The sequence below is a fragment of the Carcharhinus amblyrhynchos genome, chromosome 3 (assembly GCF_965287045.1).
Source record: "Carcharhinus amblyrhynchos chromosome 3, sCarAmb.v2.hapA, whole genome shotgun sequence".
NCBI lineage: Eukaryota > Metazoa > Chordata > Chondrichthyes > Carcharhiniformes > Carcharhinidae > Carcharhinus > Carcharhinus amblyrhynchos.
This window is the reverse complement of record NC_137326.1, coordinates 127,433,307-127,505,050: the sequence shown is the minus strand read 5'-3', so window position 1 is coordinate 127,505,050 and position 71,744 is coordinate 127,433,307. Positions and strand designations below refer to the sequence as shown.

Here is a 71,744-nt window from a genome sequence, read left to right as displayed (position 1 = left end):
TGTCAGAGGAACCTTGGTGATCTGTTGCCATGCATTTTGTAAACACTGCACACTGTTGCTATTCACTAGAGGTCGATGGTGTTTGGAGTGAATATTTAAGGTGATGGTTGGATGAGAATCAAGTGGACTGCTTTATCCCGAATGGTGCTGAGTTTCTTGAGTGTTGTTGGAGGCCAAGTGGAGGATATTCCATTATACTCCTGACCTGTACCTTGTAGATGGTAGACATGCGGGTCAGGAGGTGAGTTACTCACTGCTGAATTTCTGGCGTTCTTTCTGGAGCACAAGTCTTCAGTACTATTGCCGGAATATTATCAGGGCCCAAAGCCTTTGCAGCATCCAGTGCCTTTAGCCATTTCCTGAAATCATGTGGAGTGAATCAAATTGGCATGAAGACTGACATTTGTAGTGCTGGGGAGCTGTGCCTTGATACATTCTGTGTGAGCAAAGATGTAGGCCAAACAAAACCACCTGTACTCCAGTTCCATTGATTTACTCAAATAAAGGCTTAGGGCCCATTTTTAGACAGGACATCTGGAAGCTCCTAGTCTACTGAGGGGAGGAAAGATTTCTCCACCAGGGAGGGAGTGAACCTTTAGAATCTACCTACCCTGGAAGGCAGTGGATGCTGAGTTGTTCAGGTCAAAGCTGAGGTAGAATGATTTTTGGACACTAAGAGAATTAAGGGATATGTGGATAGGGAAGGAAAGTGGAGTTGATGTCAATGATTGACCATGATCCTCTTGAGGGACCACATGACCGTTCCTGGTGCTATTTCGAAGGCTCTTATGTAACCTGGCTTCTGTAGCAAAACTCTTTCAGATTGAGTTTTTGTTTTCCACCATTGACTTCATTTTCCCTTAATCTTTTAACCCTAACGACTGTTTTCTGAATTACTCTGGGTCATCCACAGATGTTGTGACACTTACCTCGGTCCAGCTATATGCGTAGCCATCCACATTGATAACAGGGACAACCAGGAAATACAGTTTATCAAGGAGTGTGGTCATAGTTGAATCAGATCCATAGTTTCTTGTGGCCTGTGGAAGCAGAAGTTTATTGCATGGGCATGTTTCTCAACTGCTATCGGAAAGTGTTGTAAATAAATCCCACGAGTGTTTTGCTAACCTCTCTCACAAACCACTGGCAAAATGCTGGAGAGATCCACTCCCTGGCATGGATTCCACAGTCCAAGAGGATGGTAGGTTTCGCCGAACCCGTTCTCCTGCCAACCTGTAACAAGAGATTGGCACACGTACTATCATCCCATCAGGCTGCTTTATTGGTCCAAACACACAATCTATCATTATTTCGCAAAACACAAGTCTTTTGACATGTTTGAAGTTTCTTTATTAGTGTCACAAGTAGACTTACATTAACATTGCAATAAAGTTACGGTGAAAATCGCCTAGTCTTCACATTAGTGCCTGTTTGGGTACACTGAGGGAGAATTTAGCATGGCTAATGCACTTAACCAGCATGTCTTTTGGGCTATGAGAGGAGAGAGAGCACCTGGAGGAAACCCACACAGACATGGGAAGAATGTGCAGACTCTGCGCAGACAGTGACCCAAGCCAGGAATCAAACCCAGGTCCCTGGCACTGTGAGGCAGCAGTGCTAACCACTGTGCCGTCTTAAGAGAATGGTTTTGATCCGTCGACCTCTGGCTTATGGGCCCAGCACGTTTCCACTGCGCCACCCCTACTGCGCGTCACAGCAGGGTGAAGTGCAGACATCAGAAACCATCACAACAATAACAAATCTGGTAGAAGTCACCTTACCCGGAGGAGATAGATGTGTCGACCTTCATAGCTCCGTCCAATTTTAAAGCGGGAAATTAGTGTTGGGTTTTCAGCGGTGATCTTGACAATCCAGCGATTAATCTGCAATAGAAAAATTGTTTGTGAGCACATCTGGAACATCACAATACCTCCACGGACTGCAACGGTTCAAGAAGACAGCTTAGCATCACCTTCTCAGGGGCAATTAGCGAGGGGCAATAAATGTTGGCCTAGACAGCGATGCCCATGTCCCATGAATAAACTTAAAAAAAACCGATAGCTTTTATTACTTTTTTTAAGAATATTTTTCAAATTGAATACAATTTTCAAAATCCTATATAAATTTACAGTATGAAAATATCTATGGAGGCTGCGGTTCTTGAATCTAGAGGCCTGAGGAAAGACAAGCAGAGGGGATCAGTTGCCTGTCCCCCCTCGCCAAGTCGCTTAAGTTCCATGAGCGACATCTTCTTCAGGCTAATGGCCTCACTAACTGTGGCGTCTGGATAAGGAGAGCGAATGGGAGGGATATCCGGAATAGCCCAATCGCAGACCATCGGACTCGGGGTTTGGGAGTGGTGGTGGGGGAAGATTTTTCTGCTTTTTTTTTGCTTTCACGGAATGATCTTTGAAATGAACATTAAAACGGAACATAGCTTCAGCTGGTATTTACAAGGGGCCACTGAAAAATCTTGCAAGGGAAAGACTTGGCACCTTATCTCATTGACCCACTCAACAATTACTAAATACATACAGGATTCCTTCAATGATACTTGACCACTAATAAATGTCTGCTTTCACCAACTTTCTGGAACCCCTAAAATCCAATCCCCATGAATTCTGCAGTGGGACTAATATCTGCATAGTTTGGATACAGGCCACCTCAGTATTACATTGGTACGCATTGTGCCAATTTTACATCAGAACAATCCTAGCCTAGGAATTCTTCTGGCTGTGATGGTTTATCAACACTTGAATATATATTTGTGTTCTGTCCTGTGTTTGCCAGCAGAATTGTAAACACATTCCAAAATTTGCACCATAACCTCCGAGCAAAGAAAACCTTCAAGGTCACATTGTGACACAGCGTGCTGCCAAGAAAACATATCCGGGAAATCCAAGAAATTGGAATCAGAGAACTCTACAGCACAGAAGGAGGCCCTTCAGCCCATCAAGTCTGCACCAATCACAATCCCACCCAGGCCCTGCTCCCATATATTATCCCCACTAATCCCTCTAACCTACGCATCCCTGGACACTAAGGGGCAATTTCTTAGTGTGGCCCATCCACCTAACCGACGCATCTTTGGACTGTGGGAAGAAACTGCAGTACTTGGAGGGAACCCACGCAGACACGAGGAGAATGTGCAAATTCCACACAGACAGTGACCTGAGCCAGGAATCGAACCCAGGACCCCGGAACTGTGAAGAAGCAGTGCTAACCACTGTGCTACCGTGCCGGCCAGAAAAAACAGAATTTTTTTGTTGTCCATGTTCTGTTCATATATTTTCAACTAAGGGAAACAACGAGTATTATAATTAAGGCCAGGGATTGAGTGACCGTGTGCATCTATTGTGTTTACCTGAAATGTTAATGAGCCTAGTAACACAGCAAATAGATGTTTATCTGAAGCAACTTAGTAACAATGGGTACAGAACATGGATAGTTTTTCAAAGTTTAAGTTTATTTATTAGTATCATAAGTAGGCTTATATTAACACTGCAATGAAGTTACTGTGAAAACCCCCTAGTCGCCACAATCTGGTACACTAAGGAAGAATTTAGCACGGCCAATGCACTTAACCAGCACATCTTTCGGACTGTGGGAGGAAATCAGAGCACGTGGAGGAAACTCGCGTAGACAATAACCCGAGCCAGGAATCGAACCCAGGTCCCTGTCACTGTGAGGCAGCAGTGCTAACCACTGCGTCATTGTGCCACCCACTGTTGTCAAGGATTCAAAGGATAAGGTAAGGTGGATAAAGGGAGTCAACTTTTCTTTTAAACTCTAAAAGGTAAAATAAAGAGAAGGAAAGTAAATGTTATGAAAGTGCATTGCTAAAGAAACGAGGTAAGATAAGAGAGAAATTAAAGGGAAAACCGTATATAAGGAAGATCCTCTTGGGGACAGTGACCATTGTATGGTGGAGTTTCTGGTGCAGATGGAGGAGGAGAAAGTGGGTTCCTGGACACGCGTCCTTCGTTTGAACAGAGGGGAGTACGGTAGGATGAGAGAAGAATTGGCGAATGTGGACTGGGGGAGCGCGTTGGAAGGTAGGTCTGCTGAGGAGAAGTGGAGGATCTTTAAGGAGATCTTTCTTGGTGCTCAGCAGAAATTTATTCCGATGGTCAAAAAGGACCGTTGGAGGAGAGGTAATAAGCCGTGGATAACGAAGGAGGTGAAGGAAAGTGTTAAAGTAAAAGCGGAGGCGTTTAGAGTAGCTAAGAGTAGTGGGCAAGAAGAGGATTGGGAGAGGTTTAAATGTCAACAGAGATTGACAAAGAAGTTGATAAAGAAGGGTAGGAGAGACTATGAAGCTGGGCTAGCGCTTAATATAAAAAAGGATAGCAAGAGTTTTTATAAATATATAAAAAGGTAGAGGCTGGCTAGGGTGAACGTTGGTCCCTTAAAGGATGTGGTAGGGGATGGGGATATGGCTGAGGTCTTGAATAACTTTTTTGTTTCTGTCTTCACGGAGGAGGACGTGAATAATTTGCCGGATGTTAGAGATGGAAAGGTGGTAGGACTGGAGGGTCTCGATGGCATTACTGTTACTAGAGAGGCGTTGCTCGACAGACTGGAGGGGCTGATTGTGGACAAGTCCCCAGGACCGGATGGAATGCATCCGAGGGCCCTGAAAGAAATGGCGGAGGTGATAGTGGATGCCTTGGTGGTTATTTTCCAGATGTCGCTGGATTCCGGGGAAGTGCCGGAAGATTGGAAAATGGCTAATGTTACGCTGTTGTTTAAGAAGGGTGCCAGGCAAAAGGCGGGGAATTATAGGCCTGTAAGTTTAACGTCTGTTGTAGGTAAAATGTTAGAATCCGTCATCAAGGAGGAAATAGCGAGGCATCTTGAGGGGAACTGCTTGATAGAGCAGACGCAGCACGGTTTCGTTAAAGGGAAGTCGTGTCTGACAAATTCACTGGAGTTCTATGAGGATGTGTCTAGGGCGGTGGATAGAGGAGAACCAGTGGATGTGGTCTTTCTTGATTTTCAGAAGGCATTTGACAAGGTACTTCACAAGAGGTTATTGCAGAAGGTCAGGGAGCATGGAGTTGGTGGTAGGGTGTTAGCGTGGATAGAGGACTGGTTGTCAAATAGGAGGCAGAGAGTAGGGGTCAATGGTTGCTATTCGGATTGGCGGATGGTGACTAGTGGAGTGCCCCAGGGGTCGGTGCTGGGGCCTCAGCTATTTACCATTTATATAGATGATCTGGAGGAGGGAACCAAGTGTAGGGTGTCGAAATTTGCTGATGACACCAAAATTGGTGGAAAGGCAAATTGTGCGGAGGGTGGGGAGAGTATACAGACGATCTAGATAGGCTGGGCGAATGGGCCAGGAAATGGCAAATGGAATTTAGTGTTGGCAAGTGCGAGGTGGTCTACTTTGGTAGGAATAATGGTAGGAAGGATTATTACTTACGTGGAGAAAAACTGCAGCAGGCGACGGTGCAGAGGGACCTCGGGGTCCTTGTGCATGAGTCGCAAAAACCCAGCTTGCAGGTGCAGCAGGTGGTCAGGAAGGCGAATGGGATGCTGGCCTTCATCGCGAGGGGGATTGAATATAAAAGTAGGGAGGTCTTCCTGCGGCTGTATAGGGCATTGGTGAGGCCGCAGCTGGAGTACTGTGTGCAGTTTTGGGCGCCGTACTTACGCAAGGATATTTTGGCCTTGGAGGGAGTGCAGAGGAGGTTTACTAGGCTGATGCCGCAGTTGAGGGGGTTGAGCTGTGAGGAGAGGCTGAATAAATTAGGCTTGTACTCGTTAGAGTTTAGAAGAATGAGGAGGGATCTCATTGAGACATATAAGATGATGAATGGGATGGATAGGATAGAGGTGGAGAGACTCTTCCCGCTCAGAAAGGACAGTAGGACTAGGGGGCACAGCCTCAAGATAAAGGGGGGGTGGTTTAGAACAGAGTTGAGGAGGAACTTCTTCACTCAAAGGGTGGTGAATCTCTGGAACTCTCTGCCCGTTGATGTGGTGGAGGCTACCTCGCTAAATATTTTTAAAACGCGGGTTGATGGGTTTTTGATAAGAGAGGGGATTAAGGGTTATGGGGAGAGGGCGGGAATGTGGAACTGAGCCACGACAGATCAGCCATGATCTTATTGAATGGCGGGGCAGGCTCGAAGGGCTAGTTGGCCCACTCCTGCTCCTATTTCTTATGTTCTTATGTTCTTATGAAATACTGGAACCTATGGGGAAAGTTGCTTTACACCTCAGCCAACAGTATGAATAGCTGTATACCTCCCAACAAGCTGTGTGAAGGAAATCTGATTTGAGAAACAAACTGCTGGTTAATTTCAGAACCAAATCCAAGAGACATGAAGGCCTTGTGTGGTAACATTTACTGGATTTATATCGATCTCAAAATCTATAAGGTTTTGATTTGATTTAGTATTTTCAGATGTATTGGAACACAGTGAAAAGTATTATTTCTTGCGCGCTATACAGATGAAACACACCATTCATTGAGTACATAGGCAAAAAGGAAAGGATAAGATGTTGTCACACTAATTGGGAAAGTTAGCTCTGATGGAAGTTAAGTCAAGATTGTTTAGAACTGTTTAAAGTAGTGATGCTGTGTAAAGCCACTGTTTTATCAAAATGTAATTCTATTTTTTTTCTATTTCTCAATAAACATTTGCTTTGTTAAAATCATCAAAAGGAGTTGGGGATTTCAAGTCTCTCCTCACACTATACAAATTGCAAACACCGTTGAGGGTAGTTGTTTCCTTCTGGGATTTTGAACAACTCGGGATTTACCGTTAGCCGTGCCTTTAACCAGAGGAACTCTTAACATGCCGAGCATCAAATTATACACCTTCAGAATGATCTTACATTTCTGTTTTATTTTGTGACACAATCATGTTTTTACCTCCTCCAACCGATGATATTTTTCATAGTTGTAGCCTGTTGAACTGATTTTTTTTCGGTCAAACTGTTTCTCCACCAGGGTCTGCACGTTCTCAACTAATATGCTGTGCAAAGTAAGATTAATGTGAACATGGTCATTCTGGGTGGTTAAGACAAAGAGGGCAGATCTCTCACAATTCACCCAAAGATTACACCCAGCGCCCAGCGCCATCTATTGGGCTGTTTGGGAAAACATTGCATTGCAAGCCAGCTACGCTCACAAAATGAGTGATAGCCACGGATCAAAATGTTTCTGTTCATTGCTCCTGTTTGCAATCCTTCGAGTAAACTCTTAAAATTGAGCAATATTTTCTTTTGGTATTAAGATCCGCACGTGGAAAGCTATTTTCTCCTGAGTTTACTAAGCAGCTGACTATTGCACACCAACATAACCACTAGGTGATAGTCTATCGCTTTTCAAAGTCAATTGCAGATATTTAAAATTCACTTACTCACAGATGGATACCAGGATGCTGACTGGGTCGTGATGGTTTGAGTTATAAAGAGACGCTGGATAGACTGGAATTTTTTTTCTCGTAGGAGGCTTAGGAGTGACCTTATAGTGGTCTATAAAATAATGAGGGGCATAGATCAGCTAGATAGTCAATGTCTTTTCCCAAAGGTAGGGGAGTCTAAAACTAGAGGGCATAGGTTTAAGGTGAGGGGGGAAAGATACTAAAGGGTCCAGAGGGGCAAATTTTCCTCACAGAGGGTGGTGAGTGTCTGCAACAAGCTGCCAGAGTTAAAATTTTGTCTTTTAAAAAGCATTTAGACAGTTACATGAGTACAATGGATATAGAGGAATATGGGCCAAATTTGGGCAATTGGGAGTAGATTAATTGTTAAAAAAAGGGATGGCATGGACAAGTTGGGCTAAAGGGCCTGTTTCCATGCTGTAAACCTCTATGACTCTATGTGGATGAGACACACCTTTAAAAATGCTTATTTTTTGTGACAAACTGGTTTTCAGCTGCTTTGATGAAATGACAGTGGGTTCCCCCACCTGAATACATCAAAATATGTTTAAAGGCAAATGTAAAATAAGAAATTAGGTTCTGATACACGTAGTTCATAAGATATAGGAACAAAATTAGGCCATGCAGCCCATCGAGTCCACTCCGCCATTCGATCACGGCTGATATACTACTCAAACCCATTTTTCTCCCTTCTCCCCATAACCCTTCAACCCATTACCAATTAAAAAATCTGTCTAACTCCTCCTTAAATTTATTCATTGACCCAGCATCCATCCACTGCACTTTGGGGTAGTGAATTCCACAGATTTCATTGGGTTACAAGTAAATTTGGTAATGTGCAAATTAGTTTGAAAGGAAGGTGAGCAAAAGAATAATATTTGAGGTGACTGGGGCTGATTGGCGTCCAAATTGTGCAGAGACATCGAATACACCCAAGGCAGGAACTTCACCCTCTCACCCTTCCCCTCAGGTTTCTGATTGGTAAAAGTCAATACAAGGTCTGAAACTAACTGATATTTCAATTCAATCTTCTCCAGTCCAGCCCGTATGTACGAGGCCCAGAAAGCATCGACCCTGAAATCCACACTCCTGTTTGTGGTCACCAACTCGGCCGAATCCGGCTGCCAAAAATCAACCTGCGCACACGTCAATGAGACAATTAATGGCTTCATCAAATGCAATTAAAAGATTTTCATAGAATCTCTACAGTCTGCACCGAACACAATTCCACAACCAACCCCCCCAGGTCCTATCCCCTTAATCCCATGTACTTACCCTACTATTCCCCCTGCACTGTGAGTGCTGCTTGGCTAATTGAGAGTGCTTTTGGATTTGGGTGGAAACGGGGAGCTCAAGTGGTCATTTATAAGGAGGTAACTAGTCACTAAACTTGCTTTCAGGATTAGCTAAATTAGTTCTTTAAATGGGAAGTGAAAAGCTGCTCTTTAGTTCATGCATTCCTGAAACAGGTGTCAGCTCTCTGTGACACATCTTTGGAAAGTTTATTTATTAGTGTCACAAGTAGGTTTACGTTAACAGTAGCAATGAAGTTACCGTGAAAATCCCCTAGTCACCACACTCCAGTGCCTTTTTCAGTACACTGAAGGAGAATTTAGCATGACTAATGCACTTACCCAGCACGTCTTTCAAACTCTTGGAGGAAAGCGGAGGCCCAGAGGAAACCCACGCAGACATGGGGAGAACGTGCAAACTCTACACAGACAGTGAGCCAAGCAGGAATCAAACCCAGGTTCCTGGTGCTGTAAGGCAGCAGTGCTAACCACTGTGTCACCTCAAAATTAAATAGCAGTGAGTGCGAATTAGCAACATGAGATCATACCTTCACGGAACTGGCCATGTTCCTTATAAACTGCAGGTGCTGTTCATTTTCCGGCCACAGGCGCAAAACTTTCTCGCTGTCAACAAAAACTATATATCACTTTTAGAAGGTGCACACCTCCCTCACTCCCACGGCACACTGAAAACAACAACTTGCATTTATATAGCAGATATGCTGCCTCACAGCGCCAGGGTCCCAGGTTTGATTCCGGCCTCGGTTCACTGTCATTGTGGCATTTACATGTTGTCCCCGTGACTGCATGGGTGCTCCAGTTTCCCCCTACACTCCAAGGGTGTGCCGGTTAGATGGACTGGCCATGCTAAATTGCCCCCTCGTGTCCCACGATGTAGAGGTTAAGGGGGATAAGTGGGATAAATGCATGGGGTTAGAAGGTTAGGGAGGAGGGTGGTAGGCCTGGGTTTGATACTTCATTGCATAGTCAATGCAGACTTGATGGGCTGAATGGCCTCCCCCTGCACTGTCGGGATTCTAGGATTCTGTAATATGACTGAGTAAGCTCTCCAGGTGCTTCACAGGAGCAAGCGGAGAAAAATTTACACATCGTAAGGATGCATTAAAACTGGTGATCAAAAATTTGATTAAAGAAATATTTTTTAATGCTATCTTTAGGAGAGGAGGGAGGTTGAAAGGCTCAGGGTTTAAAGTTGATTTATCAATGTCACAAGTCAGCTCACATTAACGCTACAACAAAGTTACTGTGAAAATCCCCTAGTTGTCACACTGCGCGCCTGTTGGGGTACGCTGAGTGCAAATTTAGCATGGTCAATGCACCTATCCAGCACAAGGGAAACTGAAGCACCCAGAGGAAACCCACACAGACACGGGGAGATTGTGCAGCCTCCACACGGACAGTGACCCAAGGCTGGGAATCGAATCCAGGTCTCTGGCACTGTGAGGCAGCAGTGTTAATCACTGTGCCACCGCGCTGCCTTAGGGCTGAAACAGCAGAAGGCATGGCCATGAATTATAGGACAAGGGAAATGTGGAATGCCGATAAGTCAAGAATTGAAAGAGATATCACTGGGTTGTAAGCTGAAGGAGGTTGCAGAGATAGGAATGGCTAGGGCTATGGGCAATAATTTAATGAATTCAGGGACATTCCTTACCCAGCATACTTATAACCAGGCGCTCCAAATGAAACCACGGCGACAAAACCTAGAAACAAAAGTGCCTTCATTGTTCTCCTATAGTGGATGAGACACTCGAGCAGGTCAGCCCTGTTTCTATCCTTCGTGGTATCTGCAGCAAATACACAAGTACAGAGTGACATGCCTAGAATTTGTCTCCTCATATCTTTGGCAACTTGCTTTCCGAAATGGGTGTTTCTGAAATGGAACTTCCCTGCAGTTGATCATCTGAACTCTGACATTCTTGTCAATCCACACAGTGAACATCCTGTACCTCAACAGCCTATTATCATATTTCTCAGGAAAAATACTTTTCACATGCATCACCAGCCTGGAGCTTCTTGCTCTAAGGGATCATGCACGACTACAGAAAGTTTTGCAAAAGAATGTTAATTTGCTGCCGATTAGTGACAAACAAGCCTTGTGCTTTGGACGTGCATCCAGGACTCACTTCACTTTTGTAGCAATTGTTTAACTCTTCAGTCTGATGTCCAACCAAACCTCAGGGAAAGGGGAATGTTCCGTCTTACCACCTTTGTACTTCCCCTTCATCTAACCCCCCCCCATCTCCGGTATCAACCTGGTGAACCTTCTCCGTACTCCCTCCAAGGCCAATGCATCCTTACACAAATAAGGGGACCAAAATTGCACACAGTACTCTAGTTGTGGTCTCACCAGTGCCCTGTACAGTTACAGCAAGACCTCCCTGCTTTTATATTCTATCCCCCTAGCGATAAAGGCCAACGTTCCATTTGCACTGTTTCCTCCGTGCGCACCAGTTTCTTTCCACAGTCCAAAGATGTGTGGGTTGGGTTGATTGGGCATGCTAAAAAATTGCCCTTAGCATCCTGAAATGCGTAGCTTAGAGGGATTAGTGGGTAAATATGTCGGGATATGGGGGTAGGATCTGAATGGGATTGAGGTAGGTGCAGACTCGATGGACTGAATGGCCTCTTTCTGTACTGTAGGGTTTCTATGATTTAAGCAAAAATAAATGAGGTGAGAGCGATTGGCCTTGAAATTGAGACAGTTTTTGACTGAGGATGGTGTCAAGGGAGCCCCAATAAAATTGAAGTCATTGGGAATCAGGGAAATAAACATTATACTAATTGGCGTCATACCTAGCACAAACAAAGATGGCTGTGGTTGTTAGATGCCAACCCCATTGCGGCAGGAGTAGCTCAGGGGTAGTGTCCAAGGTCCAGCCAACTTCAGCTTCTTCATTCAGGTCTTTCCATTGACCAGAAGGTTCATAATTAAAAAGCTGAACTGTGACAGGAACGCACAATGGGTGGAATTTTCCCCATCGTGCCTTCCACAGGAATCATGGTGGGTAGGACAAAAAAATGCAACTGTCCAGGCAATGGTCCGTTGACCACGGATGGGGATTTCCAGCCTTGGTACGAACGTGGCTGAGAATTCCTGCCCTACGCCCATTACCTGTGCAATAACATCTCCTCATGAGCTGGACTCTACATGAGTTTTTGAGACTGGAAAGGATGTTCGAATAGCACACAGTGAAGACTGGCGTAGATCCAAGATACTAAGTTGGATGAATCAGCAGCAAGAGACTATTTATGGCAGGGGAGTTCATTATCCAGCGATGAAGCGGAGAGCCTTTGGCAAACTAAAACAATATGCTAATAAATGATAACTCTTATGCTGTTGGTATGTATCCCATCAAGAATGCTAAGATTGTTTCTTTCATTCATTCATTCACAGGTATTGTGCCTCGGTCCGCCTTGTTGTCCAACAAGGGGCATACACGCGGTGGGTCGTGCGAGGGCTGCTCTTGGATGTTTCGGGAGTAGCTTAGTGCTTCACGTCGTTAGTGTACGCTTAAACTGGACCAGCTGATGGGCACCTCGACAGCTCAGTGACTATCACTGTTTGCTGTGCAGATACATGGATTTGGGCCAGTGTCCGTGGGAGTTTGCGCATTCTCCCCGTGCTTGTGTGGGTTTTCTCTGGGTGCTCCGGTTTCCTCCCACACCCCAAAGATGTGCTCTTAGGCTGATTGGTGTAACAAATTGTCCCTAAATTAATCATAAATGTTCTGTACTGTTAGTGCAGCTCTATACAGCTGTCATCCTTGTTGTTTATTTCACAATTTAACAATTTCTCCATGACAATTTCACAGCGTCAGCAGGTTTGATTCCCGGCTTGGGTCACTGTCTGTGTGGAGTTTGCACATTCTCCCTGTGTCTGCATGGGTTTCCCCTGGGTGCTCCGGTTTCCTCTCACAGTCTGAAAGACATGCTGGTTAGGTGCATTGAGGCAAACAGGCGCCAGACTGTGGGGATTAGGGGAATTTCACAGCAACTTCATTGCAGTGTTAATGTAAGCCTTATTTGTGACAAATAAATAAACTTTATTTTATATTTCATGGCCTCAGGAATTCCCACAGTGTCTTTTTAAAACTGTAGTCACTGTGGTGATTTTCTATTCGACTTCCCAGTCAAGGATTGGTGAAACAATAATTTGAGGATAAGACTATGGGTGGGATTTCTTTCCTCTCCGTGGCAGTGGGAGGCGACTTGTCCTTTGCTGGCAGCGGGATCATATGGTCTGACCGTTGTCACTGGGGTTTCCCGTTGAACGCATCCCTTGCTGGTGGGACACTCGCGATGGGGGTGTGTCATCAGCGGGACCGTAACTCTGCCAACGTGGGAGCGATTAACAGCAGTTTAGGATCTGCTCCTTGTCATGCATATGATACGTATGTATAGAATCCTACAGTGCTGAAGGAGGCCATTCAGCCCATCAAGTCTGCACCGACCACAATCCCACCTAGGCCCTATTCCCACAATCCTATGCCTTTACCCTAGCTAGTCCCTCTGACAGTGAGGGGCAATTTAGCACGGCCAATCCACCTAACCCACACATCTTCAGACTGTGAGAGGAAACCGGAGAACCTGGAAGAAACCCATGCAGACACGGGGAGAATGTGCAAACTCCACATTGACAGTCACCCAAGCTGGGAATTGAACCCGGGTCCCTGGTGCTGTGAGGCAGCAGTGGTAACCACTGTGCCACCGTGCCGCTCCACGCAGTTACTTAGCAGGGCATGAACATTGTGCGTTGTACCATCAGAATGATTATCAGTGGTAAATGGCAAAAGAAACAATGGTGACTTGAGGAGGAACTTTGTCACATAACGATTGGTTAAGATCTGGGATGTGCTGCTGGAGAGTGCGGTGGAAGTAGCTTCAATTGAGATTAGACTGTTATCTGAAAAGGAAGAATGTGTAGGGTTACAGGCAGAAGGTGGAGGTACAGCACTTGGTACTTTCCTCATTCAATAAGTGGTGCATGCGAGAGGGCTGAATGGCCTCCTTCAGTGCTGTGACTTGGAGATGGGGTCTCACAAAATTCATACGTGGCAATTTACCTTTAAAGGATAACAGCATGATATCACTAGAAGTGAAGTGTGTCATGAAATCCAGTTTTATGTTCATTTTGATTTTGGAGGGGTTTCCAGTCTCGGTAACATCCTTGTAAATCTTTTTTGCACACTTTGCAGTTTAATAACTTCCTTCCTATAGCGGGGCAACCAGGATTATACGCAGTGCTCCAAATCTGATCTTACCAACGTCTTGTGCAGTTCTAACATAACATCCCAACTCCTGTACGCAATGCTCTGACCGATGAAGGCAAGTGTGCCAAATACCTTTTTTACCACCCTATCTACCAGTGACGCCACTTTCAAGGAACGACCACCAATTTTGGGGAAAATGAATTAGGAAGTATGCAAGAGTCCACAGTGGGAGGAGCATTGGCAGGTTTGTAGGGTTGGTGGAGATTAGTGGGATCGTGGGGTGGGTTGGGAACATGAAACCTTTGAGGGAACTGAATTATGCAAATGTTAAAGTCAAGTTATTATTGGAAGCCAGCGTATGCAATGAGCACAGGACTTACCTGGTAACACGTACACAAAGAGAACTTTCAAAATTAAATGTGAAGGGCATGCCTTTTCTACATTTGTTGTGACTAGTGTTTCAGAATGTCTGAGCAGAGAAAAGCGAATGACTGATAGGGACTAAATATTTTCGGTTGGAAACAGCTGTCATTGATAACAGTGGATAAACGTGTTCATGGGGATAGTTATCTGGCCACTTGTTTAAGGAATATGAACTTGCTTCTTTGCTTTGTCAAGCACAGTCACCAAAACAAAAAATACTGTAGAGGAAATTTGGTGACCATGCTTGTAGAGGGACTAAATTGGGCTGATTTGGTGCTGGTGGATGAAGGGAATCAGAAAATCAGCCATCTTGTTTCCTCTGCATTGCAACCTCTATTTTTAGATATTTTTTTGGGACTGAACAAGAGGAACCTTGGGCGGGATTTTATGGCTTTGTCCCAAAACCGCCCGAGGCCAACAGCCCTTCCCATTGTTTGCCCCTCACTCACTCCAATTCCCATGGCGGGTGGGGTGGGTAAAATTCTGGCCATTGGCTCAATCACCTGATCAGCTATCTTTCATGAGATGGAAAGTTTGGCAAATAACAAATATCTTCCATCTAACAGCTGTTTCATTTTAAGGAACAGAATCAGTAACTAAGGAACATAAACTTAGGATAATTGGCAGCCTAACTGATGAAATTTTATTCACTTGCACTGAATTCTTATGATCTGGATAGCACTGCCTGGAAGGGTGGTGGATGCAAACTCAATTGTAACAGTCAAAAAGGGAATGAGATGGAAAAGGAAAGATTTGCGGGGATACGGGGAAAGGGTGGAGTGGGAAGCAATGGTCCAGTGGTATTATCGCTAGATTATTAATCCAGAAACTCAGCTAATATTCTGGGGACCCAGGTTCGAATGCTGCCATGGTAGATGGTGGAATTTGAATTCAATAAAAAATATCTGGAATTAAATATCTACTGAGGACCATGAAACCATTGTTGATTGTCGGAAAAACCCATCTGTTTCACCGACATCCTTTAGGGAGGGAAATCCTTACCCAGTCTGGCCTACGTGTGACTCCAGAGCCACACCAATGTGGTTGACTCTCTCCTGACGTCTGAACAAGGGAACCAAGGATGGACAATAAATGTTGGCCAGCCAGCGACACCCATGTTCCACGAATTAATTTAAAAAAAATGGATTTAAAAGAACTGGCATTGATACGATGAGCTGGATGGACTCCTTTTGTCCTGTTTGAATCTATGATTGTAGGATAACGTAGGATATCAGGTCCCCTCTCATCCTTCGTCTCTCTAAGGAGATCTTTTCTCCATAGAGAAATGAAGGATGAGGGGTGACCTGATAGAGGTGTATAAGATGATGAGAGGTATTGATCAGGAGGACTCTCAGAGGCTTTTCCCCAGGGCTGAAATGGCTGCCACAAGAGGACACAGGTTTAAGGTGCTGGGGAGTTGGTACAGAAGAGATGTCAGGGGTAAGTTTTTCACTCATAGGGTGGTGGGTGAGTGGAATCGGCTGCCATCGGTGGTGGTGGAGGCAAATTCATTAGGGTCTTTTAAGAGACTTCTGGATAAGTACATGGGACTCAATAGGATTGAGGGTTATAGGTAAGCCTAGTAGGTAGAGATAAGATCGGCGCAACGTGTGGGCCGAAGGGCCTGTTTGTGCTGTAGTTTTTCTATGATTCTATGATAGAATGCAAAAATAATGCTGAATATTCTTAAAAGCATTAACATTTAGTGCGGCTATGGTGCGAATGCCATTGTAGTCCTAAACAGGTAACTGAACAGATGAATGTTATCCCTCACTGACCTTCCCGCGTTGAGAATACTGGACTATGAACTGTCAAGTGTCTTTATTTTAACATGCTTTATACATATTTATTTCAATACAAGTTGTTGACGACATAGTCGGCCACGTATTTAATGGCCAGCATGGTTTCTTCACACGTCGGTTTAATTTGAGATTCAGGCAACAGGAAGCCGTATCTGCCAGTGTCACGCAGTTCAAAGGTGAAGGAATACTTAATTCCCAGATCGTAGGCCCAATCGTCCGAACCTCCAGCAGCTGGATCTGTGCAAAGACAGCACGCCAACATTAACACCGAGATTTCAACTGGGCAATTTTGCACCTTCCATCAAATCCTCAAAGGAACGTATGAGCGTTACCCTGGGTACCTGGATTACTGCTCCAGTGACAATATCACCAAGCCACTGCTTCCCATCACCAGGTAACAACAACTTGTTCGAATGTGGCACATTTGAAATAAATAACTGACTCCAGGCGGTGAATTTCCACATTCCGACGGAGCGGATCATGGAAAGGTCCGTTGACCTCGGGCGGGAATTTCCAGTTTCAGGGCAAACACAGTTGGAAAATCATGGTGCTTTGCAGGCACACAAGAGGGTAGCAGTGGAAGGGTGTGTTTCTGAATGGAGGGCTGTGACAAGTGGTATTCCTCAGGGATCAGTGCAGGAGCCTTTGCTGTTTGTAATATATATAAATGATTTGGAGGAAAATGTAACTTAGTAAGTTTGTAGATGACACAAAGTTTGGTGGATTTGCGGATGGCAATGAGGACCATCAGAGGACACAGCAGGATATAGATCATTTGGATACTTGGACAGAGAGATGGCAGATGGAGTTTAATCCGGACAAATGTGAGGTAATGCCTTTTGGAAGGTCTAATACAGATAGGAAGTATACAGTAAATGGTAGAACCCTTAAGAGTATTGAAGAGCAAAGGGACCTGAGTGTACAGGTACATAGGTCACTGGAAATGGCAATGCAGGTGGAGAAGGTAGTCAAGAACGCATATAGCATGCTTGCCTTCATCAGCCGGAGCACTGAGTTTAAAAATTGGCAAGTCATGTTGATGCTTTATAGAACCTTAGTTAAGCCACATTTGGAATATAGTGTTCAATTCTGGTCACCACACTACCAGAAGGATGTGGAGGCTTTGAAAAGGGTACAGAAAAGATTTCCCAGGATGTCGGCTGATATGGAGGGCATTAGCTATGAGGAGAGGTTGGAGAAACTTGGTTTGTTTTCACTGTAACGACAGAGATTGAGGAGTGGGCTGATAGAAGTTGACAAGATTTTGAGAGGCATGGACAGAGTGGATAGTCAGAAGCTTTTTTCCAGAGTGGAAGAGTCAATTACTATGGGGCACAGGTTTAAGGTGCGAGGGGCAAGGTTTGAAGGAGATGTATGAGGCAGATTTTTTACACAGAGGGCGGTGGGTTCCTGGAACTCGTTCCTGGGGGAGGTAGTGGAAGCGGACACAGTAGTGACTTTTAAGGGGCATCTTGACAAATACATAAATCGGATGGGAATAGAGGGATATGGTCCAGGGAAGTATGGGGGTTTTAGTTAAGTTGGGCAGCATGGTTGGGGCAGGCTTGGAGGACCAAAGGGTGAACAGAAGTGTGTTGATGTGGTGTAGGATTGTAAGGGAGGAGAAAGGCTTTGAGGTGGAATTTCCAGACTTTGGAATCTCAGCAGCCATTCATTTCATATTAGCGTTATTAATAAATTATTTGTTTGTTTACAATGATGACTAAATGTGGAACGAAACCAAAGACTCACAGATGGTGGTAGCTCCAGGACCATAAGTATATTGTGTTCCGTAGAGACTGGCCAGGCGGCGAATTGCTCCCTTAGCAAGGTTATTCTGCAAGAGAGAATGTGGGTTATTCATCATTTCAAAAATAATCAAATACTACACAAAGATTCCAAGTCTGTTTCATTAAGAGTTTAACAAAATACAGTTCCAAATGAATATATTAAAAAAACCATCACTGAGCCAACCAGGGTTGAGATCTTCTTACTTATAAATGTGGGACTTTGCAGCATTGTGTACTAACTTGGATGGCCAGTCCATCATGAGTGGGATTGCTTATATCTAATTGAACAGAGTAAGAAGTCCCACAACACCAGGTTAAAGTTCAACAGGTTTATTTGGAATCAGAAGCTTTCGGTGCACTGCTCCTTCATCAGGCGAGCACACCTGATGAAGGAAAAGCACTTCAAGAGCTCATGCTACCAAATAAACCTGTTGGGACTTTAACTTGGTGTTGTGAGGCTGCTTACTGTACCCACTCCAGTCCAATGCCAGCATCTCCACATCGTAACTGAACAGATAAGTAGGCCTCTACATTAATGACTGATCCAGAAGATGGCAACCTTGAGAGTGCAGCATCTCATTGAAATCTCAGTCTGGATTCCATGTTTAAATCCCGGAATATGGCACCAACTCATAACTGATTTGACTCAAAGATACGGCATTGAGCCCAGCCAACAGTCAATGAAGTAGAATACCGTCCACTTCCCTGGATGGGTGCAGCTTCAACCATACTCAAGAAGCTTGTGACGCCACTGTTTAAAAAAGGAGGTAAACAAAAGGCAGGTAACTATAGTCTGGTTAGCTTAACTTCTGCAGTTGGGAAAATGCTTGAATCTATCATCAAGCAAGAAATAGTGAGTCATCTGGATATAAACTGTCCCATTGGTAAGATGAAGCATGAAGGGCAGGTCATGTTTGACTAACTTGATGGAATTCTTTGAGAACATTATATATGCAGTGGATAATGAGGAACCTGTGGATGTGGTGTATCTGGATTTCCAGAAGGCATTTAACAAGGTGCCATACCAAAGACTGCGACATAAGATAAAGGTGCAGAGTGTTACAGGTAATGTATTAGCATGGATAGAGGATTGGTAAACCATCAGAATGCAAAGAGTCGGGGTAAATGGGTGTTTTTCTGGTTAACGACCAGTGACTAGTGGTGTGCCTCAGAGATCAGTGTTGGGACTGCAATTGTTTACGATTTACGTCGATGATTTGGAGTTGGGGACCAGGTGTTGTGTGTCAAAATTCGCAGATGACACTATGAGAGCTGGAAGAGCAAAGTGTGCAGATGACGCTGAAAGTCTGCAAAAGGATCTAGACAATCTAAATGAGTGGGCGAGGGTATGGCAGATGGAGTACAATGTCAGTAAATGTGAAGTCATTCATTTTGGTAGGAATAACAGCAAAATGGACTATTATTTAAATGGTAAAAAATTACAGCATGCTGTTATGTGGAGGGACCTGGATGTGCTTGTTTAGGAATCTCAAGGAGTTGGTTTGCTGGTGCAGCAGGTAATTAAGAAGGCAAATGGAATTTTGTCCTTCATTGCTTGAGGGATGGAGTTTAAAAACAGTGAGATTATGTTGCAGCTATATAAGGTGCTGGGGAGACCACACCTGGAGTACTGTGTACAGTTTTAGTCTTCCTACTTGAGAAAGGATATATTGGCATTGGAGGGGGGGCAGAGGAGATTCACTAGGTTGATTCTGGAGTTGAGAGGGTTGGCTTATGAGGAGAGACTGAGTAGACTGGGGCTATACTCATTGGAATTCAGAAGAATGAGAAGCATTGTGATAGAAACATGCAAGGTTATGAAGGGAATAGGTAAGATAGAACCAGGGAAGTTGTTTCCACTGGCGGGTGAAACTAGAACTAGGGGAATAGCTTCAAAATAAGGGGAAGCAGATTTAGGACTGAGCTGAGGAGGAACTTCTTCACACAAAGCGTTGTGAATCTGTGGAATTCTCTGTCCAGTGAAGCAGTTGAGGCCACCTCATTGAATGTTTTTAAGGCAAGGATAGATAAATTTTTGAACAGTAAAGGAATTAAGGGTTATGGTGAGCAGGTGGGTAAGTGGAGCTGAGTCCACAAAAAGATCAGCCATGATCTTATTGAATGGCAGAACAGGCTTGAGGGGCCAGATGGCCTACTGCTGCTCCTACTTCTTATGTTCTTAACCATCCAGGACAAAGTTGCCTGTTTGATTGCTACCCCTTCTGCAAACATTCAGTCCCTCCAAAGTGTGTCACAGTTATGTGTATCATCATCAAGATGCACTGCAGGATCTCACCAAGGTTTCTTAGAAGTTTTCAGCCGAGAACGCGAGGAACAGTTTAAAAATAAAGGGGTCTCCATTTAAGATGGCAATAAAGATGAATTTCTTCTTTAAGTGGGTCATGAGTCTTTGGAACTCTCTTCCACAGAGAGTTAAAAGATTAGGGTCTTTGAATATGTTCAAAGCTGAGCTAGATCAATTTTTCAAGATACAGTGGGTCAAGGATTATGTGGTCAGGCAAGAAAATGAAGTTAAGGTCACAAGCAGATTTGCCGTGATCTTAGTAAATGGCAGAGTGGGCTTGATGGGCTGAATGCCTACTCCTGCTCCTATTTCTTATGGATCTGACACATAAGTCAACATGCATCTGTTGCCAGATGAAGCATTTTCTTGTATACATTCATGGAACATGGGTGTCGCTGGCTGGCCAGCATTTATTGCTCATCCCTTGTTGCCCTTGGAAGTCAGTTGGAATCAAGCACATTGCTGTGGTTCTGGAGTCACACATAGGCCAGACCAGGTAAGGATGGCAGATTTCCTTCACTAAATTAGTGAACCAGATGGGTTTTCCGACAATCGAGAATGGTTTCATGGTCATCAGTAGATTCTTAATTCCAGATTTTTTATTGAATTCAAATTCCACCATCTATCCTGGTGGCATTCGAACCCAGATTCCCAGGAGTTTCTGGATTAATAGTAAAAGATTAAAGTTTAATTTGTGTCACATGTAGGCATGCATTAACACTGTAATGAAGTTACTGTGAAAATCCCCTAGTTGCCACACTCCGGCAACTGTACGGGTACACTGAGGGAGAATTGAGCATGGCCAATGCCCCTAACCAGCACGCTTTTTAGACTGTGGGAGGAAACCGGAGCACCCAGAGGAAATGCACACAGACATGGGGAGAATGTGCTGACTCCGCACAGACAGTGATCCAAGCCAGGAATTGAACCGGGGTTCCTGGCACTGTGAGGCAGCACTGTGCCACTGTACTGGCTTAGTCTAGTGATAATACTGTCAGGCCACCCGAAGGCTTCTCCTCCTTCTCTATGGGGAGGAAGCAATTTTACTCCTCCGATCATCCTGATAAACCAGAGAAACTGCATTGTGGAAGGGAGTTGGGCTCTCAAACTGAGAACCCAAACATCCCACCTCCCACTGAAGCCAAATGTCTCTCAGAGAATATAAATCAAAGTGTCAAATTCTGCTTTGCATCGCACGGGTTTGTGAACATGTAAAAGGCTGAGACACATACCAGCTCAGCGTGATTCGGCACTAAGTCATAGGTGTAGGAATAAGGGAAGAGGCACATCTGAGAGTAAGAGTGCATGGTGAGATATGCCTTGATGCTTCCTTTGTGGCGACGGATGAAGTTTGCGACAGCCTGGACTTCTTTCTCAGATTCTACCCGAGGACCACAGTATGTCTCAGAACAAGGGTTCGATGAGGCACCGATTGCTAGAGGACACAATGTGACAGTTAGCAGGACGTGTGATGGTTCTAATTTATTCCAACTCTGATATAGCCCAGAGACAAACAGGAAGCATTGGAATTTTTTTTGCACCCAAGGTCATTCGGCATCTATAGAGAGAAGAAAGATAAGCCAATATTTTAAGCAAGATTTTTCTGGAGGTCAGGTTATCGTGGAAACATGAATCTTTATTTTCACATAATCCTTGGCATTCTTGCTGACGGGAAAGATTATAGCCAGGGTGAGCAGAAATACTTTTTGTCATAGTATACAGATTAAACCTTAGGGCTGAGATTTTCGCCTTGCTGCTGGTGGGATCTTCTGGTCCTGTCGATGGCCCCCCCCGTCCCCCCCCCACCCTTCCCCCACTCAGAGATAAGGAGCAACTTCTTCAGCCAGAGAGTGGTGAATTTATGGAACTCTTTGCCGCAGGAGGCTGTGGAGGCCGGGTCAATGGAGTGTCTTTGAGACAGAGGGAGAGAAGTTCCTGATTAACAAGGGGTTCAGGGGTCACAGGGCGGAGGCAGGAAAATGGGGATGAGAATCATACTGAATGGCGGAGTAGACTCGATGGGCCGAATGGCCTAACTCTGCTCCTATATCATATGGTCTTATTTTTTGCATCAACCCGGAGAGCCCAGATCTTGCTTTTCAAGGGGAATAGCTTGTCACTGAGTCACTCTGCAGCATGTTTTTAACCACTGGCTGGAATTGCTCACGGCCCATTCTCAGCTGCCAGTGTTGCCCCGGAGACTGTTCTCTGACGCCAGCCCTTTGTTGGTGCTGGCCCCAATCCCATAACCCAACACTTCTGGAAGCTACTCTTGGCTGCTGATTCTGATTCCAAGGCCTTTGCCGTCACGTTTCACAATAGAACATAGAGCATAGAACCATATAGCACAGGAACAGGCCCTTCGGCCCACAAACATGCCGAATGTGCCACCAAATTAAACTAATCCCTTGGTCCTTATCCCTCTATTCCTTGCACATTCATGTGCTTATCTAAAAGCCCCTAAATCACCCCTATTGTTTACAAACAGTAACCTTTTTAACTAAATGTCTTGACAAATGATGCTATCGGCGTCAGAGAGAAGAATCATGGTGATGATCTTTAATAAAGAAATTCAATTATGTTTCTAACCATAACAAAACATTCGAAGGTGCTTCACAGTCGAGACATAGAGCCAGGCGGTGGGATTCTCTGGCCTCCCCGTGGCAGGAGATGGCGTAGCATTCGCTGGTGGTGGGATCCATTGGTCCCGCCACTGTCAATATATATGTGATATCGGAGCCGTAGCAATGTGGTTAACTCTCAGCAGCCCTCTGAAATAGCTAAGCGAGGCGTTTAGTTCAAGGGCAACCAGGGATGGGCAATAAATGTTGGCCAGCCAGCGACGCCCATGTCCCACAAATGAATAAAAAAAAATACTCTGCTGGGAAACACGAGCTGGGAAACGCTGACAGAGGGACTAGAAGATTCCCACCGGCGTGACGAGCTGGATTATCACGCCCATAGAGTCATATAGCACAGAAAGAGGCCCTTCGGCCCATTGTGTCTGCGCCGGCCATCAACCAGCTGCCCATTCCCAGCCCATTTCCCAGCACTCGGTCCGTAGCCTTGTACGCTCTGGTGTTTCAAGAGCTCATCTAAACATTTTAGTCAATGTTGTGAGGGTTCTCTTCCCTCCCACCCTTTCAGGCAGTGAGTCCCAGATTCCCACCGCCCTCTGGGTGAAGAAGTTTTGCCTCAAATCCCCTCTAAACCTCCTGCCCCTTACGTTAAATCTCTAGCCCCCAGTTATTGACCCCTCTTCTCAGGGGAAAAGATTTTTCCCACCTACCTAATGAGTGTCCCTCAGTTTTTTACACCTCAATCAGGTTCCCCCCCCCTCGGCCTTCTCTGCTCTGAGGAAAACACTCTGCCAGGGGGGTTAACACGGTAAATATGTGGGGCTACGGGGATTGGGCCTGAGGAAGATGCTCCATTGGAGAGTCGGTGCAGGCTCGATGGGTCGAATGCACAGTAGGGATTCTAACCTTAGAGCAGGGGACATCCCAGCGAGGTTATCAAGGCCACACGTGGTGAATCGGACATTTTGCTTTTGCATCTTTCCCTTTCTCGTCGCATTAACATCACAAAACCGACATCTCCCGCTCCCGTCCAGCTCAGCACATGGCTCTCTGGCTCCCTCTGGTGCTGATGATGTGGAGATGCTGGCGTTTGGACTGGGGTAAACACAGTAAGGAGTCTCACAACACCAGGTTCAAGTCATAAACATAAGAACATAAGAAATAGGAGCAGGAGTAGGCCATCTGGCCCTTCGAGCCTGCCCCGCCATTCAATAAGATCATGGCTGATCTGTCGTGGCTCAGTTCCACTTTCCGGCCCTCTCCCCATAACCCTTAATCCCCTCTCTTATCAAAAACCCATCAACCCGCATCTTAAAAATATTTAGCGAGGTAGCCTCCACCACTTCAACGGGCAGAGAATTCCAGAGATTCACCACCCTTTGAGTGAAGAAGTTCCTCCTCAACTCCGTTCTAAACCGCCCCCCCTTTATCTTGAGGCTGTGCCCCCTAGTCCTACTGTCTTTTTTGAGCGGGAAGAGTCTCTCCACCTCTATCCTATCCATCCCGTTCATCATCTTATACATCTCAATGAGATCTCCCCTCATTCTTCTAAACTCTAACGAGTACAAGCCTAGTTTATTCAGCCTCTCCTCATAGCTCAACCCCCTCAACTCCGGTATCAGCCTAGTAAACCTCCTCTGCACTCCCTCCAAGGCCAAAATATCTTTGCGCAGGTGCGGCGCCCAAAACTGCACACAGTACTCCAGCTGCGGCCTCACCAATGCCCTATACAGCTGCAGCAAGACCTCCCTACTTTTATATTCAATCCCCCTCGCTATGAAGGCCAGCATCCCATTCGCCTTCCTGACCACCTGCTGCACCTGCAAGCTGGGTTTTTGCGACTCATGCACAAGGACCCCAAGGTCCCTCTGCACCGTCGCCTGCTGCAGTTTTTCGCCACGTAAGGAATAGTCCTTCCTACCATTCTTCCTACCAAAGTGGACCACCTCACACTTGCCAACATTAAATTCCATTTGCCATTTCCTGGCCCATTCACCCAGCCTATCTAGATCCTTCTGCAGACTCTCCACACCCTCCGCACAATTTGCCGTTCCCCCAATCTTGGTGTCATCCGCAAATTTTGACACCCTACACTCGGTTCCCTCCTCCAGATCATCTATATAAATGGTAAAAAGCTGAGGCCCCAGCACCGACCCCTGGGGCACTCCACTAGTCACCATCCGCCAATCCGAATAGCACCCGTTGACCCCCACTCTCTGCCTCCTATTTGACAACCAATCCTCTATCCACGCTAACACCCTACCCCCAACTCCAAGTCCCCTGACCTTCTGCAATAACCTCTTATGAGGTACTTTGTCAAACGCCTTCTGAAAATCCAGAAAGACCACATCCACCGTCTCCCCTCTATCCACCGCCCTTGACACATCCTCATAGAACTCCAGTAAATTTGTCAGACACGACTTCCCTTTAATGAAACCGTGCTGTGTCTGCTCTATCAAGTCCAACAGGTTTATTTGATAGTAAACACCACTAGCTTTCGGAACACGCTGTTCCTTCGTCAGGTGAGTGGTCTCTGGTGTTAACAAACACAATTTAGTTGAAATAAATTATTGGAATGTGGGTAAATTTGTAAGCTGACTGTAACTGCAACTTAAGCTGAAATATAGCATCAGCGCCGTGTATTAGCACTCACAGGACCCAAAGAGGGGAAGCTTCCAATCAAAATAGGGGAGCCAAGAAACTGAACCAAAGTCAGGAACCTGGATCTGGTTTGATCCACGGTCGTGGCACTAAATCTTTCAACACCTTCCCCATTGCCTTAAATAACGCCATTCAGGAGTGAAATTAGGAAGTACATCCACACTCTAAGGTTTGAAACAACTGGCAGCTAATGTTAGGACAATTCCTACATCTTCAATCAGAGATGGGGAGATATTTGATAAGCAGGAGTATTAACGGGAAGTGAGGAGAATCCATTATTATTAGAAGGGTATTTGGCCTCTGACCTTCGGGTAAGCATTCTCCAAGGCGGCCTTCACGACACACGACAGCACAGAATCGCTGAGCAGAGACTGATAGCCAAGTTCCACACACATGAGGACGGTCTCAACCGGGATCTTGGGTTCATGTCACACTATCTGTAACCCTCACGACTTGCCTGGACTTGCAAAATCTCACTAACTGTCCTGCCTGGAGACAATACACATCTCTTTAACCTGTGCTTAACGCTCTCTCCACTCACATTGTCTGTACCTTTGAGACTTGATTACCTGTAAAGACTCGCATTCCAACCTTTATTTTGTAAATTGAGTTTGTGTCTTTATATGCCCTGTTTGTAACACATCTCCCACTCACCTGATGAAGGGCAGCGAGCTCTCTGAAGGCTAATGGTTTTTGCTACCAAATAAACCTGTTGGACTTTAACCTGGTGTTGTGAGACTTCTTAAAGTGAGGAGAAGGCAGGTTTATTATGAAAGATAAGGTGGCACAGACTGGTGGACAGGCTTAGGAGGCCCCTCCACATTGGTTTCCTCCTTCAAGGCACTTTTTTAAAATTCATTTGTGGGACATGGGTGTCGCTGGCTGGCCAGCAAATATTGCCCATCATAGAATCTCTACAGTGGACGTTCGGCCCATCAATTCTGCACCAACCACAATGCCACTTAGGCCCTATCTCCATAACCCTATGCATTTACCCCAGCAATTTAGCACGGCCAATCCACCTAATCTGCACATTTTGCCCACACCTTGTTGCCCGAGGGCAGTTGAGAGTCAACCACATTGCTGTGACTCTGGAGTCACATGTAAGCCAGACTGGGTCAGGACAGCAGATTTCCTTCCCCAAAGGAAGGGACGTTAGTGAACCAGATGGATTTTTCCTACAATCGACAATGGTTTCACGGCCATCAGTAGATTCTTAACTCCAGAGAATTTGTATTGAATTCAAATCCTACCATCTGCCGAGGCGGGATTCGAACCCGGGGGCTCCAGCACGTTGGCGGAGTTTCTGGATTAATAGTCCAGCGATAATACCACTAGGCCATTGCCTCCCATGATTCAAAGAGATTTGATAGAAATGTTCGTTGTGTTGTTTGTTAAAATAGAAATACTTACAACACCATTTGGCATCAAAGTTTCGGTTTGGGTCTGTGCCTATACAATGTGTGCCACGATTCCTGGAACGTGTTTTCCTCCAAAATCGATCCTGTGGGCAGACACGGCAAAGCAATAAATGTGTAAGATCCCTTCTATCATCCTATCAGATGAACAACTCCTTACATAGCCAAATAATAAAAGGTTCATTCAGAGAAATCATAGATTCCCTACAGTGCAGAAGGAGGCCATTGGGCCCATTGAGTCTATACTGACTCTCCAACAGAGCATCTTTCTCATGCCCATACCCCCTCCCTTTAACCCCAGACACTTACCCCGCAATGGGGCAATTTATAACAGCCAATCATCTAACCTGCGCATCTTTGGAGTGTGGGAGGAAAGTGGGGCACCCGGGAGAAACCCACTGCAGGCACTGTGCAAACTCCCAGAGTCCCAAGTCCAGAATTGAACCCCCAGGTCCCTGGTGCTGTGAGATAGCAGTGCTAACCTCTGTGTCACTGTGCCGCCCAAAATTCGATTGACGCCTGGGATGGGGGTGACCTTATTGAAACGCGCGACACCTCGAGGGGATTTGACAGGGTGGATGCTGTAAGGATGTTTCTTCCTTGTGGGAGAAACTGGAACATGGGCACAAGTTTAAAAATAAGGCAGCAGCCATTTAAGATGGAGATAATTCGACACTTTTTCTTCAGAGGGTTATGAGTCCCTGGAACTCTTCCCCAGAAAGTAGTGCAGGCATGGTCATTGAATGTTTGTAGGGTAGAGATAGATACATTTTGGACTAACAAGAGAGTCAACAGGTTTCAGCAATAGGCAGGAATGTAGAGTTGAAGAAATAATCAGATTAGCCATGATCTTACTAAATAGTGAAGCAGGTTTAAAGGGATTGAATGGCGTATCCCTCTTCCTAATTCATATTTTCATAGGTTCATACAGACCTGTTTTACACATTTATTGGAGATTTTTGAGAATGTACTACAAAGAACAAAGAATAAAACAGCCAGGGAAGCAGGCCCTTCGGCCCAACGAGCCCGCACCGCCATTTTAACACCACCAGTCCCCCCCTCCAGCCATGACCCTTATCTATTGTTTTATGGCCATCCACATTGAGGGAAACTAATTTAGGGACAATTTATTTCTGCCAATCAGCCTACTAGCACATCTTTGGGGTGTGGGAGGAAACCAGAGCACCCAGAGAAAACCCACGCAAGCACGGGGAGAATGCGTAAACTCCCACAGACACTGGCCCAAATCCACATGTCTGCACAGCAAACAGTGATAGTCACTGAGCTGTTGTCTTGCCCAGCATCTAGTAATCTAGATAAATGGGAACCAGTAAATGTAGTATACCCGGATTTCAAAAAGGCATTCAATAAAGCACCCCATCAAGCGTTAAGAGACAAGTTAAGGGCTTACAGAGTTGGGGTAATATTTTAGCATGGACAGTGGATTGAGCTGAGGCTGACATATCCAAAAAATTCCTACAGTTCAAAAGGGAGCATTCGATCCATTGAGCCTGCACTGACACTCAGACCCTATTGCTATAACCCCACATATTTACCCTGCTAATCCCCCTGACACGAAGGGACAGTTTATAATGGCCAATCCACTTAACCTGCACTTCTTTGGACTTTGGGAGAAAACTAGAGCAGATACGGGGAAAAATTGCAAACACCAGTGACCCAAGCCAGGAATCAAACCCAGGTCTCTAGTGCTGTAAGGCAGCAGTGCCATAGGCCATTACTCTTTTCTCAAGCAGTTTTACCTGGACTAATGCATCCTCTGACGTTATGTTGATCATTTACATAATGTTCCATCTATCCCTGATCTTCAATGATGCCCAGATCCAACTTAATTCTTCTTGAAACAATTTTAATCTGGCTGCACAAAACTTAGCCCATGCTTCTCCCATTCTCTCTGACTCAACACATAACCAAATCAGTTCAGGGACTTTGACTCTAAAAGTCTAAGGATTCTGTTCTGTGTAAAGCAAGACACACTGGTTGGAATTTTCCAGCCACTGGTGTTACTGCAAATGAGGATGGGGAATTTGGCGCTCAGCCAAATCTTCATTCACTACAGCAGGACCAGAGAACCCTGCCGGTGTGATCAGTCTGAGAAACTGGTCCACTGTCCCAATTCCTAGAGATGAGATCATTGCCTAACCGCAGTGAACGTATCGCCCTTGCAAGGGTTTTTTTAAAAAAAAAATTCTTTCACCGGACGTGGGCTTCACAGGTTAGGCCAGTATTTATTGCCCGTCTGTAATTGCCCCTTGAGAAGATGGTGGTGAGCTGACTTCTTGAACCTGCTGCAGTCCATGTGGTGTATGTATACCTACTGTGCTGTTAGGGATGGGGTTCCAGGATTTTAATCCAGCAGCAGCAAAGGAACTGCAACATATATCCAAATCAGAGTGGCTTGAAGGTGATGGCATTCACATGCATCTGCTGCCCTTGTCTTTCTAAGTGGTAGATGTTCGAGTTGCTGTCAGAGGAACCTTGGTGATCTGTTGCCATGCATTTTGTAAACACTGCACACTGTCGCTATTCACTAGAGGTCGATGGTGTTTGGAGTGAATATTTAAGGTGATGGTTGGATGAGAATCAAGTGGACTGCTTTATCCCGAATGGTGCTGAGTTTCTTGAGTGTTGTTGGAGGCCAAGTGGAGGATATTCCATTATACTCCTGACCTGTACCTTGTAGATGGTAGACATGCGGGTCAGGAGGTGAGTTACTCACTGCTGAATTTCTGGCGTTCTTTCTGGAGCACAAGTCTTCAGTACTATTGCCGGAATATTATCAGGGCCCAAAGCCTTTGCAGCATCCAGTGCCTTTAGCCATTTCCTGAAATCATGTGGAGTGAATCAAATTGGCATGAAGACTGACATTTGTAGTGCTGGGGAGCTGTGCCTTGATACATTCTGTGTGAGCAAAGATGTAGGCCAAACAAAACCAAACAAAACCACCTGTACTCCAGTTCCATTGATTTACTCAAATAAAGGCTTAGGGCCCATTTATAGACAGGACATCTGGCAGCTCCTAGTCTACTGAGGGGAGGAAAGATTTCTCCACCAGGGAGGGAGTGAACCTTTAGAATCTACCTACCCTGGAAGGCAGTGGATGCTGAGTTGTTCAGGTCAAAGCTGAGGTAGAATGATTTTTGGACACTAAGAGAATTAAGGGATATGTGGATAGGGAAGGAAAGTGGAGTTGATGTCAATGATTGACCATGATCCTCTTGAGGGACCACATGACCGTTCCTGGTGCTATTTCGAAGGCTCTTATGTAACCTGGCTTCTGTAGCAAAACTCTTTCAGATTGAGTTTTTGTTTTCCACCATTGACTTCATTTTTCCTCAATCTTTTAACCATAACGACTGTTTTCTGAATTACTCTGGGTCATCCACAGATGTGACACTTACCTCAGTCCAGCTATAGGCGTAGCCATCCACATTGATAACAGGGACAACCAGGAAATACAGTTTATCAAGGAGCGTGGTCATAGTTGAATTAGATCCATAGTTTCTTGTGGCCTGTGGAAGCAGAAGTTTATTGCATGGGCATGTTTCTCGACTGCTATCGGAAAGTGTTGTAAATAAATCCCACGAGTGTTTTGCTAACCTCTCTCACAAACCACTGACAAAATGCTGGAGAGATCCACTCCCTGGCATGGATTCCACAGTCCAAGAAGATGGTAGGTTTCTCTGAACCCGTTCTCCTGCCAACCTGTAACAAGAGATTGGCACACGTACTATCATCCCATCAGGCTGCTTTATTGGTCCAAACACACAATCTATCATTATTTTGCAAAACACAAGTCTTTTGACATGTTTGAAGTTTCTTTATTAGTGTCACAAGTAGACTTACATTAACATTGCAATAAAGTTACGGTGAAAATCGCCTAGTCTTCACATTAGTGCCTGTTTGGGTACACTGAGGGAGAATTTAGCGTGGCTAATGCACTTAACCAGCATGTCTTTTGGGCTATGAGAGGAGAGAGAGCACCTGGAGGAAACCCACACAGACATGGGAAGAATGTGCAGACTCTGCGCAGACAGTGACCCAAGCCAGGAATCAAACCCAGGTCCCTGGCACTGTGAGGCAGCAGTGCTAACCACTGTGCCGTCTTAAGAGAATGGTTTTGATCCGTCGACCTCTGGCTTATGGGCCCAGCACGTTTCCACTGCGCCACCCCTACTGCGCGTCACAGCAGGGTGAAGTGCAGACATCAGAAACCATCACAACAATAACAAATCTGGTAGAAGTCACCTTACCCGGAGGAGATAGATGTGTCGACCTTCATAGCTCCGTCCAATTTTAAAGCGGGAAATTAGTGTTGGGTGTTCAGCGGTGATCTTGACAATCCAGCGATTAATCTGCAATAGAAAAATTGTTTGTGAGCACATCTGGAACATCACAATACCTCCACGGACTGCAACGGTTCAAGAAGACAGCTTAGCATCACCTTCTCAGGGGCAATTAGCAAGGGGCAATAAATGTTGGCCTAGACAGCGATGCCCATGTCCCATGAATAAACTTAAAAAAAACCGATAGCTTTTATTACTTTTTTTAAGAATATTTTTCAAATTGAATACAATTTTCAAAATCCTATATAAATTTACAGTATGAAAATATCTATGGAGGCTGCGGTGCTTGAATCTAGAGGCCTGAGGAAAGACAAGCAGAGGGGATTAGTTGCCTGTCCCACCTCGCCAAGTCGCTTAAGTTCCATGAGCGACATCTTCTTCAGGCTAATGGCCTCACTAACTGTGGCGTCTGGATAAGGAGAGCGAATGGGAGGGATATCCGGAATAGCCCAATCGCAGACCATCGGACTCGGGGTTTGGGAGTGGTGGTGGGGGAAGATTTTTCTGCTTTTTTTTTGCTTTCACGGAATGATCTTTGAAATGAACATTAAAACGGAACATAGCTTCAGCTGGTATTTACAAGGGGCCACTGAAAAATCTTGCAAGGGAAAGACTTGGCACCTTATCTCATTGACCCACTCAACAATTACTAAATACACACAGGATTCCTTCAATGATACTTGACCACTAATTAATGTCTGCTTTCACCAACTTTCTGGAACCCCTAAAATCCAATCCCCATGAATTCTGCAGTGGGACTAATATCTGCATAGTTTGGATACAGGCCACCTCAGTATTACATTGGTACGCATTGTGCCAATTTTACATCAGAACAATCCTAGCCTAGGAATTCTTCTGGCTGTGATGGTTTATCAACACTTGAATATATATTTGTGTTCTGTCCTGTGTTTGCCAGCAGAATTGTAAACACATTCCAAAATTTGCACCATAACCTCCGAGCAAAGAAAACCTTCAAGGTCACATTGTGACACAGCGTGCTGCCAAGAAAACATATCCGGGAAATCCAAGAAATTGGAATCAGAGAACTCTACAGTGCAGAAGGAGGCCCTTCAGCCCATCAAGTCTGCACCAATCACAATCCCACCCAGGCCCTGCTCCCATATATTATCCCCACTAATCCCTCTAACCTACGCATCCCTGGACACTAAGGGGCAATTTCTTAGTGTGGCCCATCCACCTAACCGACGCATCTTTGGACTGTGGGAAGAAACTGGAGTACTTGGAGGGAACCCACGCAGACACGAGGAGAATGTGCAAATTCCACACAGACAGTGACCTGAGCCAGGAATCGAACCCAGGACCCCGGAGCTGTGAAGAAGCAGTGCTAACCACTGTGCTACCGTGCCGGCCAGAAAAAACAGAATATTTTTTGTTGTCCATGTTCTGTTCATATATTTTCAACTAAGGGAAACAACGAGTATTATAATTAAGGCCAGGGATTGAGTGACCGTGTGAATCTATTGTGTTTACCTGAAATGTTAATGAGCCTAGTAACACAGCAAATAGATGTTTATCTGAAGCAACTTAGTAACAATGGGTACAGAACATGGATAGTTTTTCAAAGTTTAAGTTTATTTATTAGTATCATAAGTAGGCTTATATTAACACTGCAATGAAGTTACTGTGAAAACCCCCTAGTCGCCACAATCTGGTACACTAAGGAAGAATTTAGCACGGCCAATGCACTTAACCAGCACATCTTTCGGACTGTGGGAGGAAATCAGAGCACGTGGAGGAAACTCGCGTAGACAATAACCCGAGCCAGGAATCGAACCCAGGTCCCTGTCACTGTGAGGCAGCAGTGCTAACCACTGCGTCATTGTGCCACCCCCTGTTGTCAAGGGTTCAAAGGATAAGGTAAGGTGGATAAAGGGAGTCAACTTTTCTTTTAAACTCTAAAAGGTAAAATAAAGAGAAGGAAAGTAAATGTTATGAAAGTGCATTGCTAAAGAAACGAGGTAAGATAAGAGAGAAATTAAAGGGAAAACCGTATATAAGGAAGATCCTCTTGGGGAGAGTGATCATTGTATGGTGGAGTTTCTGGTGCAGATGGAGGAGGAGAAAGTGGGTTCCCGGACACGCGTCCTTTGTTTGAACAGAGGGGAGTACGGTAGGATGAGAGAAGAATTGGCGAATGTGGACTGGGGGAGCGCGTTGGAAGGTAGGTCTGCTGAGGAGAAGTGGAGGATCTTTAAGGAGATCTTTCTTGGTGCTCAGCAGAAATTTATTCCGATGGTCAAAAAGGACCGTTGGAGGAGAGGTAATAAGCCGTGGATAACGAAGGAGGTGAAGGAAAGTGTTAAAGTAAAAGCGGAGGCGTTTAGAGTAGCTAAGAGTAGTGGGCAAGAAGAGGATTGGGAGAGGTTTAAATGTCAACAGAGATTGACAAAGAAGTTGATAAAGAAGGGTAGGAGAGACTATGAAGCTGGGCTAGCGCTTAATATAAAAAAGGATAGCAAGAGTTTTTATAAATATATAAAAAGGTAGAGGCTGGCTAGGGTGAACGTTGGTCCCTTAGAGGATGTGGTAGGGGATGGGGATATGGCTGAGGTCTTGAATAACTTTTTTGTTTCGGTCTTCACGGAGGAGGACGTGAATAATTTGCCAGATGTTAGAGATGGAAAGGTGGTAGGACTGGAGGGTCTCGATGGCATTACTGTTACTAGAGAGGCGTTGCTCGACAGACTGGAGGGGCTGATTGTGGACAAGTCCCCAGGACCGGATGGAATGCATCCGAGAGTCCTGAAAGAAATGGCGGAGATGATAGTGGATGCCTTGGTGGTTATTTTCCAGACGTCGCTGGATTCCGGGGAAGTGCCGGAAGATTGGAAAACGGCTAATGTTACGCTGTTGTTTAAGAAGGGTGCCAGGCAAAAGGCGGGGAATTATAGGCCTGTTAGTTTAACGTCTGTTGTAGGTAAAATGTTAGAATCCGTCATCAAGGAGGAAATAGCGAGGCATTTTGAGGGGAACTGCTTGATAGAGCAGACGCAGCACGGTTTCGTTAAAGGGAGGTCGTGTCTGACAAATTTACTGGAGTTCTATGAGGATGTGTCTAGGGCGGTGGATAGAGGAGAGCCAGTGGATGTGGTCTTTCTTGATTTTCAGAAGGTGTTTGACAAGGTACCTCACAAGAGGTTATTGCAGAAGGTCAGGTGGCATGGAGTTGGTGGTAGGGTGTTAGCGTGGATAGAGGATTGGTTGTCAAACAGGAGGCAGAGAGTGGGGGTCAATGGTTGCTATTCGGATTGGCGGATGGTGACTAGTGGAGTGCCCCAGGGGTCGGTGCTGGGGCCTCAGCTATTTACCATTTATATAGATGATCTGGAGGAGGGAACCAAGTGTAGGGTGTCGAAATTTGCTGATGACACCAAAATTGGTGGAAAGGCAAATTGTGCGGAGGGTGGGGAGAGTATACAGAAGGATCTAGATAGGCTGGGCGAATGGGCCAGGAAATGGCAAATGGAATTTAATGTTGGCAAGTGCGAGGTGGTCCACTTTGGTAGGAATAATGGTAGGAAGGATTATTACTTACGTGGAGAAAAACTGCAGCAGGCGACGGTGCAGAGGGACCTCGGGGTCCTTGTGCATGAGTCACAAAAACCCAGCTTGCAGGTGCAGCAGGTGGTCAGGAAGGCGAATGGGATGCTGGCCTTCATCGCGAGGGGGATTGAATATAAAAGTAGGGAGGTCTTGCTGCGGCTGTATAGGGCATTGGTGAGGCCGCAGCTGGGGTACTGTGTGCAGTTTTGGGCGCCGTACTTACGCAAGGATATTTTGGCCTTGGAGGGAGTGCAGAGGAGGTTTACTAGGCTGATGCCGGAGTTGAGGGGGTTGAGCTATGAGGAGAGGCTGAATAAATTAGGCTTGTACTCGTTAGAGTTTAGAAGAATGAGGGGGGATCTCATTGAGACGTATAAGATGATGAATGGGATGGATAGGATAGAGGTGGAGAGACTCTTCCCGCTCAGAAAGGACAGTAGGACTAGGAGGCACAGCCTCAAGATAAAGGGGGGGCGGTTTAGAACAGAGTTGAGGAGGAACTTCTTCACTCAAAGGGTGGTGAATCTCTGGAATTCTCTGCCCGTTGATGTGGTGGAGGCTACCTCGCTAAATATTTTTAAGACGCGGGTTGATGGGTTTTTGATAAGAGAGGGGATTAAGGGTTATGGGGAGAGGGCGGGAATGTGGACCTGAGCCACGACAGATCAGCCATGATCTTATTGAATGGCGGGGCAGGCTCGAAGGGCTAGTTGGCCCACTCCTGCTCCTATTTCTTATGTTCTTATGTTCTTATGAAATACTGGAACCTATGGGGAAAGTTGCTTTACACCTCAGCCAACAGTATGAATAGCTGTATACCTCCCAACAAGCTGTGTGAAGGAAATCTGATTTGAGAAACAAACTGCTGGTTAATTTCAGAATCAACCCAAGAGACATGAAGGCCTTGTGTGGCAACATTTAATGGATTTATATCGATCTCAAAATCTATAAGGTTTTGATTTGATTTAGTATTTTCAGATGTATTGGAACACAGTGAAAAGTATTATTTCTTGCGCGCTATACAGATGAAACACACCATTCATTGAGTACATAGGCAAAAAGGAAAGGATAAGATGTTGTCACACTAATTGGGAAGAGTTAGCTCTGATGGAAGTTAAGTCAAGATTGTTTAGAACTGTTTAAAGTAGTGATGCTGTGTAAAGCCACTGTTTTATCAAAATGTAATTCTATTTTTTTTCTATTTCTCAATAAACATTTGCTTTGTTAAAATCATCAAAAGGAGTTGGGGATTTCAAGTCTCTCCTCACACTATACAAATTGCAAACACAGTTGAGGGTAGTTGTTTCCTTCTGGGATTTTGAACAACTCGGGATTTACCGTTAGCCGTGCCTTTAACCAGAGGAACTCTTACATGCCGAGCATCAAATTATACACCTTCAGAATGATCTTACATTTCTGTTTAATTTTGTGACACAATCATGTTTTTACCTCCTTCAACCGATGATATTTTTCATAGTTGTAGCCTGTTGAACTGATTTTTTTTCGGTCAAACTGTTTCTCCACCAGGGTCTGCACGTTCTCAACTAATATGCTGTGCAAAGTAAGATTAATGTGAACATGGTCATTCTGGGTGGTTAAGACAAAGAGGGCAGATCTCTCACAATTCACCCAAAGATTACACCCAGCGCCCAGCGCCATCTATTGGGCTGTTTGGGAAAACATTGCATTGCAAGCCAGCTATGCTCACAAAATGAGTGATAGCCACGGATCAAAATGTTTCTGTTCATTGCTCCTGTTTGCAATCCTTCGAGTAAACTCTTAAAATTGAGCAATATTTTCTTTTGGTATTAAGATCCGCACGTGGAAAGCTATTTTCTCCTGAGTTTACTTAGCAGCTGACTATTGCACACCAACATAACCACTAGACGATAGTCTATCGCTTTTCAAAGTCAATTGCAGATATTTAAAATTCACTTACTCACAGATGGATACCAGGATGCTGACTGGGTCGTGATGGTTTGAGTTATAAAGAGACGCTGGATAGACTGGAATTTTTTTTCTCGTAGGAGGCTTAGGAGTGACCTTATAGTGGTCTATAAAATAATGAGGGGCATAGATCAGCTAGATAGTCAATGTCTTTTCCCAAAGGTAGGGGAGTCTAAAACTAGAGGGCATAGGTTTAAGGTGAGGGGGGAAAGATACTAAAGGGTCCAGAGGGGCAAATTTTCCTCACAGAGGGTGGTGAGTGTCTGCAACAAGCTGCCAGAGTTAAAATTTTGTCTTTTAAAAAGCATTTAGACAGTTACATGAGTACAATGGATATAGAGGAATATGGGCCAAATTTGGGCAATTGGGAGTAGATTAATTGTTAAAAAAAGGGATGGCATGGACAAGTTGGGCTAAAGGGCCTGTTTCCATGCTGTAAACCTCTATGTGGATGAGACACACCTTTAAAAATGCTTATTTTTTGTGACAAACTGGTTTTCAGCTGCTTTGATGAAACGACAGTGGGTTCCCCCACCTGAATACATCAAAATATGTTTAAAGGCAGATGTAAAATAAGAAATTAGGTTCTGATACACGTAGTTCATAGGATATAGGAACAAAATTAGGCCATGTAGCCCATCGAGTCCACTCCGCCATTCGATCACGGCTGATATACTACTCAAACCCATTTTTCTCCCTTCTCCCCATAACCCTTCAACCCATTACCAATTAAAAAATCTGTCTAACTCCTCCTTAAATTTATTCATTGACCCAGCATCCATCCACTGCACTTTGGGGAAGTGAATTCCACAGATTTCATTGGGTTACAAGTAAATTTGGTAATGTGCAAATTAGTTTGAAAGGAAGGTGAGCAAAAAAATAATATTTGAGGTGACTGGGGCTGATTGGCGTCCAATTTGTGCGGAGTCATCGAATACACCCAAGGCAGGAACTTCACCCTCTCACCCTTCCCCTCAGGTTTCTGATTGGTAAAAGTCAATACAAGGTCTGATACTAACTGATATTTCAATTCAATCTTCTCCAGTCCAGCCCGTATGTATGAGGCCCAGAAAGCATCGACCCTGAAATCCACACTCCTGTTTGTGGTCACCAACTCGGCCGAATCCGGCTGCCAAAAATCAACCTGCGCACACGTCAATGAGACAATTAATGGCTTCATCAAATGCAATTAAAAGATTTTCATAGAATCTCTACAGTCTGCACCGACCACAATTCCGCAACCAACCCCCCGACCCCCCCCAGGTCCTATCCCCTTAATCCCATGTATTTACCCTACTATTCCCCCTGCACTGTGAGTGCTGCTTGGCTAATTGAGAGTGCTTTTGGATTTGGGTGGAAACGGGGAGCTCAAGTGGTCATTTATAAGGAGGTAACTAGTCACTAAACTTGCTTTCAGGATTAGCGAAATTAGTTCTTTAAATGGGAAGTGAAAAGCTGCTCTTTAGTTCATGCATTCCTGAAACAGGTGTCAGCTCTCTGTGACACTTTGGGGTAATTTATCATGGCCAATCAACCTAAGCCACACATCTTTGGAAAGTTTATTTATTAGTGTCACAAGTAGGTTTACGTTAACAGTAGCAATGAAGTTACTGTGAAAATCCCCTAGTCACCACACTCCAGTGCCTTTTTCAGTACACTGAAGGAGAATTTAGCATGACTAATGCACTTACCCAGCACGTCTTTCAAACTCTTGGAGGAAAGCGGAGGCCCAGAGGAAACCCACGCAGACATGGGGAGAACGTGCAAACTCTACACAGACAGTGAGCCAAGCAGGAATCAAACCCAGGTTCCTGGTGCTGTAAGGCAGCAGTGCTAACCACTGTGTCACCTCAAAATTAAATAGCAGTGAGTGCGAATTAGCAACATGAGATCATACCTTCACGGAACTGGCCATGTTCCTTATAAACTGCAGGTGCTGTTCATTTTCCGGCCACAGGCGCAAAACTTTCTCGCTGTCAACAAAAACTATATATCACTTTTAGAAGGTGCACACCTCCCTCACTCCCACGGCACACTGAAAACAACAACTTGCATTTATATAGCAGATATGCTGCCTCTCAGCGCCAGGGTCCCAGGTTTGATTCCGGCCTCGGTTCACTGTCATTGTGGCATTTACATGTTCTCCCCGTGACTGCATGGGTGCTCCAGTTTCCCCCTACACTCCAAGGGTGTGCCGGTTAGATGGACTGGCCATGCTAAATTGCCCCCTAGTGTCCCACGATGTAGAGGTTAAGGGGGATAAGTGGGATAAATGCATGGGGTTAGAAGGTGAGGGAGGAGGGTGGTAGGCCTGGGTTTGATACTTCATCGCATAGTCAATGCAGACTTGATGGGCTGAATGGCCTCCCCCTGCACTGTCGGGATTCTAGGATTCTGTAATATGACCGAGTAAGTTCTCCAGGTGCTTCACAGGAGCAAGCGGAGAAAAATTTACACATCGTAAGGATGCATTAAAACTGGCGATCAAAAATTTGATTAAAAAAGTATTTTTTAATGCTATCTTTAGGAGAGGAGGGAGGTTGAAAGGCTCAGGGTTTAAAGTTGATTTATCAATGTCACAAGTCAGCTCACATTAACGCTACAACAAAGTTACTGTGAAAATCCCCTAGTTGTCACACTGCGCGCCTGTTGGGGTATGCTGAGTGCAAATTTAGCATGGTCAATGCACCTAACCAGCACAAGGGAAACTGAAGCACCCAGAGGAAACCCACACAGACACGGGGAGATTGTGCAGCCTCCACACGGACAGTGACCCAAGGCTGGGAATCGAATCCAGGTCTCTGGCACTGTGAGGCAGCAGTGTTAATTACTGTGCCACTGCGCTGCCTTAGGGCTGAAACAGCAGAAGGCATGGCCATGAATTATAGTAAAAAGTCTGACAACACCAGGTTTTAGTCCAACCTATTTATTTGATAATATACTCGCAAGCTTTCGGGTTAGCCCCTTCGTCAGGTGAATGGAGAGTTCTGGCCTCAGACAGAGCATATAAACTCTGTCTGAGGCCAGAACTCTCCATTCACCTGACGAAGGGGCTAACCCGAAAGCTTGCGAGTATATTATCAAATAAGTAGGTTGGACTAAAACCTGGTGTTGTCAGACTTTTTACTGTGTTTACGCCAGTCCAACGCCGGCATACCCACATCACGAATTATAGGACAAGGGAAATGTGGAATGCCTATAAGTCAAGAATTGAAAGAGATATCACTGGGTTGTAAGCTGAAGGAGGTTGCAGAGATAGGAATGGCTAGGGCTATGGGCAATAATTTAATGAATTCAGGGACATTCCTTACCCAGCATACTTATAACCAGGCGCTCCAAATGAAACCACGGCGACAAAACCTAGAAACAAAAGTGCCTTCATTGTTCTCCTATAGTGGATGAGACACTCGAGCAGGTCAGCCCTGTTTCTATCCTTCGTGGTATCTGCAGCAAATACACAAGTACAGAGTGACATGCCTAAAATTTGTCTCCTCATGTCTTTGGCAAATTGCTTTCCGAAATGGGTGTTTCTGAAATGGAACTTCCCTGCAGTTGATCATCTGAACTCTGACATTCTTGTCAATCCACACAGTGAACATCCTGTACCACAACAGCCTATTATCATATTTCTCAGGAAAAATACTTTTCACATGCATCACCAGCCTGGAGCTTCTTGCTCTAAGGGATCATGCACGACTACAGAAAGTTTTGCAAAAGAATGTTAATTTGCTGCCGATTAGTGACAAACAAGCCTTGTGCTTTGGACATGCATCCAGGACTCACTTCACTTTTGTAGCAATTGTTTAGCTCTTCAGTCTGATGTCCAAGCAAACCTCAGGGAAAGGGGAATGTTCCGTCTTACCACCTTTGTACTTCCCCTTCATCTAACGCCCCCCCATCTCCGGTATCAACCTGGTGAACCTTCTCCGTACTCCCTCCAAGGCCAATGCATCCTTACACAAATAAGGGGACCAAAATTGCACACAGTACTCTAGTTGTGGTCTCACCAGTGCCCTGTACAGTTACAGCAAGACCTCCCTGCTTTTATATTCTATCCCCCTAGCGATAAAGGCCAACGTTCCATTTGCACTGTTTCCTCCGTGCGCACCAGTTTCTTTCCACAGTCCAAAGATGTGTGGGTTGGGTTGATTGGGCATGCTAAAAAATTGCCCTTAGCATCCTGAAATGCGTAGCTTAGAGGGATTAGTGGGTAAATATGTCGGGATATGGGGGTAGGATCTGAATGGGATTGAGGTAGGTGCAGACTCGATGGACTGAATGGCCTCTTTCTGTACTGTAGGGTTTCTATGATTTAAGCAAAAATAAATGAGGTGAGAGCGATTGGCCTTGAAATTGAGACAGTTTTTGACTGAGGATGGTGTCAAGGGAGCCCCAATAAAATTGAAGTCATTGGGAGTCAGGGAAATAAACATTATACTAATTGGCGTCATACCTAGCACAAACAAAGATGGCTGTGGTTGTTAGATGCCAACCCCATTGCAGCAGGAGTAGCTCAGGGGTAGTGTCCAAGGTCCAGCCAACTTCAGCTTCTTCATTCAGGTCATTCCATTGACCAGAAGGTTCATAATTAAAAAGCTGAACAGTGACAGGAATGCACAGTGGGTGGAATTTTCCCCATCGTGCCTTCCACAGGAATCATGGTGGGTAGGACAAAAAAATGCAACTGTCCAGGCAATGGTCCGTTGACCACGGATGGGGATTTCCAGCCTCGGTACGAACGTGGCTGAGAATTCCTGCCCTACGCCCATTACCTGTGCAATAACATCTCCTCATGAGCTGGACTCTACATGAGTTTTTGAGACTGGAAAGGATGTTCAAATAGCACACAGTGAAGACTGGCGTAGATCCAAGATACTAAGTTGGATGAATCAGCAGCAAGAGGCTATTTATGGCAGGGGAGTTCATTATCCAGCGACGAAGCGGAGAGCCTTTGGCAAACTAAAACAATATGCTAATAAATGATAACTCTTATGCTGTTGTTATGTATCCCATCAAGAATGCTAAGATTGTTTCTTTCATTTATTCATTCACAGGTATTGTGCCTCGGTCCGCCTTGTTGTCCAACAAGGGGCATACACGCGGTGGGTCGTGCGAGGGCTGCTCTTGGATGTTTCGGGAGTAGCTTAGTGCTTCACGTCGTTAGTGTACGCTTAAACTGGACCAGCTGATGGGCACCTCGACAGCTCAGTGACTATCACTGTTTGCTGTGCAGATACATGGATTTGGGCCAGTGTCCGTGGGAGTTTGCGCATTCTCCCCGTGCTTGTGTGGGTTTTCTCTGGGTGCTCCGGTTTCCTCCCACACCCCAAAGATGTGCTCTTAGGCTGATTGGTGTAACAAATTGTCCCTAAATTAATCATAAATGTTCTGTACTGTTAGTACAGCTCTATACAGCTGTCATCCTTGTTGTTTATTTCACAATTTAACAATTTCTCCATGACAATTTCACAGCGTCAGCAGGTTTGATTCCCGGCTTGGGTCATTGTCTGTGTGGAGTTTGCACATTCTCCCTGTGTCTGCATGGGTTTCCCCTGGGTGCTCCGGTTTCCTCTCACAGTCTGAAAGACATGCTGGTTAGGTGCATTGAGGCAAACAGGCGCCAGACTGTGGGGATTAGGGGAATTTCACAGCAACTTCATTGCAGTGTTAATGTAAGCCTTATTTGTGACAAATAAATAAACTTTATTTTATATTTCATGGCCTCAGGAATTCCCACAGTGTCTTTTTAAAACTGTAGTCACTGTGGTGATTTTCTATTCGACTTCCCAGTCAAGGATTGGTGAAACAATAATTTGAGGATAAGACTATGGGTGGGATTTCTTTCCTCTCCGTGGCAGTGGGAGGTGACTTGTCCTTTGCTGGCAGCGGGATCATATGGTCTGACCGTTGTCACTGGGGTTTCCCGTTGAACGCATCCCTTGCTGGTGGGACACTCGCGATGGGGGTGTGTCATCAGCGGGACCGTAACTCTGCCAACGTGGTAGCGATTAACAGCAGTTTAGGATCTGCTCCTTGTCATGCATATGATACGTATGTATAGAATCCTACAGTGCTGAAGGAGGCCATTCAGCCCATCAAGTCTGCACCGACCACAATCCCACCTAGGCCCTATTCCCACAATCCCATGCCTTTACCCTAGCTAGTCCCTCTGTCAGTAAGGGGCAATTTAGCACGGCCAATCCACCTAACCCACACATCTTCAGACTGTGAGAGGAAACCGGAGAACCTGGAAGAAACCCATGCAGACACGGGGAGAATGTGCAAACTCCACATTGACAGTCACCCAAGCTGGGAATTGAACCTGGGTCCCTGGTGCTGTGAGGCAGCAGTGGTAACCACTGTGCCACCGTGCCGCTCCACGCAGTTACTTAGCAGGGCATGAACATTGTGCGTTGTACCATCAGAATGATTATCAGTGGTAAATGGCAAAAGAAACAATGGTGACTTGAGGAGGAACTTTGTCACATAACGATTGGTTAAGATCTGGGATGTGCTGCTGGAGAGTGCGGTGGAAGTAGCTTCAATTGAGATTAGACTGTTATCTGAAAAGGAAGAATGTGTAGGGTTACAGGCAGAAGGTGGAGGTACAGCACTTGGTACTTTCCTCATTCAATAAGTGGTGCATGCGAGAGGGCTGAATGGCCTCCTTCAGTGCTGTGACTTGGAGATGGGGTCTCACAAAATTCATACGTGGCAATTTACCTTTAAAGGATAACAGCATGATATCACTAGAAGTGAAGTGTGTCATGAAATCCAGTTTTATGTTCATTTTGATTTTGGAGGGGTTTCCAGTCTCGGTAACATCCTTGTAAATCTTTTTTGCACACTTTGCAGTTTAATAACATTCTTCCTATAGCGGGGCAACCAGGATTATACGCAGTGCTCCAAATCTGATCTTACCAACGTCTTGTGCAGTTCTAACATAACATCCCAACTCCTGTACGCAATGCTCTGACCGATGAAGGCAAGTGTGCCAAATACCTTTTTTACCACCCTATCTACCAGTGACGCCACTTTCAAGGAACGACCACCAATTTTGGGGAAAATGAATTAGGAAGTATGCAAGAGTCCACAGTGGGAGGAGCATTGGCAGGTTTGTAGGGTTGGAGGAGATTAGTGGGATAGTGGGGTGGGTTGGGGGTATGAAACCTTTAAGGGGACTTAATTATGCAAATGTTAAAGTCAAGTTATTATTGGAAGCCAGTGTATGCAATGAGCACAGGACTTATCTAGTAACACGTACACAAGGAGAACTTTCAAAATTAAATGTGAAGGGCATGCCTTTTCTACATTTGTTGTGACTAGTGTTTCAGAATGTCTGAGCAGAGAAAAGCGAATGACTGATAAGGACTAAATATTTTCGGTCGGAAACAGCTGTCATTGATAACAGTGGATAAACGTGTTCATGGGGATAGTTATCTGGCCACTTGTTTAAGGAATATGAACTTGCTTCTTTGCTTTGTCAAGCACAGTCACCAAAACAAAAAATACTGTAGAGGAAATTTGGTGACCATGCTTGTAGAGGGACTAAATTGGGCTGATTTGGTGCCGGTGGATGAAGGGAATCAGAAAATCAGCCACCTTGTTTCCTCTGCATTGCAACCTCTATTTTTAGATTTTTTTTTGGGACTGAACAAGAGGAACCTTGGGCGGGATTTTATGGCTTTGTCCCAAAACCGCCCGAGGCCAACAGCCCTTCCCATTGTTTGCCCCTCACTCACTCCAATTCCCATGGCGGGTGGGGTGGGTAAAATTCTGGCCATTGGCTCAATCACCTGATCAGCTATCTTTCATGAGATGGAAAGTTTGGCAAATAACGAATATCTTCCATCTAACAGCTGTTTCATTTTAAGGAACAGAATCAGTAACTAAGGAACATAAACTTAGGATAATTGGCAGCCTAACTGAGGGAATTTTATTCACTTGCACTGAATTCTTATGATCTGGATAGCACTGCGTGGAAGGGTGGTGGATGCAAACTCAATTGTAACAGTCAAAAAGGGAATGAGATGGAAAAGGAAAGATTTGCGGGGATACGGGGAAAGGGTGGAGTGGGAAGCAATGGTCCAGTGGTATTATCGCTAGATTATTAATCCAGAAACTCAGCTAATGTTCTGGGGACCCAGGTTCGAATCCTGCCATGGTAGATGGTGGAATTTGAATTCAATAAAAAATATCTGGAATTAAATATCTACTGAGGACCATGAAACCATTGTTGATTGTCGGAAAAACCCATCTGTTTCACCGACATCCTTTAGGGAGGGAAATCCTTACCCAGTCTGGCCTACGTGTGACTCCAGAGCCACACCAATGTGGTTGACTCTCTCCTGACGTCTGAACAAGGGAGCCAAGGATGGACAATAAATGTTGGCCAGCCAGCGACACCCATGTTCCACGAATTAATTAAAAAAAAATGGATTTAAAAGAACTGGCATTGATACGATGAGCTGGATGGACCCCTTTTGTCCTGTTTGAATCTATGATTGTAGGATAACGTAGGATATCAGGTCCCCTCTCATCCTTCGTCTCTCTAAGGAGATCTTTTCTCCATAGAGAAATGAAGGATGAGGGGTGACCTGATAGAGGTGTATAAGATGATGAGAGGTATTGATCAGGAGGACTCTCAGAGGCTTTTCCCCAGGGCTGAAATGGCTGCCACAAGAGGACACAGGTTTAAGGTGCTGGGGAGTTGGTACAGAAGAGATGTCAGGGGTAAGTTTTTCACTCATAGGGTGGTGGGTGAGTGGAATCGGCTGCCATCGGTGGTGGTGGAGGCAAATTCATTAGGGTCTTTTAAGAGACTTCTGGATAAGTACATGGGACTCAATAGGATTGAGGGTTATAGGTAAGCCTAGTAGGTAGAGATAAGATCGGCGCAACGTGTGGGCCGAAGGGCCTGTTTGTGCTGTAGTTTCTCTATGATTCTATGATAGAATGCAAAAATAATGCTGAATATTCTTAAAAGCATTAACATTTAGTGCGGCTATGGTGCGAATGCCATTGTAGTCCTAAACAGGTAACTGAACAGATGAATGTTATCCCTCATTGACCTCCCCGTGTTGAGAATACTGGACTATGGACTGTCAAGTGTCTTTATTTTAACATGCTTTATACATATTTATTTCAATACAAGTTGTTGACGACATAGTCGGCCACGTATTTAATGGCCAGCATGGTTTCTTCACACGTCGGTTTAATTTGAGATTCAGGCAACAGGAAGCCGTATCTGCCAGTGTCACGCAGTTCAAAGGTGAAGGAATACTTAATTCCCAGATCGTAGGCCCAATCGTCCGAACCTCCAGCAGCTGGATCTGTGCAAAGACAGCACGCCAACATTAACACCGAGATTTCAACTGGGCAATTTTGCACCTTCCATCAAATCCTCAAAGGAACGTATGAGCGTTACCCTGGGTACCTGGATTACTGCTCCAGTGACAATATCACCAAGCCACTGCTTCCCATCACCAGGTAACAACAACTTGTTCGAATGTGGCACATTTAAAATAAATAACTGACTCCAGGCGGTGAATTTCCACATTCCGACGGAGCGGATCATGGAAAGGTCCGTTGACCTCGGGCGGGAATTTCCAGTTTCAGGGCAAACACAGTTGGAAAATCCTGGTGCTTTGCAGGCACACAAGAGGGTAGCAGTGGAAGGGTGTGTTTCTGAATGGAGGGCTGTGACAAGTGGTATTCCTCAGGGATCAGTGCAGGAGCCTTTGCTGTTTGTAATATAGATAAATGATTTGGAGGAAAATGTAACTTAGTAAGTTTGTGGAGGACACAAAGTTTGGTGGATTTGCGGATGGCAATGAGGACCATCAGAGGACACAGCAGGATATAGATCATTTGGATACGTGGACAGAGAGATGGCAGATGGAGTTTAATCCGGACAAATGTGAGGTAATGCCTTTTGGAAGGTCTAATACAGATAGGAAGTATACAGTAAATGGTAGAACCCTTAAGAGTATTGAAGAGCAAAGGGACCTGAGTGTACAGGTACATAGGTCACTGGAAATGGCAATGCAGGTGGAGAAGGTAGTCAAGAACGCATATAGCATGCTTGCCTTCATCAGCCGGAGCACTGAGTTTAAAAATTGGCAAGTCATGTTGATGCTTTATAGAACCTTAGTTAAGCCACATTTGGAATATAGTGTTCAATTCTGGTCACCACACTACCAGAAGGATGTGGAGGCTTTGAAAAGGGTACAGAAAAGATTTCCCAGGATGTCGGCTGATATGGAGGGCATTAGCTATGAGGAGAGGTTGGAGAAACTTGGTTTGTTTTCACTGTAACGACAGAGATTGAGGAGTGACCTGATAGAAGTTGACAAGATTTTGAGAGGCATGGACAGAGTGGATAGTCAGAAGCTTTTTTCCAGAGTGGAAGAGTCAATTACTATGGGGCACAGGTTTAAGGTGCGAGGGGCAAGGTTTGAAGGAGATGTATGAGGCAGATTTTTTATACAGAGGGTGGTGGGTTCCTGGAACTCGTTCCTGGGGGAGGTAGTGGAAGCGGACACAGTAGTGACTTTTAAGGGGCATCTTGACAAATACATAAATCGGATGGGAATAGAGGGATGTGGTCCAAGGAAGTATGGGGGTTTTAGTTAAGTTGGGCAGCATGGTTGGGGCAGGCTTGGAGGACCAAAGGGTGAACAGAAGTGTGTTGATGTGGTGTAGGATTGTAAGGGAGGAGAAAGGCTTTGAGGTGGAATTTCCAGACTTTGGAATCTCAGCAGCCATTCATTTCATATTAGCGTTATTAATAAATTATTTGTTTGTTTACAATGATGACTAAATGTGGAACGAAACCAAAGACTCACAGATGGTGGTAGCTCCAGGACCATAAGTATATTGTGTTCCGTAGAGACTGGCCAGGCGGCGAATTGCTCCCTTAGCAAGGTTATTCTGCAAGAGAGAATGTGGGTTATTCATCATTTCAAAAATAATCAAATACTACACAAAGATTCCAAGTCTGTTTCATTAAGAGTTTAACAAAATACAGTTCCAAATGAATATATTAAAAAAACCATCACTGAGCCAACCAGGGTTGAGATCTTCTTACTTATAAATGTGGGACATTGCAGCATTGTGTACTAACTTGGATGGCCAGTCCATCATGAGTGGGATTGCTTATATCTAATTGAACAGAGTAAGAAGTCCCACAACACCAGGTTAAAGTTCAACAGGTTTATTTGGAATCAGAAGCTTTCGGTGCACTGCTCCTTCATCAGGCGAGCACACCTGATGAAGGAAAAGCACTTCAAGAGCTCATGCTACCAAATAAACCTGTTGGGACTTTAACTTGGTGTTGTGAGGCTGCTTACTGTACCCACTCCAGTCCAATGCCAGCATCTCCACATCGTAACTGAACAGATAAGTAGGCCTCTACATTAATGACTGATCAAGAAGATGGCAACCTTGAGAGTGCAGCATCTCATTGAAATCTCAGTCTGGATTCCATGTTTAAATCCCGGAATATGGCACCAACTCATAACTGATTTGACTCAAAGATACGGCATTGAGCCCAGCCAACAGTCAATGAAGTAGAATACCGTCCACTTCCCTGGATGGGTGCAGCTTCAACCATACTCAAGAAGCTTGTGACGCCACTGTTTAAAAAAGGAGGTAAACAAAAGGCAGGTAACTATAGTCTGGTTAGCTTAACTTCTGCAGTTGGGAAAATGCTTGAATCTATCATCAAGCAAGAAATAGTGAGTCATCTGGATATAAACTGTCCCATTGGTAAGATGAAGCATGAAGGGCAGGTCATGTTTGACTAACTTGATGGAATTCTTTGAGAACATTATATATGCAGTGGATAATGAGGAACCTGTGGATGTGGTGTATCTGGATTTCCAGAAGGCATTTAACAAGGTGCCATACCAAAGTCTGCGACATAAGATAAAGGTGCAGAGTGTTACAGGTAATGTATTAGCATGGATAGAGGATTGGTAACCCATCAGAAAGCAAAGAGTGGGGGTAAATGGGTGTTTTTCTGGTTAACGATCAGTGACTAGTGGTGTGCCTCAGAGATCAGTGTTGGGACTGCAATTGTTTACGATTTACGTAGATGATTTGGAGTTGGGGACCAGGTGTTGTGTGTCAAAATTCGCAGATGACACTATGAGAGCTGGAAGAGCAAAGTGTGCAGATGACGCTGAAAGTCTGCAAAAGGATCTAGACAATCTAAATGAGTGGGCGAGGGTATGGCAGATGGAGTACAATGTCAGTAAATGTGAAGTCATTCATTTTGGTAGGAATAACAGCAAAATGGACTATTATTTAAATGGTAAAAAATTACAGCATGCTGTTATGTGGAGGGACCTGGATGTGCTTGTTTAGGAATCTCAAGGAGTTGGTTTGCTGGTGCAGCAGGTAATTAAGAAGGCAAATGGAATTTTGTCCTTCATTGCTTGAGGGATGGAGTTTAAAAACAGTGAGATTATGTTGCAGCTATATAAGGTGCTGGGGAGACCACACCTGGAGTACTGTGTACAGTTTTAGTCTTCTTGCTTGAGAAAGGATATATTGGCATTGGAGGGGGGGGAGCAGAGGAGATTCACTAGGTTGATTCTGGAGTTGAGAGGGTTGGCTTATGAGGAGAGACTGAGTAGACTGGGGCTATATTCATTGGAATTCAGAAGAATGAGAAGCGTTGTGATAGAAACATGCAAGGTTATGAAGGGAATAGGTAAGATAGAACCAGGGAAGTTGTTTCCACTGGCGGGTGAAACTAGAACTAGGGGAATAGCTTCAAAATAAGGGGAAGCAGATTTAGGACTGAGCTGAGGAGGAACTTCTTCACACAAAGCGTTGTGAATCTGTGGAATTCTCTGTCCAGTGAAGCAGTTGAGGCCACCTCATTGAATGTTTTTAAGGCAAGGATAGATAAATTTTTGAACAGTAAAGGAATTAAGGGTTATGGTGAGCAGGTGGGTAAGTGGAGCTGAGTCCACAAAAAGATCAGCCATGATCTTATTGAATGGCAGAACAGGCTTGAGGGGCCAGATGGCCTACTGCTGCTCCTACTTCTTATGTTCTTAACCATCCAGGACAAAGTTGCCTGTTTGATTGCTACCCCTTCTGCAAACATTCAGTCCCTCCAAAGTGTGTCACAGTTATGTGTATCATCATCAAGATGCACTGCAGGATCTCACCAAGGTTTCTTAGAAGTTTTCAGCCGAGAACGCGAGGAACAGTTTAAAAATAAAGGGGTCTCCATTTAAGATGGCAATAAAGATGAATTTCTTCTTTAAGTGGGTCATGAGTCTTTGGAACTCTCTTCCACAGAGAGTTAAAAGATTAGGGTCTTTGAATATGTTCAAAGCTGAGCTAGATCAATTTTTCAAGATACAGTGGGTCAAGGATTATGTGGTCAGGCAAGAAAATGAAGTTAAGGTCACAAGCAGATTTGCCGTGATCTTAGTAAATGGCAGAGTGGGCTTGATGGGCTGAATGCCTACTCCTGCTCCTATTTCTTATGGATCTGACACATAAGTCAACATGCATCTGTTGCCAGATGAAGCATTTTCTTGTATACATTCATGGAACATGGGTGTCGCTGGCTGGCCAGCATTTATTGCTCATCCCTTGTTGCCCTTGGAAGTCAGTTGGAATCAAGCACATTGCTGTGGTTCTGGAGTCACACATAGGCCAGACCAGGTAAGGATGGCAGATTTCCTTCACTAAATTAGTGAACCAGATGGGTTTTCCGACAATCGAGAATGGTTTCATGGTCATCAGTAGATTCTTAATTCCAGATTTTTTATTGAATTCAAATTCCACCATCTATCCTGGTGGCATTCGAACCCAGATTCCCAGGAGTTTCTGGATTAATAGTAAAAGATTAAAGTTTAATTTGTGTCACATGTAGGCATGCATTAACACTGTAATGAAGTTACTGTGAAAATCCCCTAGTTGCCACACTCCGGCAACTGTACGGGTACACTGAGGGAGAATTGAGCATGGCCAATGCCCCTAACCAGCACGCTTTTTAGACTGTGGGAGGAAACCGGAGCACCCAGAGGAAATGCACACAGACATGGGGAGAATGTGCTGACTCCGCACAGACAGTGATCCAAGCCAGGAATTGAACCGGGGTTCCTGGCACTGTGAGGCAGCACTGTGCCACCGTACTGGCTTAGTCTAGTGATAATACTGTCAGGCCACCCGAAGGCTTCTCCTCCTTCTCTATGGGGAGGAAGCAATTTTACTCCTCCGATCATCCTGATAAACCAGAGAAACTGCATTGTGGAAGGGAGTTGGGCTCTCAAACTGAGAACCCAAACATCCCACCTCCCACTGAAGCCAAATGTCACTCAGAGAATATAAATCAAAGTGTCAAATTCTGCTTTGCATCGCACGGGTTTGTGAACATGTAAAAGGCTGAGACACATACCAGCTCAGCGTGATTCGGCGCTAAGTCATAGGTGTAGGAATAAGGGAAGAGGCACATCTGAGAGTAAGAGTGCATGGTGAGATATGCCTTGATGCTTCCTTTGTGGCGACGGATGAAGTTTGCGACAGCCTGGACTTCTTTCTCAGATTCTACCCGAGGACCACAGTATGTCTCAGAACAAGGGTTCGATGAGGCACCGATTGCTAGAGGACACAATGTGACAGTTAGCAGGACGTGTGATGGTTCTAATTTATTCCAACTCTGATATAGCCCAGAGACAAACAGGAAGCATTGGAATTTTTTTTGCACCCAAGGTCATTCGGCATCTATAGAGAGAAGAAAGATAAGCCAATATTTTAAGCAAGATTTTTCTGGAGGTCAGGTTATCGTGGAAACATGAATCTTTATTTTCACATAATCCTTGGCATTCTTGCTGACGGGAAAGATTATAGCCAGGGTGAGCAGAAATACTTTTTGTCATAGTATACAGATTAAACCTTAGGGCTGAGATTTTCGCCTTGCTGCTGGTGGGATCTTCTGGTCCTGTCGATGGCCCCCCCCGTCCCCCCCCCACCCTTCCCCCACTCAGAGATAAGGAGCAACTTCTTCAGCCAGAGAGTGGTGAATTTATGGAACTCTTTGCCGCAGGAGGCTGTGGAGGCCGGGTCAATGGAGTGTCTTTGAGACAGAGGGAGAGAAGTTCCTGATTAACAAGGGGTTCAGGGGTCACAGGGCGGAGGCAGGAAAATGGGGATGAGAATCATACTGAATGGCGGAGTAGACTCGATGGGCCGAATGGCCTAACTCTGCTCCTATATCATATGGTCTTATTTTTTGCATCAACCCGGAGAGCCCAGATCTTGCTTTTCAAGGGGAATAGCTTGTCACTGAGTCACTCTGCAGCATGTTTTTAACCACTGGCTGGAATTGCTCACGGCCCATTCTCAGCTGCCAGTGTTGCCCCGGAGACTGTTCTCTGACGCCAGCCCTTTGTTGGTGCTGGCCCCAATCCCATAACCCAACACTTCTGGAAGCTACTCTTGGCTGCTGATTCTGATTCCAAGGCCTTTGCCGTCACGTTTCACAATAGAACATAGAGCATAGAACCATATAGCACAGGAACAGGCCCTTCGGCCCACAAACATGCCGAATGTGCCACCAAATTAAACTAATCCCTTGGTCCTTATCCCTCTATTCCTTGCACATTCATGTGCTTATCTAAAAGCCCCTAAATCACCCCTATTGTTTACAAACAGTAACCTTTTTAACTAAATGTCTTGACAAATGATGCTATCGGCGTCAGAGAGAAGAATCATGGTGATGATCTTTAATAAAGAAATTCAATTATGTTTCTAACCATAACAAAACATTCGAAGGTGCTTCACAGTCGAGACATAGAGCCAGGCGGTGGGATTCTCTGGCCTCCCCGTGGCAGGAGATGGCGTAGCATTCGCTGGTGGTGGGATCCATTGGTCCCGCCACTGTCAATATATATGTGATATCGGAGCCGTAGCAATGTGGTTAACTCTCAGCAGCCCTCTGAAATAGCTAAGCGAGGCGTTTAGTTCAAGGGCAACCAGGGATGGGCAATAAATGTTGGCCAGCCAGCGACGCCCATGTCCCACAAATGAATAAAAAAAAATACTCTGCTGGGAAACACGAGCTGGGAAACGCTGACAGAGGGACTAGAAGATTCCCACCGGCGTGACGAGCTGGATTATCACGCCCATAGAGTCATATAGCACAGAAAGAGGCCCTTCGGCCCATTGTGTCTGCGCCGGCCATCAACCAGCTGCCCATTCCCAGCCCATTTCCCAGCACTCGGTCCGTAGCCTTGTACGCTCTGGTGTTTCAAGAGCTCATCTAAACATTTTAGTCAATGTTGTGAGGGTTCTCTTCCCTCCCACCCTTTCAGGCAGTGAGTCCCAGATTCCCACCGCCCTCTGGGTGAAGAAGTTTTGCCTCAAATCCCCTCTAAACTTCCTGCCCCTTACGTTAAATCTCTAGCCCCCAGTTATTGACCCCTCTACTCAGGGGAAAAGATTTTTCCCACCTACCTAATGAGTGTCCCTCAGTTTTTTACACCTCAATCAGGTTCCCCCCCCCTCGGCCTTCTCTGCTCTGAGGAAAACACTCTGCCAGGGGGGTTAACACGGTAAATATGTGGGGCTACGGGGATTGGGCCTGAGGAAGATGCTCCATTGGAGAGTCGGTGCAGGCTCGATGGGTCGAATGCACAGTAGGGATTCTAACCTTAGAGCAGGGGACATCCCAGCGAGGTTATCAAGGCCACACGTGGTGAATCGGACATTTTGCTTTTGCATCTTTCCCTTTCTCGTTGCATTAACATCACAAAACCGACATCTCCCGCTCCCGTCCAGCTCAGCACATGGCTCTCTGGCTCCCTCTGGTGCTGATGATGTGGAGATGCTGGCGTTTGGACTGGGGTAAACACAGTAAGGAGTCTCACAACACCAGGTTCAAGTCATAAACATAAGAACATAAGAAATAGGAGCAGGAGTAGGCCATCTGGCCCTTCGAGCCTGCCCCGCCATTCAATAAGATCATGGCTGATCTGTCGTGGCTCAGTTCCACTTTCCGGCCCTCTCCCCATAACCCTTAATCCCCTCTCTTATCAAAAACCCATCAACCCGCATCTTAAAAATATTTAGCGAGGTAGCCTCCACCACTTCAACGGGCAGAGAATTCCAGAGATTCACCACCCTTTGAGTGAAGAAGTTCCTCCTCAACTCCGTTCTAAACCGCCCCCCCTTTATCTTGAGGCTGTGCCCCCTAGTCCTACTGTCTTTTTTGAGCGGGAAGAGTCTCTCCACCTCTATCCTATCCATCCCGTTCATCATCTTATACATCTCAATGAGATCTCCCCTCATTCTTCTAAACTCTAACGAGTACAAGCCTAGTTTATTCAGCCTCTCCTCATAGCTCAACCCCCTCAACTCCGGTATCAGCCTAGTAAACCTCCTCTGCACTCCCTCCAAGGCCAAAATATCTTTGCGCAGGTGCGGCGCCCAAAACTGCACACAGTACTCCAGCTGCGGCCTCACCAATGCCCTATACAGCTGCAGCAAGACCTCCCTACTTTTATATTCAATCCCCCTCGCTATGAAGGCCAGCATCCCATTCGCCTTCCTGACCACCTGCTGCACCTGCAAGCTGGGTTTTTGCGACTCATGCACAAGGACCCCAAGGTCCCTCTGCACCGTCGCCTGCTGCAGTTTTTCGCCACGTAAGGAATAGTCCTTCCTACCATTCTTCCTACCAAAGTGGACCACCTCACACTTGCCAACATTAAATTCCATTTGCCATTTCCTGGCCCATTCACCCAGCCTATCTAGATCCTTCTGCAGACTCTCCACACCCTCCGCACAATTTGCCGTTCCCCCAATCTTGGTGTCATCCGCAAATTTTGACACCCTACACTCGGTTCCCTCCTCCAGATCATCTATATAAATGGTAAAAAGCTGAGGCCCCAGCACCGACCCCTGGGGCACTCCACTAGTCACCATCCGCCAATCCGAATAGCACCCGTTGACCCCGACTCTCTGCCTCCTATTTGACAACCAATCCTCTATCCACGCTAACACCCTACCCCCAACTCCAAGTCCCCTGACCTTCTGCAATAACCTCTTATGAGGTACTTTGTCAAACGCCTTCTGAAAATCCAGAAAGACCACATCCACCGTCTCCCCTCTATCCACCGCCCTTGACACATCCTCATAGAACTCCAGTAAATTTGTCAGACACGACTTCCCTTTAATGAAACCGTGCTGTGTCTGCTCTATCAAGTCCAACAGGTTTATTTGATAGTAAACACCACTAGCTTTCGGAACACGCTGTTCCTTCGTCAGGTGAGTGGTCTCTGGTGTTAACAAACACAATTTAGTTGAAATAAATTATTGGAATGTGGGTAAATTTGTAAGCTGACTGTAACTGCAACTTAAGCTGAAATATAGCATCAGCGCCGTGTATTAGCACTCACAGGACCCAAAGAGGGGAAGCTTCCAATCAAAATAGGGGAGCCAAGAAACTGAACCAAAGTCAGGAACCTGGATCTGGTTTGATCCACGGTTGTGGCACTAAATCTTTCAACACCTTCCCCATTGCCTTAAATAACGCCATTCAGGAGTGAAATTAGGAAGTACATCCACACTCTAAGGTTTGAAACAACTGGCAGCTAATGTTAGGACAATTCCTACATCTTCAATCAGAGATGGGGAGATATTTGATAAGCAGGAGTATTAACGGGAAGTGAGGAGAATCCATTATTATTAGAAGGGTATTTGGCCTCTGACCTTCGGGTAAGCATTCTCCAAGGCGGCCTTCACGACACACGACAGCACAGAATCGCTGAGCAGAGACTGATAGCCAAGTTCCACACACATGAGGACGGTCTCAACCGGGATCTTGGGTTCATGTCACACTATCTGTAACCCTCACGACTTGCCTGGACTTGCAAAATCTCACTAACTGTCCTGCCTGGAGACAATACACATCTCTTTAACCTGTGCTTAACGCTCTCTCCACTCACATTGTCTGTACCTTTGAGACTTGATTACCTGTAAAGACTCGCATTCCAACCTTTATTTTGTAAATTGAGTTTGTGTCTTTATATGCCCTGTTTGTAACACATCTCCCACTCACCTGATGAAGGGCAGCGAGCTCTCTGAAGGCTAATGGTTTTTGCTACCAAATAAACCTGTTGGACTTTAACCTGGTGTTGTGAGACTTCTTAAAGTGAGGAGAAGGCAGGTTTATTATGAAAGATAAGGTGGCACAGACTGGTGGACAGGCTTAGGAGGCCCCTCCACATTGGTTTCCTCCTTCAAGGCACTTTTTTAAAATTCATTTGTGGGACATGGGTGTCGCTGGCTGGCCAGCAAATATTGCCCATCATAGAATCTCTACAGTGGACGTTCGGCCCATCAATTCTGCACCAACCACAATGCCACTTAGGCCCTATCTCCATAACCCTATGCATTTACCCCAGCAATTTAGCACGGCCAATCCACCTAATCTGCACATTTTGCCCACACCTTGTTGCCCGAGGGCAGTTGAGAGTCAACCACATTGCTGTGACTCTGGAGTCACATGTAAGCCAGACTGGGTCAGGACAGCAGATTTCCTTCCCCAAAGGAAGGGACGTTAGTGAACCAGATGGATTTTTCCTACAATCGACAATGGTTTCACGGCCATCAGTAGATTCTTAACTCCAGAGAATTTGTATTGAATTCAAATCCTACCATCTGCCGAGGCGGGATTCGAACCCGGGGGCTCCAGCACGTTGGCGGAGTTTCTGGATTAATAGTCCAGCGATAATACCACTAGGCCATTGCCTCCCGTGATTCAAAGAGATTTGATAGAAATGTTCGTTGTGTTGTTTGTTAAAATAGAAATACTTACAACACCATTTGGCATCAAAGTTTCGGTTTGGGTCTGTGCCTATACAATGTGTGCCACGATTCCTGGAACGTGTTTTCCTCCAAAATCGATCCTGTGGGCAGACACGGCAAAGCAATAAATGTGTAAGATCCCTTCTATCATCCTATCAGATGAACAACTCCTTACATAGCCAAATAATAAAAGGTTCATTCAGAGAAATCATAGATTCCCTACAGTGCAGAAGGAGGCCATTGGGCCCAGTGAGTCTATACTGACTCTCCAACAGAGCATCTTTCTCATGCCCATACCCCCTCCCTTTAACCCCAGACACTTACCCCGCAATGGGGCAATTTATAACAGCCAATCATCTAACCTGCGCATCTTTGGAGTGTGGGAGGAAAGTGGGGCACCCGGGAGAAACCCACTGCAGGCACTGTGCAAACTCCCAGAGTCCCAAGTCCAGAATTGAACCCCCAGGTCCCTGGTGCTGTGAGATAGCAGTGCTAACCTCTGTGTCACTGTGCCGCCCAAAATTCGATTGACGCCTGGGATGGGGGTGACCTTATTGAAACGCGCGACACCTCGAGGGGATTTGACAGGGTGGATGCTGTAAGGATGTTTCTTCCTTGTGGGAGAAACTGGAACATGGGCACAAGTTTAAAAATAAGGCAGCAGCCATTTAAGATGGAGATAATTCGACACTTTTTCTTCAGAGGGTTATGAGTCCCTGGAACTCTTCCCCAGAAAGTAGTGCAGGCATGGTCATTGAATGTTTGTAGGGTAGAGATAGATACATTTTGGACTAACAAGAGAGTCAACAGGTTTCAGCAATAGGCAGGAATGTAGAGTTGAAGAAATAATCAGATTAGCCATGATCTTACTAAATAGTGAAGCAGGTTTAAAGGGATTGAATGGCGTATCCCTCTTCCTAATTCATATTTTCATAGGTTCATACAGACCTGTTTTACACATTTATTGGAGATTTTTGAGAATGTACTACAAAGAACAAAGAATAAAACAGCCAGGGAAGCAGGCCCTTCGGCCCAACGAGCCCGCACCGCCATTTTAACACCACCAGTCCCCCCCTCCAGCCATGACCCTTATCTATTGTTTTATGGCCATCCACATTGAGGGAAACTAATTTAGGGACAATTTATTTCTGCCAATCAGCCTACTAGCACATCTTTGGGGTGTGGGAGGAAACCAGAGCACCCGGAGAAAACCCACGCAAGCACGGGGAGAATGCGTAAACTCCCACAGACACTGGCCCAAATCCACATGTCTGCACAGCAAACAGTGATAGTCACTGAGCTGTTGTCTTGCCCAGCATCTAGTAATCTAGATAAATGGGAACCAGTAAATGTAGTATACCCGGATTTCAAAAAGGCATTCAATAAAGCACCCCATCAAGCGTTAAGAGACAAGTTAAGGGCTTACAGAGTTGGGGTAATATTTTAGCATGGACAGTGGATTGAGCTGAGGCTGACATATCCAAAAAATTCCTACAGTTCAAAAGGGAGCATTCGATCCATTGAGCCTGCACTGACACTTAGACCCTATTGCTATAACCCCACATATTTACCCTGCTAATCCCCCTGACACGAAGGGACAGTTTATAATGGCCAATCCACTTAACCTGCACTTCTTTGGACTTTGGGAGAAAACTAGAGCAGATACGGGGAAAAATTGCAAACACCAGTGACCCAAGCCAGGAATCAAACCCAGGTCTCTAGTGCTGTAAGGCAGCAGTGCCATAGGCCATTACTCTTTTCTCAAGCAGTTTTACCTGGACTAATGCATCCTCTGACGTTATGTTGATCATTTACATAATGTTCCATCTATCCCTGATCTTCAATGATGCCCAGATCCAACTTAATTCTTCTTGAAACAATTTTAATCTGGCTGCACAAAACTTAGCCCATGCTTCTCCCATTCTCTCTGACTCAACACATAACCAAATCAGTTCAGGGACTTTGACTCTAAAAGTCTAAGGATTCTGTTCTGTGTAAAGCAAGACACACTGGTTGGAATTTTCCAGCCACTGGTGTTACTGCAAATGAGGATGGGGAATTTGGCGCTCAGCCAAATCTTCATTCACTACAGCAGGACCAGAGAACCCTGCCGGTGTGATCAGTCTGAGAAACTGGTCCACTGTCCCAATTCCTAGAGATGAGATCATTGCCTAACCGCAGTGAATGTATCGCCCTTGCAAGGGTTTTTTAAAAAAAAAAAAATTCTTTCACCGGACGTGGGCTTCACAGGTTAGGCCAGTATTTATTGCCCGTCTGTAATTGCCCCTTGAGAAGATGGTGGTGAGCTGCCTTCTTGAACCTGCTGCAGTCCATGTGGTGTATGTATACCTACTGTGCTGTTAGGGATGGGGTTCCAGGATTTTAATCCAGCAGCAGCAAAGGAACTGCAACATATATCCAGATCAGAGTGGCTTGAAGGTGATGGCATTCACATGCATCTGCTGCCCTTGTCTTTCTAAGTGGTAGATGTTCGAGGTGCTGTCAGAGGAACCTTGGTGATCTGTTGCCATGCATTTTGTAAACACTGCACACTGTTGCTATTCACTAGAGGTCGATGGTGTTTGGAGTGAATATTTAAGGTGATGGTTGGATGAGAATCAAGTGGACTGCTTTATCCCGAATGGTGCTGAGTTTCTTGAGTGTTGTTGGAGGCCAAGTGGAGGATATTCCATTATACTCCTGACCTGTACCTTGTAGATGGTAGACATGCGGGTCAGGAGGTGAGTTACTCACTGCTGAATTTCTGGCGTTCTTTCTGGAGCACAAGTCTTCAGTACTATTGCCGGAATATTATCAGGGCCCAAAGCCTTTGCAGCATCCAGTGCCTTTAGCCATTTCCTGAAATCATGTGGAGTGAATCAAATTGGCATGAAGACTGACATTTGTAGTGCTGGGGAGCTGTGCCTTGATACATTCTGTGTGAGCAAAGATGTAGGCCAAACAAAACCAAACAAAACCACCTGTACTCCAGTTCCATTGATTTACTCAAATAAAGGCTTAGGGCCCATTTTTAGACAGGACATCTGGCAGCTCCTAGTCTACTGAGGGGAGGAAAGATTTCTCCACCAGGGATGGAGTGAACCTTTAGAATCTACCTACCCTGGAAGGCAGTGGATGCTGAGTTGTTCAGGTCAAAGCTGAGGTAGAATGATTTTTGGACACTAAGAGAATTAAGGGATATGTGGATAGGGAAGGAAAGTGGAGTTGATGTCAATGATTGACCATGATCCTCTTGAGGGACCACATGACCGTTCCTGGTGCTATTTCGAAGGCTCTTATGTAACCTGGCTTCTGTAGCAAAACTCTTTCAGATTGAGTTTTTGTTTTCCACCATTGACTTCATTTTCCCTCAATCTTTTAACCCTAATGACTGTCTTCTGAATTACTCTGGGTCATCCACAGATGTTGTGACACTTACCTCGGTCCAGGTATAGGCGTAGCCATCCACATTGATAACAGGGACAACCAGGAAATACAGTTTATCAAGGAGCGTGGTCATAGTTGAATCAGATCCATAGTTTCTTGTGGCCTGTGGAAGCAGAAGTTTATTGCATGGGCATGTTTCTCGACTGCTATCGGAAAGTGTTGTAAATAAATCCCACGAGTGTTTTGCTAACCTCTCTCACAAACCACTGGCAAAATGCTGGAGAGATCCACTCCCTGGCATGGATTCCACAGTCCAAGAAGATGGTAGGTTTCGCCGAACCCGTTCTCCTGCCAACCTGTAACAAGAGATTGGCACACGTACTATCATCCCATCAGGCTGCTTTATTGGTCCAAACACACAATCTATCATTATTTTGCAAAACACAAGTCTTTTGACATGTTTGAAGTTTCTTTATTAGTGTCACAAGTAGACTTACATTAACATTGCAATAAAGTTACTGTGAAAATCGCCTAGTCTTCACATTAGTGCCTGTTTGGGTACACTGAGGGAGAATTTAGCGTGGCTAATGCACTTAACCAGCATGTCTTTTGGGCTATGAGAGGAGAGAGAGCACCTGGAGGAAACCCACACAGACATGGGAAGAATGTGCAGACTCTGCGCAGACAGTGACCCAAGCCAGGAATCAAACCCAGGTCCCTGGCACTGTGAGGCAGCAGTGCTAACCACTGTGCCGTCTTAAGAGAATGGTTTTGATCCGTCGACCTCTGGCTTATGGGCCCAGCACGTTTCCACTGCGCCACCCCTACTGCACGTCACAGCAGGGTGAAGTGCAGACATCAGAAACCATCACAACAATAACAAATCTGGTAGAAGTCGCCTTACCCGGAGGAGATAGATGCGTCGACCTTCATAGCTCCGTCCAATTTGAAAGCGGGAAATTAGTGTCGGGTGTTCAGCGGTGATCTTGACAATCCAGCGATTAATCTGCAATAGAAAAATTGTTTGTGAGCACATCTGGAACATCACAATACCTCCACGGACTGCAACGGTTCAAGAAGACAGCTTAGCATCACCTTCTCAGAACAGAAGGTTGGTTAGGGCAAGATTAGGGCCAGTTACAGACAGTAGGGGGAAGTTGTGTGTGGAACCGGAAGAGATTGGAGAGGCATTGAACCATTATTTCTCTTCGGTGTTCACGCAGGACGATATGAATGTAGCTGAGGAGGTCACTGGGGTGAAGGGGTGTAAAATAGAAAGTATTGTAGTTGATACAGAGGATGTTTTGGATATTCTAGATGGGTTGAAAATAGATAAGTCCCCTGGTCCGGACGGGATTTACCCTAGGATTCTATGGGAGGCAAGAGAGGTGATTGCAGAGCCACTGGCTCTGATCTTCAGGTCGTCGTTGGTCTCTGGTATAGTACCGGAAGATTGGAGGACAGCGAATGTTGTCCCATTGTTTAAGAAGGGGAGCAGAGACTTCCCTGGGAATTACAGACCAGTGAGTCTTACTTCTGTAGTGGGCAAGGTTTTAGAAAGAATTATTAGGGATAGGATTTATAGTTATTTGGAGAGTAATGAATTGATTAGAGATAGTCAGCATGGTTTTGTAGCGGGAAGGTCGTGCCTTACTAACCTTATTGAGTTCTTTGAGAAGGTGACCAAAGAGGTGGATAGGGGTAAGGCAGTAGATGTGGTATATATGGATTTTAGTAAGGCGTTTGATAAGGTTCACCATGGTATGCTTCTGCAGAAAATGCAGATGTATGGGATTGGTGGTAATTTAGGTACTTGGATCAGGAATTGGTTAGCAGATAGGAGACAGAGGGTGGTGGTTGATGGTAATTATTCATCATGGAGTGCGGTTACGAGTGGTGTGCCTCAGGGATCTGTTTTGGGGCCACTGCTGTTTGTAATCTTTATTAATGATCTGGATGAGGGTATAGTTGGGTGGATTAGTAAGTTTGCTGATGACACCAAAGTTGGAGGTGTGGTAGATTGTGAGGAAGGGTGTCGAAGTTTGCAGGGTGACTTGGACAGGTTGCAGAGCTGGGCCGCGAGGTGGCGGATGGAGTTTAATGCGGAGAAGTGTGAGGTAATCCATTTCGGTAGGAATAACAGATGTGTTGAGTATAGGGCTAACGGGAGGCCTTTGAATAGAGTGGAGGAGCAGAGGGATCTAGGTGTATGTGTACACAGATCCCTGAAAGTTGGGAATCAAGTAGATAAGGTTGTTAAGAAGGCGTACGGTGTCTTGGCGTTTATTGGTAGGGGGATTGAATTTAGGAGTCGCAGCGTCATGTTGCAACTGTACACAACTCTGGTGCGGCCGCACTTGGAGTACTGTGTGCAGTTCTGGTCCCCACATTACAGGAAGGATGTGGAGGCTTTGGAGAGGGTGCAGAGGAGGTTTACCAGGATGTTGCCTGGTATGCAGGGGAGGTCCTATGAGGAGAGACTGAGGGATTTGGGGTTGTTTTCACTGGAAAGAAGGCGGCTAAGAGGGGATCTTATAGAAACATATAAGATGATTAGAGGTTTAGATAGGGTGGATGGTGATAGCCTGTTTCCTCGGATGGAGAAATCTAGCACGAGGGGGCATGGCTTTAAATTAAGGGGGGGTAGTTATAGGACGGATGTCAGGGGCAGGTTCTTTACCCAGAGGGTGGTGAGGGACTGGAATGCCCTGCCTGCTGCAGTTGTAAATGCGCCTAGTTTGGGGGCGTTTAAGAGATTGGTGGATAGGTTTATGGACGAAAAGGGATTGGTTTAGATTAGTGGGTCAATGTTTTTTTTTAAAAATAAGACTGGTCGGCGCAACATTGTGGGCCGAAGGGCCTGTTCCGCGCTGTAATGTTCTATGTTTCTATGTTCTATGTTCTCAGGGGCAATTAGCGAGGGGCAATAAATGTTGGCCTAGACAGCGATGCCCATGTCCCATGAATAAACTTAAAAAAAACCGATAGCTTTTATTACTTTTTTTAAGAATATTTTTCAAATTGAATACAATTTTCAAAATCCTATATAAATTTACAGTATGAAAATGTCTATGGAGGCTGCGGTGCTTGAATCTAGAGGCCTGAGGAAAGACAAGCAGAGGGGATTAGTTGCCTGTCCCACCTCGCCAAGTCGCTTAAGTTCCATGAGCGACATCTTCTTCAGGCTAATGGCCTCACTAGCTGTGGCGTCTGGATAAGGAGAGCGAATGGGAGGGATATCCGGAATAGCCCAATCGCAGACCATCAGACTCGGGGGTTTGGGAGTGGTGGTGGGGGAAGATTTTTCTGCTTTTTTTTTGCTTTCACGGAATGATCTTTGAAATGAACATTAAAACGGAACATAGCTTCAGCTGGTATTTACAAGGGGCCACTGAAAAATCTTGCAAGGGAAAGACTTGGCACCTTATCTCATTGACCCACTCAACAATTACTAAATACATACAGGATTCCTTCAATGATACTTGACCACTAATAAATGTCTGCTTTCACCAACTTTCTGGAACCCCTAAAATCCAATCCCCATGAATTCTGCAGTGGGACTAATATCTGCATAGTTTGGATACAGGCCACCTCAGTATTACATTAGTACGCATTGTGCCAATTTTACATCAGAACAATCCTAGCCTAGGAATTCTTCCGGCTGTGATGGTTTATCAACACTTGAATATATATTTGTGTTCTGTCCTGTGTTTGCCAGCAGAATTGTAAACACATTCCAAAATTTGCACCATAACCTCCGAGCAAAGAAAACCTTCAAGGTCACATTGTGACACAGCGTGCTGCCAAGAAAACATATCCGGGAAATCCAAGAAATTGGAATCAGAGAACTCTACAGCGCAGAAGGAGGCCCGTCAGCCCATCAAGTCTGCACCAATCACAATCCCACCCAGGGCCTGCTCCCATATATTATCCCCACTAATCCCTCTAACCTACGCATCCCTGGACACTAAGGGGCAATTTCTTAGTGTGGCCCATCCACCTAACCGACGCATCTTTGGACTGTGGGAAGAAACTGGAGTACTTGGAGGGAACCCACGCAGACATGAGGAGAATGTGCAAATTCCACACAGACAGTGACCTGAGCCAGGAATCGAACCCAGGACACCAGAGCTGTGAAGAAGCAGTGCTAACCACTGTGCTACCGTGCCGTCCAGAAAAAACAGAATTTTTTTGTTGTCCATGTTCTGTTCATATATTTTCAACTAAGGGAAACAACGAGTATTATAATTAAGGCCAGGGATTGAGTGACTGTGTGAATCTATCGTGTTTACCTGAAATGCTAATGAGCCGAGTAACACAGCAAATAGATGTTTATCTGAAGCAACTTAGTAACAATGGGTACAGAACATGGATAGTTTTTCAAAGTTTAAGTTTATTTATTAGCATCATAAGTAGGCTTATATTAACACTGCAATGAAGTTACTGTGAAAACCCCCTAGTCGCCACAATCTGGTACACTAAGGAAGAATTTAGCACGGCCAATGCACTTAACCAGCACATCTTTCGGACTGTGGGAGGAAATCAGAGCACGTGGAGGAAACTCGCGTAGACAATAACCCGAGCCAGGAATCGAACCCAGGTCCCTGTCACTGTGAGGCAGCAGTGCTAACCACTGCGTCATTGTGCCACCCACTGTTGTCAAGGGTTCAAAGGATAAGGTAAGGTGGATAAAGGGAGTCAACTTTTCTTTTAAACTCTAAAAGGTAAAATAAAGAGAAGGAAAGTAAATGTTATGAAAGTGCATTGCTGAAGAAACGAAGTAAGATAAAAGAGAAATTAAAGGGAAAACCGTATATAAGGAAGATCCTCTTGGGGAGAGTGATCATTGTATGGTGGAGTTTCTGGTGCAGATGGAGGAGGAGAAAGTGGGTTCCCGGACACACGTCCTTTGTTTGAACAGAGGGGAGTACGGTAGGATGAGAGAAGAATTGGCGAATGTGGACTGGGGGAGCGCGTTGGAAGGTAGGTCTGCTGAGGAGCAGTGGAGGATCTTTAAGGAGATCTTTCTTGGTGCTCAGCAGAAATTTATTCCGATGGTCAAAAAGGACCGTAGGAGGAGAGGTAATAAGCCGTGGATAACGAAGGAGGTGAAGGAAAGTGTTAAAGTAAAAGCGGAGGCGTTTAGAGTAGCAAAGAGTAGTGGGCAAGAAGAGGATTGGGAGAGGTTTAAATGTCAACAGAGATTGACAAAGAAGTTGATAAGGAAGGGTAGGAGAGACTATGAAGCTGGGCTAGCGCTCAATATAAAAAAGGATAGCAAGAGTTTTTATAAATATATAAAAAGGTAGAGGCTGGCTAGGGTGAACGTTGGTCCCTTAGAGGATGAGAAAGGGGACCTAGTGGTAGGGGATGGGGATATGGCTGAGGTCTTGAATAACTTTTTTGTTTCGGTCTTCACGGAGGAGGATGTGAATAATTTGCCGGATGTTAGAGATGGAAAGGTGGTAGGACTGGAGGGTCTCGATGACATTACTGTTACTAGAGAGGTGGTGCTCGACAGACTGGAGGGGCTGATTGTGGACAAGTCCCTAGGACCGGATGGAATGCATCCGAGGGTTCTGAAAGAAATGGCGGAGGTGATAGTGGATGCCTTGTTGGTTATTTTCCAGACGTCGCTGGATTCCGGGGAAGTGCCAGAAGATTGGAAAACGGCTAATGTTACGTTGTTGTTTAAGAAGGGTGCCAGGCAAAAGGCGGGGAATTATAGGCCTGTTAGTTTAACGTCTGTTGTAGGTAAAATGTTAGAATCCGTCATCAAGGAGGAAATAGCGAGGCATCTTGAGGGGAACTGCTTGATAGAGCAGGCGCAGCACGGTTTCGTTAAAGGGAAGTCGTGTCTGACAAATTTACTGGAGTTCTATGAGGATGTGTCTAGGGCGGTGGATAGAGGAGAGCCAGTGGATGTGATCTTTCTTGATTTTCAGAAGGCGTTTGACAAGGTACCTCACAAGAGGTTATTGCAGAAGGTCAGGGGGCATTGAGGTTGGTGGTAGGGTGTTAGCGTGGATAGAGGATTGGTTGTCAAATAGGAGGCAGAGAGTGGGGGTCAATGGTTGCTATTCGGATTGGCGGATGGTGACTAGTGGAGTGCCCCAGGGGTCGGTGCTGGGGCCTCAGCTATTTACCATTTATATAGATGATCTGGAGGAGGGAACCGAGTGTAGGGTGTCGAAATTTGCTGATGACACCAAAATTGGTGGAAAGGCAAATTGTGCGGAGGGTGGGGAGAGTATACAGAAGGATCTAGATAGGCTGGGCGAATGGGCCAGGAAATGGCAAATGGAATTTAACGTTGGCAAGTGCGAGGTGGTCCACTTTGGTAGGAATAATGGTAGGAAGGATTATTACTTACGTGGAGAAAAACTGCAGCAGGCGACGGTGCAGAGGGACCTTGGGGTCCTTGTGTATGAGTCGCAAAAACCCAGCTTGCAGGTGCAGCAGGTGGTCAGGAAGGCGAATGGGATGCTGGCCTTCATCGCGAGGGGGATTGAATATAAAAGTAGGGAGGTCTTGCTGCGGCTGTATAGGGCATTGGTGAGGCCGCAGCTGGAGTACTGTGTGCAGTTTTGGGCGCCGTACTTACGCAAGGATATTTTGGCCTTGGAGGGAGTGCAGAGGAGGTTTACTAGGCTGATGCCGGAGTTGAGGGGGTTGAGCTATGAGGAGAGGCTGAATAAATTAGGCTTGTACTCGTTAGAGTTTAGAAGAATGAGGAGGGATCTCATTGAGACATATAAGATGATGAATGGGATGGATAGGATAGAGGTGGAGAGACTCTTCCCGCTCAGAAAGGACAGTAGGACTAGGGGGCACAGCCTCAAGATAAAGGGGGGCGGTTTAGAACAGAGTTGAGGAGGAACTTCTTCACTCAAAGGGTGGTGAATCTCTGGAATTCTCTGCCCGTTGATGTGGTGGAGGCTACCTCGCTAAATATTTTTAAGACGCGGGTTGATCGGTTTTTGATCAGAGAGGGGATTAAGGGTTATGGGGAGAGGGCGGGAATGTGGACCTGAGCCACGACAGATCAGCCATGATCTTATTGAATGGCGGGGCAGGCTCGAAGGGCTAGTTGGCCCACTCCTGCTCCTATTTCTTATGTTCTTATGTTCTTATGAAATACTGGAACCTATGGGGAAAGTTGCTTTACACCTCAGCCAACAGTATGAATAGCTGTATACCTCCCAACAAGCTGTGTGAAGGAAATCTGATTTGAGAAACAAACTGCTGGTTAATTTCAGAATCAAACCCAAGAGACATGAAGGCCTTGTGTGGTAACATTTTCTGGATTTATAACGATCTCAAAATCTATAAGGTTTTGATTTGATTTCGTATTTTCAGATGTATTGGAACACAGTGAAAAGTATTATTTCTTGCGCGCTATACAGATGAAACACACCATTCATAGAGTACATAGGCAAAAAGGAAAGGATAAGATGTTGTCACACTAATTGGGAAAGTTAGCTCTGATGGAAGTTAAGTCAAGATTGTTTAGAACTGTTTAAAGTAGTGATGCTGTGTAAAGCCACTGTTTTATCAAAATGTAATTCTATTTTTTTTCTATTTCTCAATAAACATTTGCTTTGTTAAAATCATCAAAAGGAGTTGGGGATTTCAAGTCTCTCCTCACACTATACAAATTGCAAACACAGTTGAGGGTAGTTGTTTCCTTCTGGGATTTTGAACAACTCGGGATTTACCGTTAGCCGTGCCTTTAACCAGAGGAACTCTTAACATGCCGAGCATCAAATTATACACCTTCAGAATGATCTTACATTTCTGTTTAATTTTGTGACACAATCATGTTTTTACCTCCTCCAACCGATGATATTTTTCATAGTTGTAGCCTGTTGAACTGATTTTTTTTCGGTCAAACTGTTTCTCCACCAGGGTCTGCACGTTCTCAACTAATATGCTGTGCAAAGTAAGATTAATGTGAACATGGTCATTCTGGGTGGTTAAGACAAAGAGGGCAGATCTCTCACAATTCACCCAAAGATTACACCCAGCGCCCAGCGCCATCTATTGGGCTGTTTGGGAAAACATTGCATTGCAAGCCAGCTATGCTCACAAAATGAGTGATAGCCACGGATCAAAATGTTTCTGTTCATTGCTCCTGTTTGCAATCCTTCGAGTAAACTCTTAAAATTGAGCAATATTTTCTTTTGGTATTAAGATCCGCACGTGGAAAGCTATTTTCTCCTGAGTTTACTAAGCAGCTGACTATTGCACACCAACATAACCACTAGGTGATAGTCTATCGCTTTTCAAAGTCATTTGCAGATATTTAAAATTCACTTACTCACAGATGGATACCAGGATGCTGACTGGGTCGTGATGGTTTGAGTTATAAAGAGACGCTGGATAGACTGGAATTTTTTTTCTCGTAGGAGGCTTAGGAGTGACCTTATAGTGGTCTATAAAATAATGAGGGGCATAGATCAGCTAGATAGTCAATGTCTTTTCCCAAAGGTAGGGGAGTCTAAAACTAGAGGGCATAGGTTTAAGGTGAGGGGGGAAAGATACTAAAGGGTCCAGAGGGGCAAATTTTCCTCACAGAGGGTGGTGAGTGTCTGCAACAAGCTGCCAGAGTTAAAATTTTGTCTTTTAAAAAGCATTTAGACAGTTACATGAGTACAATGGATATAGAGGAATATGGGCCAAATTTGGGCAATTGGGAGTAGATTAATTGTTAAAAAAAGGGATGGCATGGACAAGTTGGGCTAAAGGGCCTGTTTCCATGCTGTAAACCTCTATGACTCTATGTGGATGAGACACACCTTTAAAAATGCTTATTTTTTGTGACAAACTGGTTTTCAGCTGCTTTGATGAAATGACAGTGGGTTCCCCCACCTGAATACATCAAAATATGTTTAAAGGCAAATGTAAAATAAGAAATTAGGTTCTGATACACGTAGTTCATAAGATATAGGAACAAAATTAGGCCATGCAGCCCATCGAGTCCACTCCGCCATTCGATCACGGCTGATATACTACTCAAACCCATTTTTCTCCCTTCTCCCCATAACCCTTCAACCCATTACCAATTAAAAAATCTGTCTAACTCCTCCTTAAATTTATTCATTGACCCAGCATCCATCCACTGCACTTTGGGGTAGTGAATTCCACAGATTTCATTGGGTTACAAGTAAATTTGGTAATGTGCAAATTAGTTTGAAAGGAAGGTGAGCAAAAGAATAATATTTGAGGTGACTGGGGCTGATTGGCGTCCAATTTGTGCAGAGACATCGAATACACCCAAGGCAGGAACTTCACCCTCTCACCCTTCCCCTCAGGTTTCTGATTGGTAAAAGTCAATACAAGGTCTGAAACTAACTGATATTTCAATTCAATCTTCTCCAGTCCAGCCCGTATGTACGAGGCCCAGAAAGCATCGACCCTGAAATCCACACTCCTGTTTGTGGTCACCAACTCGGCCGAATCCGGCTGCCAAAAATCAACCTGCGCACACGTCAATGAGACAATTAATGGCTTCATCAAATGCAATTAAAAGATTTTCATAGAATCTCTACAGTCTGCACCGAACACAATTCCACAACCAACCCCCCCAGGTCCTATCCCCTTAATCCCATGTACTTACCCTACTATTCCCCCTGCACTGTGAGTGCTGCTTGGCTAATTGAGAGTGCTTTTGGATTTGGGTGGAAACGGGGAGCTCAAGTGGTCATTTATAAGGAGGTAACTAGTCACTAAACTTGCTTTCAGGATTAGCTAAATTAGTTCTTTAAATGGGAAGTGAAAAGCTGCTCTTTAGTTCATGCATTCCTGAAACAGGTGTCAGCTCTCTGTGACACATCTTTGGAAAGTTTATTTATTAGTGTCACAAGTAGGTTTACGTTAACAGTAGCAATGAAGTTACTGTGAAAATCCCCTAGTCACCACACTCCAGTGCCTTTTTCAGTACACTGAAGGAGAATTTAGCATGACTAATGCACTTACCCAGCACGTCTTTCAAACTCTTGGAGGAAAGCGGAGGCCCAGAGGAAACCCATGCAGACATGGGGAGAACGTGCAAACTCTACACAGACAGTGAGCCAAGCAGGAATCAAACCCAGGTTCCTGGTGCTGTAAGGCAGCAGTGCTAACCACTGTGTCACCTCAAAATTAAATAGCAGTGAGTGCGAATTAGCAACATGAGATCATACCTTCACGGAACTGGCCATGTTCCTTATAAACTGCAGGTGCTGTTCATTTTCCGGCCACAGGCGCAAAACTTTCTCGCTGTCAACAAAAACTATATATCACTTTTAGAAGGTGCACACCTCCCTCACTCCCACGGCACACTGAAAACAACAACTTGCATTTATATAGCAGATATGCTGCCTCACAGTGCCAGGGTCCCAGGTTTGATTCCGGCCTCGGTTCACTGTCTTTGTGGCATTTACATGTTCTCCCCGTGACTGCATGGGTGCTCCAGTTTCCCCCTACACTCCAAGGGTGTGCCGGTTAGATGGACTGGCCATGCTAAATTGCCCCTTAGTGTCCCACGATGTAGAGGTTAGGGGGGATAAGTGGGATAAATGCATGGGGTTAGAAGGTTAGGGAGGAGGGTGGTAGGCCTGGGTTTGATACTTCATTGCATAGTCAATGCAGACTTGATGGGCTGAATGGCCTCCCCCTGCACTGTCGGGATTCTAGGATTCTGTAATATGACTGAGTAAGTTCTCCAGGTGCTTCACAGGAGCAAGCGGAGAAACATTTACACATCGTAAGGATGCATTAAAACTGGCTATCAAAAATGTGATTAAAAAAGTATTTTTTAATGCTATCTTTAGGAGAGGAGGGAGGTTGAAAGGCTCAGGGTTTAAAGTTGATTTATCAATGTCACAAGTCAGCTCACATTAACGCTGCAACAAAGTTACTGTGAAAATCCCCTAGTTGTCACACTGCGCGCCTGTTGGGGTATGCTGAGTGCAAATTTAGCATGGTCAATGCACCTAACCAGCACAAGGGAAACTGAAGCACCCAGAGGAAACCCACACAGACACGGGGAGATTGTGCAGCCTCCACACGGACAGTGACCCAAGGCTGGGAATCGAATCCAGGTCTCTGGCACTGTGAGGCAGCAGTGTTAATTACTGTGCCACCGCGCTGCCTTAGGGCTGAAACAGCAGAAGGCATGGCCATGAACAAGGGAAATGTGGAATGCCTATAAGTCAAGAATTGAAAGAGATATCACTGGGTTGTAAGCTGAAGGAGGTTGCAGAGATAGGAATGGCTAGGGCTATGGGCAATAATTTAATGAATTCAAGGACATTCCTTACCCAGCATACTTATAACCAGGCGCTCCAAATGAAACCACGGCGACAAAACCTAGAAACAAAAGTGCCTTCATTGTTCTCCTATAGTGGATGAGACACTCGAGCAGGTCAGCCCTGTTTCTATCCTTCATGGTATCTGCAGCAAATACACAAGTACAGAGTGACATGCCTAGAATTTGTCTCCTCATATCTTTGGCAAATTGCTTTCTGAAATGGGTGTTTCTGAAATGGAACTTCCCTGCAGTTGATCATCTGAACTCTGACATTCTTGTCAATCCACACAGTGAACATCCTATACCACAACAGCCTATTATCATATTTCTCAGGAAAAATAATTTTCACATGCATCACCAGCCTGGAGCTTCTTGCTCTAAGGGATCATGCACGACTACAGAAAGTTTTGCAAAAGAATGTTAATTTGCTGCCGATTAGTGACAAACAA

General features: G+C 45.2%; 3 protein-coding genes across 3 annotated transcripts in view; all 3 read right to left on the bottom strand.

Annotated features, from left to right (window-relative positions):
* Positions 1 to 1,025, bottom strand: part of LOC145341532 (carboxypeptidase B-like) — a 15,417-nt gene extending 14,392 nt beyond the window's left edge. Inside the window, exon 1 of the mRNA XM_080186512.1 lies at positions 930 to 1,025. Coding sequence (XP_080042638.1) covers positions 930 to 1,010 — 81 coding nt within the window. The 5' untranslated portion in view covers positions 1,011 to 1,025. The remainder of the gene's footprint in view (positions 1 to 929) is intronic.
* A 15,175-nt stretch (positions 1,026 to 16,200) lies between these two features.
* Positions 16,201 to 30,419, bottom strand: LOC145341531 (carboxypeptidase B-like). The gene is made up of 5 exons (XM_080186511.1): positions 30,324 to 30,419; positions 26,900 to 26,990; positions 21,479 to 21,681; positions 17,904 to 17,988; positions 16,201 to 16,388 (listed from the first exon to the last, which is right to left on the bottom strand). The coding sequence occupies exons 1-5, from the start codon at positions 30,402 to 30,404 to the stop codon at positions 16,201 to 16,203; spliced, it is 648 nt and encodes a 215-aa protein (XP_080042637.1). The 5' UTR covers positions 30,405 to 30,419.
* Positions 30,420 to 45,923: 15,504 nt separating this feature from the next.
* LOC145341530 (carboxypeptidase B-like) lies at positions 45,924 to 71,419 on the bottom strand. Its single transcript, XM_080186510.1, has 11 exons — positions 71,306 to 71,419; positions 70,187 to 70,262; positions 69,358 to 69,482; positions 67,833 to 67,935; positions 60,907 to 61,008; positions 60,254 to 60,358; positions 60,055 to 60,165; positions 56,626 to 56,716; positions 51,205 to 51,407; positions 47,627 to 47,711; positions 45,924 to 46,111 (listed from the first exon to the last, which is right to left on the bottom strand). Exons 1-11 carry the CDS (start codon positions 71,374 to 71,376, stop codon positions 45,924 to 45,926), a joined length of 1,260 nt encoding a protein of 419 aa, XP_080042636.1. The 5' UTR covers positions 71,377 to 71,419.
* Between the last annotated feature and the right edge of the window lie 325 nt (positions 71,420 to 71,744).

Excerpts from the sequence above, each read along its gene's own strand:
- LOC145341530 (XM_080186510.1), bottom strand. The coding sequence starts at position 71,376 with ATGAAGGCACTTTTGTTTCTAGGTTTTGTCGCCGTGGTTTCATTTGGA. Across the intron at positions 69,483-70,186 it reads ACATGGCCAGTTCCGTGAAG|GTTGATTTTTGGCAGCCGGA; the intron begins GTATGATCTCAT and ends ACGTGTGCGCAG. Across the intron at positions 60,359-60,906 it reads GACGCATCTATCTCCTCCGG|GTTGGCAGGAGAACGGGTTC; the intron begins GTAAGGCGACTT and ends CTCTTGTTACAG.
- LOC145341531 (XM_080186511.1), bottom strand. The coding sequence starts at position 30,404 with ATGACCACGCTCCTTGATAAACTGTATTTCCTGGTTGTCCCTGTTATC. Across the intron at positions 21,682-26,899 it reads CTTTGATGCCAAATGGTGTT|CAATCGGTGCCTCATCGAAC; the intron begins GTAAGTATTTCT and ends TGTGTCCTCTAG. Across the intron at positions 16,389-17,903 it reads TCCTGGAGCTACCACCATCT|ATCCAGCTGCTGGAGGTTCG; the intron begins GTGAGTCTTTGG and ends GTCTTTGCACAG.